We start from the raw sequence: 72,089 nt of genomic DNA on the forward strand, positions 1-72,089 counted from the left end.
CGAAAGGGACTAGAAGATTTATGAAAGCGAGCGCTCCACTCTTAAGACGGAGGAGTACACGACACGACGGCCCAGTGAACTGTCACTTGTACTGTATAGTACTATAGTTTTGTTGTTTCGCATGATCCATCGATACAAACCCGATTAAACAGGAAAGGGCGGGATTTTTCCCACGCGGTAGATGATACTGGCCATACATTTCAAAGGCAATTTTAATGTATGCAAACTAAATAATTAAGGCATTTCCCGATGCTCCATGGTGTACAGGTGCTAAGGATGCCACATAGGCAGAAAAATGATGTGGCAAAGCAATTAAAGAGGAGAGATAGGATTATGGTGACCCCAACAAGAACCAATGCTAAGCACATGAACCTAGACAAAAATACTACCAACCAATACATGAAGGATTTTTATTACTAAACAATTAAATAGAGAAGGCTTAGCTACAAAACCTAAGCACCGATGCGTTGGGGACATTAGTTGCTAAGCATTTTAATGCACTTAGCACCCCACTTTAGCACCAATGCATTGGGAAAGGTCTAAGTAACAATATGATATCTAGTAAAACTAAAAATACATATGATTTATTGTGTTAGAGTGTAGTAGTAGTGTTGTATTGCATAGTTGTTACATGTAACATGCGAGAACGTGTAGAGATGTAGTTTTGGAGGGCCTACAGAGAGAAAATCGTAATACGGTCACCGAACTTCAGAATAAGTTGATTACGTTCACTATATACGTTTTGCGGTGATTATATCGGTCACTTGCTGACGATTCAGTACCGGACTGCACTCTGTTGACCGGCCAAATAGTCTGCGTGGCGCCATGTTGACTAGTTAAATTGACCATGTTCCTTGTGGGTCCCACCTGTCAGTTCGCATAAGGAAAAGGTCAGATAAACACAAATTTATGCAGGCGCGACAAGACTCCAACCCATGCGCGGGAATCACCTGGTTGTGTATGTGACTGTCAGGGCCTGATGTGTGCGCGTGCACATGTAGGTTGAGCACTTGAGTGTGAGAGTGTGTGTTGGTTGTGTGGTGTACTGGTGTGTGCATGCATGCGTGCGTGTGTGCGCGTGAGTGTTGCGTGCATCTATGGCTGCGTGTGTACGTGTGAGTGTTGCGTGCGTGCGTGGGTGCATGTGTTTGTGTGAGTGTTGCGTGCATGCAGTTCGTGTGCATGCGTGCGTGTGTGTATAATCACCACACCAGCTCATGTGTGCTAAAATAGAAGGCTCAGCATACCAATACAAGGCCACCTTGTCCGATGTGCCCGCGGTCATGACTTCGAACCACCGTCCAAATATTTTGTTGTCGTTTGTTTTCATGCTTACTAGCAAGATGCCCGTGCGTTGCACGTAACATCAAGATGCATTTGTATGAATAGTTTATCTTGTGAGAGAAAAGGATGAACGAGGGAAGGACTTAGTTGCAAATGTGGAGAGGTGTGTGGGTACCTTTTTGCAAAATTGCCATAGTTTCTTTCCTATCCGTCAGATATAAATCGGACGGCCTATATTGCAGGATGGCAGGCACACCATCATCACCAACTCTGTTTTTTATAAGAGTGTATTTTATGTATTTTATAAGAGTGTAGATGTAGAGTAGATACAAGCCGACATGTGGGCACGATGGTAGTGAGATAATGTGATGCAACACTAGAGGTGCCACGTGGAGCGTTTAACTAGTCAACTAGTCATGTCTTGAGCAAATATAGAGTTGTATGATGAGCCCGTGACTGTATAATAACCACTAAACGTAAATGGTGACCGTAATGAGTGGATTCTGAAGTCCAATGTATGTATCGTGCTTTCGCTTCAAATACAATGATCGTCATTGCATATATCGCGAGAGAAAGATGAAACATGCGTGAATTTTCTGGGGGCTTACTTTTAGAGGACCTGGAGATAGTCTTGTGTGCATACGTGAAAGGGGCGTATAGGGGGGGTATGCGATGGAGAGAGAGATGCTCTTCGTTTCTCTTTATTATGACTAACTTTGTATATAGTATAAAAATATACAAATTCGCAGTGCAGAATAAATATCATTGTGGGCACCATGCAATGCAAATTAGTGTTCGTACTCCTCCATATAACTTTGTAATGTTGTATATATGTAGAAACTCTAAAATAATTTTTTGGCCACGCTTTATTCAAAAGGAATGTTGTATGCGAAATAAACGTGAAGAGAGGGCTTTTTAGATCAATGGGGTACGTAATGTAACATGTGTGAATGTGTAGTTGATGCATTTGGCGGGGCCTAGAGAGGTATGTGTGTGTATTACGTATTCGAGAGAGGCATGGATAGAGGGGCCGGAGGGGGGACGTGGGAGAGATAGCACGAGAAATGAGAGTGGTCTAGAGAGAGACGAATATGACGTCACGACGAGAGATTCCCTTCCCTTGAGTGTGTATATGCAAGGGGGGAGGGAATAGAGGCACCAGGAGAAATTTTTTGTGTGTGTGGTGTTTGTGTTGGTATGTGTGGGTGTGAGAAGATAATGAGACGTGGGGGCAGAGGGTGTGTCACCGCGTGAGGTCCGGTGGGTCGAGGTGAGGCCCTTCGTTCGGTTCTGTCCTGCGCCACATTGGTCGGCTCGTGATGCATTTAGGAAGACCCATGGATGACTAGTCGTACAAGACAAAGATGGCAGAATTGTGAAGGACTCTGTGTCCACTGACAAAGCCGGCTAGGATTTGTAACCCTAGGTTCACGGACTAAGGTAACCCCTTTATCTCTGATATTACTATTCGTCCAACCTAACTTTAAGGGGTATCCTGCAGAATGCTCTGCTAGAATCATACTAGTCGATAGGAAGAGAGGTGTGAGACAATGCGTGAGAGACAGGCCTAAAGATAATGTGCGTACATGAGACACGTAGGAAGGTCCATGTATATAGAAAGGATCGATGGGGATTGTGCGTGTGTATGCTTGCGAGAGGAAGAGTGCTTATGATAAAGGTTAGAGAAAACAATTGTAAATGGTTACGAGAGGGAGGGAGGGTTATATCTAGAGCATGTGTGCGAGAAAGACACCTCGGGAGAGAGTGTGTGAGCATGTGTGAGAGACCACCGATGGAGAGTGAAACTACACGTAAAAGACTGATGTACACATTGATTAAAGGTATAAACTGTATCCAAATATTAGGATGGGATCATGATATTTGCAATTCGCATAAGGAGCGGTCATTGATCCATCAGACATCTAAATTCTATCGAATTTGAGCATGTCTATGTTATTATTCAACACAATTGATCCGCATAGTTAGTATTTTGAACTCCAGACAATGCATCGCTTTAGCAATCGAATATAAACGTGAGTATAGTTCATGTTGTGTGTGTAAAGCACATTATACATACGAAAGTTACACAATGAACATTATAAATAGCTACCTATGAACTAGCATACATTTGAATTCAACTTAAGGTGGTTTTAAAAATCGAATTCAACATGAAGTCCATTCAATTATTTGAATTTGATATCATGGCATTTGTAAATCATACATAAATTATGGGGGCACCAATCCTTGCTCTGATTTTGTACATAATAGCATATGTAGTCGTGTACAAAATAGATTCAAATTTAGCTCCTCCATTCCAAAATAATCGTAGTTATAGGATTTTCAAGTGTCAAAATTTCAAAAATAAGCGGATAATTTGATGAGGTTTTCAAACATACAAGGTCAAATATAACGTTGTCTATTTAGGTCAATCCTCATAGTTCAAGAATTATCTAAACGTGAATGCTTGTCTTTCAAAATTTCGAACGAAGCAACAAAAGAGCCTCTACTCGGCCGAAACCGCGTGAGACCAATGTTTGGTAGTACAAGGAAATTACTTTTCTAATAACTCCGACCCTGAAACCTACCGGCCCGACGTCCAAGATCTAAACCGGGGTAGGTTTGTAGCTTCATCTAAACGCCACGCAACCGCCTCCGAAAAACATTCATACACAATGGTCTCCTAAGCACACATGTGCACGGCCGAAATTGCTCCCGCCCACTATTTGGGACACCTAGGATTACCATCCTACCCCCGACCCGCAGTAGGTCCAAAATTTAAGAGGGGGGCAAAGTTCGTACTTTCCCCAAATTTCAAACAAGCGTGTCCCATCTTCTGTTCAAAATAGCCAAAAACAAGTGTGTCCCAGACCGAAACATGGTTCTCCCCCCCCCCTGTCCCCCCCCCCCCCCCCGCCCACCCATCCGATTCCCCATTCGTACTTCGTGGGCGCCAAAACTACCTCTCCACCAGGTGCGAAACCTCGGCGTCCTCCGTCCACCACCCCATCCCACCCATCAACCGCTGCCCACCTCCATCATGCCGGAGCCGACACCCCGACGTCACTGTCCACTGCAACCTCAACCGCAACGCCCTCCACGGCTAGTAGTTGAAGCCGAGGCCGAGTCGTCCATACCCGAGACAGTTCAACCACGCCGTACTGCGCCTCACCGCTGCCGCTCCAACTTCGCCACCATCCACCGCACCGGAGTTGTTCCTGCTACACCGTCCTTCGCCACCTCAGATCTGCTTCCCCTCCGCCGATATACGGCCACGGCAACACAGTCAACAATTTGGCCATGGGTTTGTCCAAGGATCCACGGCTCTCCAAAACATCGGTTCCCCCGGGAAAAACAAGAAGATCGCCGCGACATATCGACACCACACTGGCAACCGATAAGGCTACTCCTCTTACCTTATTCGTGCAAATCTTACGTGTCTGCTTGCACGGTATTCATCCCACAGAAGACACTAGTTGATCGCTTCTTCTTCATACTAGATGTTCCTAGTAACTCGCGATGCACAAGGTTTCTCCTCATATACTATTTCACCTTAGCTAGAGGTCCGTCGCACCCCTGAATTTCAATTTCTGGCCAGTTGATTCCCAATTAACGGAAGCATTCCCCGGCGTAACAGGCGCTAGTACGCTTATTACGCTGGGGAAGCAGCGCCTTGGTGTTTATCTTAGGGGCGTGTGCGGCCTTGAGCTACTGGCGCCCGATCTGGAGGTCGGCCAGGATTAAAGGGATGGCCTGGGGCGCTGCCAAGCATGGCGGTGGTGTGAGGTCGAGGGGAGGGCGGGGAGGCGGAGGCAGGGGTCTAGGGCGATGGTCGCTGGCAGTTCAAGAAAGATCGTCAACAGTGACTGGCGGGAGGTAGGCGAAGGCCATCTGCCCGTTCCTTATAGATCGGACGGTTCATTAAAAAATCGACTGACCTATTTATTTTCAGTCGACTGTTATCTTAGATATGACCACATGTGGTGGTGTGCTGGAGGAGTACCTGCATTTCCTGTGCTCATATATTACAAAATCATACGGAGTAGAATCTAATTTTGTTTGCCATACAATGTTGTAGAGCTATCATATGTCTCCTGTCATTTATTATTCAGCCACCTGCTATCTGCTACTTTTACAGTCCACTAGTTCTACACACACTTCACCCATACTCTCACTAATGTGTTTTTATGCAAGGGTATTTCAGAGTCTGCCTCGAGAGAAGCAAAAAAGAGAAGAGAGAAGTGGAGCCAGCTTTCTTCGCGTTAGGCACGACACGTTACAGCGCTATAAAGGGTGCAGTATCAGCAGATGGAGATGGTAAACGTAGCTCTGGAGTTGATGACCTCGCTCGCAATGAACCACCATCCCAGGTGCTTGCTTTAACTTCGATGTGTCATATGTGGTTGCATGTTCCATGTGGTGTCTAGCTTGTATTCGAAAGGCCAAAGTAGGTCTTTATTAAGATAAGGAAAGATATTTTTTACATGAACCACCATCCTGTGAGCACCAGAAGACAAATAGCTAGTCAGGGCACTGGACGAGCCAGTGACAAGCCCGGCAAAGATAGACATCACCTAGAAGCCAACTAAAAAGCTATGATGGTGGCGAAGCAGCCCGCCTCCTACCAGGCTCTCAGGTCCTAGATGATCATGCTCACCACTCCAGCCGGATGTCTAGCTTGTATTGCTTCCAATTTGGTTAAATTGCATCTGCTTAGCTTACACATTATACCTTTGAATATGACATGCCTTTCTGTTTTTGGTACATACTAGTACATCTGTGTATTAACCATGTTCTTACATCAAACTAATGTTCTTGTTTATGCATCATCAATCACTTATGATGAGGCAGGCAGGTAAGTGCACTACTCCTCATTTAAAGAATGCAGCGTCAGCCTCCCGACATGATTCTCAAGAAACAGCAATGCTAGATGAAGATAGTGAACATAGCTCTGTAGTTGATTACAGCATTTCCCCTACATTAGCATCGCAGGTGCTTGCTCTAACTTGGCAGCGTGATATGTGGTTGCATGTTGCATATGGTGTCTAGATTGTAAATTTTCCAATCTGGTTAAACTGCATGTGCTAGTCTGCTTAGCTTATACTCCCTCCGTTCCTAAATATAAGGTGTATTAGTTTTTCAAAAAGTCAACTGTTGTCTATGTTTGACCAACTTTACAGCAAAATATATAAAGATTTATAATACTAAATATATAAAATGTATAAATATAGTTCATGATGAATCTAGTGATAATGATTTGGTATTCTAGATATTGATATTTTTGTCTATAAACTTGGTCAAACTTAGAGAAGTTTGACTTTTTGGAAAAATAATACACCTTATATTAAGGAACGGAGGGAGTACATTATACCTGTTAATGTGACATGCCTTCCTGTATTTAGTACATAGTACATCTGTCTATTAAGCATATCCTTACAAAAAACTATTGTTTTTTTGTATCCCGCATTAATCAATATGACGAGACACCTTTAGTATATGCAGTGCGATATTAGTTGCATCTTTCATATGATTTATAGCATGCGCTGCTTCTAATTTGTTGAAATTCCATTTATGATGGGACGCTTTTAACTTGGCAGAGTCATATTGGTTGCATCTTTCATGTGGTGTCTAGCTTGCATTGTTCTTATTTGTTGGAATGGTTTCTGCTTAGTTTACACAAATAGTTGTGAACATGCCATGCCGTCCTATTTTTCGTACATATTCCATCCTGGTATCATGTGTTTGCCTTACATCAAAGTAGTGATTGTCAGTATCATGCATGAATGAGTTCTGAAGAGAGAATTTTATTGCTTTTTCTTGTCGGTTTTACTTGACGATTCAAAATCAATAAAGCAGAAGGAAGTTAGCAAGGCAGCGGATAAAGGTGCTCCTTCCGAATGGAGGGCCTCTACAGTTTCTACTCCTCCACACCCCTAAGATGATTTCCAAGACAACACATGCATAGACACTCAACAAAGCTGTGTTTATGATGAGCACGTCTCCCCTAGTGCACCATCACCGGTGCTCCCTCTAACTTGGCACTGTTATATGTGGTTGCATGTTATGTGTGATGTCTAGCTTGTATTGCTTCTAATTTTGTTGAATTCCATCTGCTTACTTTACACATTATACTTGAATAAGACACGTGTTCCTGTTTCTAGAACATACAATATCTGTCTATCACACCATGTTCTTACAGCAAATTACTACTGTTGTGTAACCTGCAACAATCACTTTTTTTTTGAGGAATTGGACAGTGGGAGAGGCTCCCACTGTGTTTGTATTACTCAAAAGCAGGGTACAATGTACATGGCGTTTTTACTTGGTGCCTTACCTCCACCTGTGGAGGCTAGGGCTACTACTACTTTATATGGTGGGGGCAATCAAGGGGGTTCTAAGCTAATTACAAAGGAGAGAATAAAGTCTCTCACATCTTCTCTGGTTCTATGTTGGAGCAGGGCAAAGTCATGTTTGAAACGTTGGAGCCATGATAGAATAGTTGGTGGGATGCTTCTGAAATGTTTGTTATTCCTCTCTTTCCAAATGCTCCAAGCCGCTTGAAGGAAAACATCCATGAACATGGGACTGCTCCAATCATGAGCTGCCATGCTGATCCACCGAAGCCTTGAACCAATTTGCTGCCAAGTTATCCCTAGAATGGACCAACATCGTTGGCTAAAGGGGCACTGGAAGATCATGTGTTTGACAGTCTCTTCAATTTGCTGATCACAAAGAAGGCAGTTGTAATCGTCCCCAATATTGTAGTGTCTCCTCTTTAGCATGTTACGTGTGTTTAAGCGGTCAGAGAGAAGAAGCCACCCAAAGACCTTAATTTTGAGCGTTGACCTGGCCGCCCAGAACCACTTGTATGATTGATGTGCATGCACCTCTCGAAAATAGAATTTGTAGTATTTGATGGCCTTAAAATCCACTGAGCCCCAACAGTAAGTCCAGTTATCGTGTGGGGTCGGATCAGTAGCGGTGCCAACATGCCTCACCTCTTGCTGAAGATCACGGATTTCTTGCATTGCTTGGACTGATAGTGGGAGGTGAAACATTTCATGCAGAGATGTGGATCCCAAGAAATCCTTAACCGAAATATCTTCATTTTTTGCAAAGGAGAAGGCGCGCTGGTACTTTTCATCGAGAGTGGCGTCGAGCCACAGGTCTTTCCACATGAGCACTGTAGCTCCATCATGCACAATGGCTTTAGAAATCCCTCTGTAAATCAGGGTGAGCTTGAGAACATCTCTCCACCAGAATGATCCGCATGGTTCCATGGCATGGGGGATTTTGTTTGTATAGTATGTGGACCACACAAGCTCCACCCAAGGTACATCGTGCTTGTTGTAGAATTTATGCAGATATTTGAGAAGGAGGGCATCGCTTTGTACGCGTAGGTTGATTATACCAAGGCCTCCACACTGTTTTGGTCTACACACCATACTCCAGGCTGCAAGGGAATTGCATTTGTCCCCATGTTCTGTCTTCTTTGTCCATAGACACTTCCTTCGCAGTTTATCAAGCAGTTTAATTATCTTTGGTGGCAGTCTGAGAGTGCACAAAGCAAAGATGACTAGTGAAGTGATCATGGTATTGAGTAGAGATAGCCTGGCTCCATACGACATCAAGGCCAGAGTGCTTGACATCCGACGTTCCATTGTACAAACAAGCGGCATTAAATCTTGAACTGAGGGCTTGGTTGTCCCGAGAGGTAACCCTAGGTAAGTGAAGGGCATGGAACCAACATTACATCCAAAGATATTGGAGAGCTCATTGTAGCAGGCAGCCTCACAGTTAATTGGGATTAGTGTGGACTTGTGGAAGTTTATCTTGAGCCCAATGGAGTCAGCGTAGTCAGTGAAAATGTTTTTGATTGTGAGGGCTTGGACCGGGCATGCAGGAAGAAGAATGAGCGTGTCGTCCGCGTATTGTATCACAGGGTAGTCGTGTTGGTTCTCTCTGGGGAACGGTAGCTGGATTCGGCCATGTCTGAAAGCGTCATTGATTGCGGCCTGTAAGAGGTCAGCCGCCAATACAAAAATCAATGGAGAGAATGGGTCACCCTGTCGAACACCACATTTATAGTTGAATTGACGACCCGGGACCCCATTTAGAAGCACCGCTGACTTGCCAGAGGAGAAAATGCATTTTACCCAATTGAGCCATCTGTCATCAAATCCCATATGCTGCATAATCATAAGCATAGCATCATGTTCGATCGTATCAAAGGCCTTTGCGAAATCCAGTTTTAGGAGGATGATCTTTTCCTTGGAGGCTTGACACTGATGGATATATTCGAACGCCCAGGCGAGACAGTCCTGTAGTGATCGGCCTTTTAGGAATCCATATTGGTTTCGATGAACGATTTTAAGAATGAGCTTTTGTAGTCGGTTGGCAAGAAGTTTTGTGAGAATCTTAAGGCAACAATTCAACAAAGTGATTGGTCTAAAATCAGAGAAATTCTCTGGGGAGCGAACCTTAGGAATGAGTGTAATAAACCCCTCATTGATGCTTTCAAGATTTAGGGTCCCCTCATAGAACTGGTTGCATAGATCATAGAAGTCGTTCTTAATAATATGCCAGCATTTTTTGATAAAGATACCAGAGAAACCATCTGGTCCTGGAGCTCGGTTGGTCGGCATTTCGTTAATGATCACATCTATCTCCTGCTTGGTGAAGGGGACAGTAAGTGTCTCCAGTCCCTCAACTTTTTTGATGATATCAGGGAGGTTGAATTTCATTTGGAATTCGCCTGATTTCCCCAACCGCTCTTTAAATGTATGATAAATGATTGCCTCTTTACCCGCGTGGTCATCTACGACCGATCCATCCGAGAGTTTGAGTGTTGGTATTGTGTTTCGTCTGTATCTCTCTGATGCCAGAGCTTTCAGAAATTTAGGGTCTTCGTCTCCAAATTTGATCCAACGGATAGTGCATCTTTTTTGCCAGTATTGTCGTTGATAGCCCAACAACCGAAGGAGGTGCCTTTTCAGGATTGTCCTGAAGTTCTGCTCTGGTGTGGAGAGGGCTCTAATGTTTTCAATAGCATCAAGATTGGCTAATGCAAGATTAGAATTGTCGATCGCCACTGTTAGTTTAGAGAATCTTTTACTCCACCGCTTCAACTCATATCTGAGTGCTTTGAATTTTCTGGCTAGCAAAGTGGCTGCATTGGAGGTATGCTTGAAGGTTCTTGACCAGACCGATTGGACTAACTCAAAGAAACCAGGATGTTCAGTCCAATAAGATTCGAACCTAAAAATTTTACTGCGTGGAATGGATGTTTCAATTTTCACCACACACGGGATATGATCAGAAACTGGTTTTCCCAAGGGCACCACTAGTGTGTTTGGGTATGAAGATGTCCAATTGTTGGAAGTGGGGAACCAGTCTAACTGTTCGAGCAGTGGATCAATCTGCATATTGCTCCATGTGTAGGCCCTGCCCTTGATTGGCAGTTCAATTAGCTGATTCGATCGAATGATGTCGTTGAAAGTGATCATGTCATTTGGATTACCTCCAGGCTTGTTCCTGTTGTCGGGGCCACGTATGTAATTAAAGTCTCCCAATAAAAGCCAATCATCATTAGATGGAATATTAAGATGTCGGAGCCAATTTGTATAAGTCACTCTAGAATCCCCTTGGCATGGGCCATAAATATTCACCAGTGTCCATTCCTGGGAAGACTGTGTGGAACGAAACTTAATGGCCAAGGCAAAATCTTCTTCCATAATCACAGAGCCAGTAAAGATGGCACTATTCGAGATTGTGACGATCCCTCCCGAGGCCCCATTCGAAGGTATGTAAGCAAATTTGTCAAATCTCTTCGGGCAGCAAGATTTAATGAATATTATCAATGGTGGGTTTTTTTGTTTCTTGCAGACAAATGATAGCACAACCACTAGAAGCGATAGCATTAGATAGCGCTAAAAGTTTAGGTTCAGAGTTTAAGCCACATACATTCCAGCATAGGATGTTCCAATTCAACAAAGAAGACATGAAAGGATAAAGCAAAATAGGTAAGCCTCTCAGCAGGCACTTTCGGATACTTCATGCCTGGGGCGGGCCGTCCGCAGAATCCGCCATGAGAGCTTCTTCAGAGACCTTGGCTGGCGGGATGGCGCACTTGCTAATTCCAACGTGCTGCAGAACCTGAATTGGAGTAGGCGGTGGGATGTAGTCCCCCTGATTGACTGTGTGATCAACAACCTCCATAGGAGTATCAGTAGCAGAGGGTACAACTCAGGGTTTAACTTTAGAGGGTTTTGGCTTAGTGTCAGAGACAGAGGGTACCATAAACCCATCATATTTGTTGGATCTATTGCTGCGACGCACCTCCAGCATAGATGCTGGAGCTTTGGCTTTGCCTTTCCTGACTACTGAAGTGCCTGCACCCAGATCCACCGCATGAGGAGCAATCAAAGTCTTGGTGGCTTCAGTTGATGCTTCAGTGATAGCATTGGGAAGCTGAGGAAGCAGTGCATCATCCGGAGCAGTTAGGCTCAGAGCATTAGTGTTAGTAGGAATGGTCACATCTGACGGCACATCCTGATCGAGGCCAGCATCAATCTCAGTAATGACAACCTTGGAAGTAGCATCCCGGGGGAGAATGGAAGATTCCTCAAGAGACACATGCGCATCATCTCCCTGGTGTAGAGCCCATGAGGTGTGACCAGGAATGAGGATAGTACGAGAGGCAGAGTCAGCAGAGTGTTTGACAGTTTTAGATGCTGACCGAACAGAGAAATGCCCATTTGTCTCCTCAACATTGACCGAGAATTGCACTGAACTATCCCGAAAACCAAAACCTGAACTCCAAGGGCCAAAAGCAGCAATGATAGGCCGGATAGCAGCAGTGAGGTAGGTGTTGAGCCTTAGCATAGGCACACACTCATTCAGCAGGAGCGAGGCATAGCTGTCATGATCTGAAAGCATGGAGAACTGCATACCAGCATTGGATATAGTCAGGGTCAGTTCAATACTGTTTACCTCAGGTGGAGCCGCGATCGGGCCCTGGACAGAATCACTGGACTGAGCTGTGTCGACAGACAAAACACCCAAGGCCGATCCATTAACAGAAAGCAGTTGGTTGAAGATGTTTAAAGGGACGATGGCGAAACCATCAGACAGAGTAGCACTGGAGTCCGAGCTGCTAAAAACAGAGATTGAGGCGTTCCAAGCAGCAGCCGGACTATCTTGCAGGTTATTGAGAGGATGAATGCCATGGTGCACCTGCAAACCTTCTCCAGCTAGCCAGGCCTGGAAGTTGAACATTGTGGGAGGTCTATGTGGTGGGGATGGGGGCCAGACTCCCCAATTAGGTTGAAACTGCACTTCATCATCTACCACCTGTTCTGCATTGTCATTTCCTGGCTGAGCATTGGCATTGGCGGCCACATTCTGAGCGATCCAGTTGTGAAGCTGCATTTGATAAATCTGTTCAGCAGTGAGGTTCTCTCCATGAAGTGGGTGGGGAATTCCATCTTCGGGAGGAGGATCCTCAGTGGCCGGCGGGACATCTGGGATGTGCGCATTCCAGTCACTGCTCCTTAACATAGTGACGGCCACAGTCCAGCTCTGGCGAGCGCCTCCAAGCTGGCGCAACACCATACTCTTAGGAACGAATCAAAGATGTATCACCCTGACTTTCAGAAGCACGAATCGACAGTCCCCTCTCGGGTTATGCCATTCAACCAACTGACCAAACTTATTGACAGATTTATGCATATAGTGTTGAGTCTGATAATCATACGGAAAACCAATGTACAGCAACCAGATCTCCGGCCCGAAAGAAGTCAGACGCATGTTCAGAGCAGCATCATGAGGAACAAAGGATATCACTACCGGCTCATCAAACTCCTCCTCATCAAGCTCAAAGGTGGTACCAACTACTGCATCCCTAATGAGCGTGTTGGGAAAACCAAAGATACCAACACCAAGAGGGTGGTCGCCTACTTCAGTCGGAAAAAACTCGGATTCATGAAGCAAACCTTCAATTATGTGGCGGAGAGCCGCCTCGCGGTGAAAGGGGATGTCCCTGTTTGCTTCAGCAATGGCGAGGAAGTCGTGGCGCAGCGGAGGGATTGGACCAACCACCATGTCGTCACGCACCCTACGGTCAGGCGGCCCGAGCTCGACGGTCATGCCCGGCGGGAGGTAGGGGATGACATTGATTGGAAAGTTAGCCATGGTTGTGGTGGTGCTCTGCAACGAAGCAGAGGACGGTGTGAAGGTCGAGGTAGAATGCGGAGCGGCGGCCCTTGGGAGAGACTTGGGGACCCAGCGCCACCCCTTTTTTCCTGTGTTGATGAAGTAGGATGAAGCCACGTGTCCATCGCGCCCGCACTTGTGACATCGAAGGGTCCCACTCGACCGCTGCGATTTCCAGTCCAGTTTGGTAGGTGCGGTAAATGGTGGGGGTAGATCAGAAGAATGATTCTATGGCTGATTATGATTAGCATGGGAATTATACTTGCCCAAAGTAGAATTCCTGATCAATGCAGTTTGTCGATAATTGTGTGGATTCACATTTGTTTCCAAAGCGGTTTTGTGATCCTTAGCAGAAGGGAAAATCCGGACAATGCGATTACTTGCCAACCCCTCAGTTGAAACCTGTCGAGAGATGTCACTTTTGTCATGTGAGCCAGTGGAGATAACATCCTGGTGGGCCAGCTCAAGTTTGGGCCTCCAGTAGAAGCGAGCCGCCTTGTGGTCATCACAACAGTTGGGGGTGTGGCCCATAAAGGTGCAGTATCTACAGTAAAGCGCGCCCGGGCACCCAAAAGTGAAGTGGGTAGTAGCACCACAAATGTAGCAAGATGGGCCAGGCAATGGGCTGGTTGAAATGCCTTCCAACTTGTTCGAAGTAATTGGATTCAAGGAGCCACAAACACAGGGTGAGTGCTCACAGGTAGTGCAATGTTTGTCAGGGCAGGAGTCAGCCAAATGACCCGAGGCCGTGCAAGATGAGCACAAATTCAATCTTGTGTGTATATAATCTTGAGATGGTACACTGTTGAGCTTCCAGACGTTCGCAATATGTTGCTCCGTGTGGCCGACACGATGAAAGTCCAGAATATGCAATAGAATGAAATTAGGGATAGATTGCCAATTGTCCTTTTTAAACCGACAACCTTCAAATCTTGTATTATGAGCCATAACACTGCCACACTGAAAAGAAGGGAGACTTCCAAAAGAAATATTTGCCATTAATGCTGATGAACCCAGATCCTTGGATGGCGCCTTGCCAAAAGAGTTTGAATTTGACACATTTGCTGAAAGGTCCTTCGCCGATGACCATACTTGCTCGGCCGTCATAGTCGACGGTGCAATAAGATTAAACTTTTGTAGTTCAGCACATGTACTGAGATCAGAACTCTGACCAGCAGCAAGAAATGAGAGATTGGTTCTTAGAGCAATTGGGGATCGTGAAGCTACCTCAGGACTGTGAACATCGGAATGCCAAACATTGTCCAAACATCTTGGAGGAGTACGGCCATGGCGATAAAGTTGAAAGTGGCAAACGAAGTCTGGCCAAACTCGATCTTTGAGACCATAGATAAAATGTCCAACACGATTAGAGGCCACCGAGAATCGAAATGACCGACCCTCAAGATGATGCACATTGAGACCAGAAGGTAAACCCCCGATGCAACATTGTAAGGCAATGGCCACAGATTCTTCAGATAAGGGGAAGGAGGCAGACGAAAAATACACAACCAAGAAAAATTCCTTGGTAGATCCATCGGGGAGGAAATGAACAGAGGATCCAAACCGTCTACGCACCTGATCTGCGACCGCAAGGCCGGGTGAGAAGTCCCAATGTAGGAGGCCCTCCATGGAAGCCTAGTTCATGGTGTTCCATGGCTTGGTGGTGGTGGAGGAACGTTGGAGGAGGAGGAGGAGGTGGTGGTGTTCCATGGCTTGGTGGAGGTGGGCCTGCAACAATCACTTATCATAAGACACGTTTGACTTTGGAGTGTGATATAGGTTACATCTCGCATTCTTTTCTAGCTTGTACTACTAATTTGTTGAAATGGCAGTTATGACGAGACAGTTTTAACTTGGTAGAGTGATATCCGTTGCATCTTTCATATGGTGTCTAGCTTTCATTGCTTCTAATTTGTTGAAATGCCTTCTCCTTAGTTTACACATCATAAGCTGTGAATATGCAATGGCACTAATGATGAGAGACCTCTAACATGATAGTGTGATGTTGTTTGCATCTTGCAATGTTGTTTGCATCTTGCATATGATTTATTTCTTGTACTGCTTCACATTTGTTTAAACACCATTTATGATAAGACACTGTTAACTTGGCAGAGCGATAGTTGTAGAATCTTTCATATGGTGTCTACCTTCCATTGCATTGCTTCTAATTTGGTGAAATGTCTTCTTCTTAGTTTACACATCATAGTTCTGGTTACCTCTTCCGTCCTGTTTTTCATACATATTACATCCTCCTATCATGTGGTTGTCTAACATCAAAGTTCAGTTCATCTGCATCACGCATCCATTTGTTTTGAAGAACTAAATTGTTATTTGTTTTTCTTGTCATCTTGACTTAACATGGCACAGAGAAAGAGGAAGAAACACATAATGGCAGGGAATGAGAAGCATATGAATCCTGTAGATTCTGCTGGTACTGATGGTGCAATAGAAGATCAAAGTCCAGCGGAAAATTCTACAAACACGGCATCCCATGCTACACGAGCTGCAAAAAAAGCCAAACAGAAACAAATAGCTGCCACCAAACAAGCAGAGACAGCCCTAGTTCTTGCAACACCTACCACAGTACTACCAGTTGCACGAGTTACTCGTGCGTCAACTGAGCTAGCAGCACGTTCCCAAGCTCCCTTGTCACCTGACACTACTTCCCAAGAACTCTTGACACAAGACAAATTGGCAATATCAGATGAACCTTGTGAGCTTCAACAGCAAGAAGGTAGTTGTTGGAGTCAAGTTACAGTTGCATGCTTCTTTATATGTAGTCTCACAGTTTGATGTACACTAACACTTCCTATGTTTGTTGTTGGACTAGCACCTAGGCGCAACAGGAAACAAACATCAGGGATAATGCTCGATAGGTTAACTAAATCTAGAGGAGGAAGAATGGAGATCCGTTTTGAAGTAGGTTTAAAAAGGCCACGTGATCCTACAGAGTCAGCCAATTTAGTATCAGAGGCAGCGATTGCCATTAGGTGTCATGTACGTATCCTCCCAACATGGATTCGTACAGGAATGACAAAGACGAAACCCAGTTCAACACCTTCCTCGACCATTTATCTATAAGTATGGTTATGTATGGAAACTAGTAATATCGTCTTGCTCTATCCCATACTTTCTAGGTTGCTGATAATGAGACTCCCATAATTTTCAACAGATGAGGTTCAAGTTGGATAGCCAAGATGATGCAACCAGACAAGCTTGCACCCATGTTTTCAAGTCTGCTCTACGACAGTATCGGTATAACTTGATGAAAACTCGCTTTGAAGGCAAGGCTAACAGTGAACTTTCCCAAACATCTCCAGTGGAAAATATATCGGATGAAGACTGGAGGGGCCTTGTTAAACACTGGTATGATCTGAAGTATTAGGTACATTATATATATGTGATCAGATCACATGTTGAAGTCCTATTTACGCATGTGTCACACAAATCTATCTTCTTGTAGGTGAACTGTTCAAAGAACAAGGCCAACTGTACGAAAGTGAAATTCCAACAAACGACAGGATCTCGTAGCTATATTGCACACTGCGAGGCTCTTGTAATTAGCTGTTGTTTCACTCTTTTCGTTGTACCATATTATCAGATCTATATTGACTTGTTCGAAATGCGGAGGAAAGCCCGCAAGGACCAAAAAGTACCTGAACCAAATGTTGTGGAAATCTTCAAGGACGGTCACACCAGCAAGAAGAAGGGCATGACTACACCAGTCAAAGCCGTTGTTGTAAGTCCTTAATCCTTATGCCTTTTAACTACTACTTACTCTGGCTTGTGCCTTGAACTGCATGGTTTGCAGCCAATGTCTATTACTCTTTTCAATTTTATACACAACTGTCTTAGCATATCATTGCACCTTACAAGGTTTAAAAGAGAGGAGTGATGTTCGTTTGATCTTGACCCGTAATCTAGTCCCGTGCTGGACTTGCCCACACAATGTTACAACCGCATGTTTGTCTGTTCTCAGTTGTTTTGTGATATGAATGATGTCATACTATGCTTACCATATTATAAACTTCGTCTCTTTATCCTTAGCCCTCAATACAATGTGAAGAAATAGACAATACATTAGCGATGGTACATGGTCATATGTTTGGAACCTGGTTTTATTATGTACTTTGCAATAAAATACAACTAATATTTTACATGGGTTCACGAGAATAAGTTCTGTATATAGACCAAAGCTATTTTGTTTGGTTTTGCTGCCTCCTTAATATCTTATGTTCTGGTACTACTAATGTAAAAACTCAACTTTTCAGCGAGCTATGGAAAAATGGTAGAACCGCCACCTTCTGAAGGTGGCGAGGCAACTATAATCGCAATGTCAGCTCTTGCTGCAGTGGGTCAGTACCTGTCCACTAACAGTGCCAAAAGCACGTTCCTGCGTAATACTGGGTTAGTTCTTAAGGCAATCTCGTCCAAACTGCCTCATGATCAAGATATGCAAGCTCAAAGCAATGCTGTATCTGCGCTCCAGACATAAGTCCATTCCCTAACAGAGACCCTTTGTGAAACAAGGAGAGACATTGTTCGATGTCATCAAGATATGCATGGTTATGAAACCATACTATCAGACATTTGCTATGTTGTTCAGGAGCCTAGGGGAAATGAAGGCGAGGGTTATGGTGCTCCATCGGACAATACAGCATGAAAACATAATAGTCAGGTCAAATGAACTGAGCTTCTGAACTTCTCGTGGTGCATTTATCTGCTAGATTGTTAAGTTTTATGCCAACCTTCCTTTTGTTATATAGTTGTAATTTGTTTTGGTGCGATACAAAATTTATTCTTGACGTGCAGCCATCGGCTGAAGAAAACAGTAAGCCATTTTTTATAGTGTAGGGTGTTCCCTATATTTGCACTGGTGGCGATCTTTGATGCCGAGTGGATGTAATCTGTGCAATCGCCTTAATAGCCTAGCGTTAGTTTCGGCCTTATTTATTTCCTAGTCTTCTTTTTCCCAGGTTTGCTAGTGGCCGCAACAACCATGGGCCATATACGGGCCGTAGGATCCATGGGTCTCCCATGGGCCGTAGGATCCATGGGTCTCCTACGGGCCGTCGATAAATGGGCCTCCAACAGGTTCGTAGAATTGGTGGGCCTCGGGTCATTGGATAAATGGGTCTACATGGGCCGTAAACGGGCGTAATTGGTATCGGCCCAGCACAGTAACGGGTCGTTAACAGGCCGGAGGACAGCAAAGGCTTAATTCTGTCACAGGCATAATGGGTCATTAATGGGCCAGAATATAGGACGGGCTAGAAACGGCGCAACGCGTTAACAGGCCAGAAACGGGCCGACTCTTCCCATGGGTCGAGGAACAGGCCAGTAACGGGCCGGAAGTAATCGAGGGCCGAAAAGGAGCCCAAGAACGTATGGGTTGTCAATAGGCCGAAAGCTAACACGAGCTGGAAACATCCCATGTGAATCACGGGCCGTTAACGGGTACAAAGAAAATTACTGTTCATTATGGGCTAGAGTCACTGTGGGCCTATAAAGGGCCTAAAGATACGAAGGCCTCATATGGGCCGGAAGACATCATGGGCCATACATGGGCCGAAAGTGAAATGGGCTGGTGTTATATTCAACGGCCCACATGACGTTGTTGGGCCGATTTCCTTTAAGGCCTAACAGGTCGTGAGTTACCGGGCCATAAAATGGGCTATTTGCGAAGAGACCGTTAACAGGCTTTTCATGGGCCAGCCCATTAACTTTTGACCAAGTCAAACGGGCCGGCTTTGTAAGCTAAATGGGCCAGTGGTGGGCCGTGGCATGTGTCGACATATCATAGGCGCCTATCTGACCCACTGACGAGCTGACACGTGTTTCGTCCGGCCAATAAGAATTTTACATGTGGAAATTTCCCATTGGTCGGGGTGGTTAACGGGTTATTGGATCGAAAACCCGACGCGATAGCTTAACGGTGTTCTGTTATGGTGGATGCCACGTGTCAGTCACCCTTGATGAAAGCACGTCTGTGACGCGTGATTTATCGTCATGGAAGTGGACACTTCCGTGATGATAATTTTGGTAATGTCATGGAACACTTCTACGACAGCACAGGTATGACTATCTTGATTCTGTCATAAAATCGTCATGGATGTACATGCATGACAAAAAACGCGACCTACTGTGACAAACACGTATCATCACGGAAGTATATTTTTTTGTAGTGTTGTCGCATGCATGACTCATGCAGTCTCTGATCCAATGTCTGAACCCCGTCATTCTCAAGTTGCTATGAGCATTCCACACTGGCGGACTGCTATGGAACAGGAGTACCATGCTCTTCTTCATAATAAAACATGGCGTATGGTTCCTCCTCCTCCTCGTGTTAATATTATTGACTCCAAGTGGTTATTTAAAGTGAAGAAGCATTTTGATGGCTCCATTGAGCGCTACAAGGCCCGCCTAGTTGCTAAAGGTTTCAAACAGCGTCACTGTCTTGACTATGAGGATTACTTTTAGTCCATTTATCAAGCCCACTACCATTCGCATCTTGTTATCTCTGGCAATTACTCGTGGCTAGTCTCTCTAATAGTTGGATGTTCGGAATGCTTTTCTTCATGGTGTGTTAGAGGAGGAAGTTTACATGAGGCAGCCACCAAGTTTTGTTGATCCTGATCATCCTCATCATCTTTGTTTCTTGGACAAAGCACTCTATGGTCTGAAGCAAGATCCTCGTGTGGCATGCTCGTCTTGCGACTGCTCTACATGCTCATGGTTTTGTTCCATCTATGGTTGATACATCACTGTTTCTTTTCCAGCATTCCGATGCCACCATATATCTTTTGGTTATGTTGATGACATCATTCTTGTCAGTTCCTTAGTGCCTGCTGCTGATCTTCTTGTATCAGCTCTTCGTTCTGATTTTGCTATTAAGGACCTTGGCAAGCTTCATTATTTTCTGGCTTTGGAGGTTGCTCACAATTCTGATGGACCCTATCTCACTCAAAAGAAGTACTCCTTGGATCTGTTGCGTCATGCTGGTATGCTCAAGTGCAACCCCTCCTCCACACCCATGTTTGTTATTGACAAGATGTTTTTTGTTGATGGTGATCTTCTATCTCATGTGATGCTACTGAGTATCGTAGTCTTGTTGGTGGCCTGCAGTACCTCACTACCACCAGACCGGATATTGCCTTTTGTGGTCAATCGTGTTTGCTAGTATCTACATGCACCTCGGTATTCCCATCGTTAAGCGATCAAGCACATTCTTCATTATGTTCGCCTGGCAGCCTCTTATGCATTACATCTTCGGCCTACTCCCTCTATCGTTCTTTCCACTTTTTCAAATGCAGACTGGGCAGGTAATCCCGATGATCGGCGATCCACAGGGGGATATGCGGTCTTTTTCGGCCCTAACTTGATCGCCTGGAGTGCTTGGAAGCAAGCCACCGTGTCTCGCAGTAGTGCATAGGCTGAGTATAAGGCTGTAGCTAATGCAACCGCAAAGCTTATTTGGGTACAGTCCTTGCTCCCTGAGTTGCAAGTACCTCAACATCAGCCACCGGTTCTTTGGTGTGATAACATTGACGCTACATACCTATCTTCAAATCAGGTATTTCAGGTGCGAACAAAACACATCTAAGTTGATTACCACTTTGTCAGAGAATGAGTCGCACAGAAGCTACTTCAGATCAAGTTCATCTCCTCTAAAGATCAACTTGAGAACATCTTGACAAAGCCATTGCCATTAACTTTGTTCGAGGATTGACAGCACAATCTCAACTTGCGGAGCATGGCTGAGATTGAGGGAGGGTGCTAGAGTTGTAGTTGTATATGTCTTGTATATGCCTTGTAATTGTACATGAGACTCTCTTATATATACATGCAAAGGCCCTCGTATAGGGTTGAGCTATTCTACCCTAAACATCACAAGTCTAATAAAGGGCAACATAAGATTTTGCCCAAGCGAAAGTGGCCGCGGTACCCACTAGCGGAAGTATCGCCAAAGCGGTACTACCGTCAGGGGTAAGCGGTACTACCGCCAAATACCAACAAGCATATAGAGAACTCGGGTGAAGTATCAGAGGTACTACAGCAACAGTACCGCACCAAGCGGTACTACCGCTCTAGCATGGTACTTCCGCGAGTTAGCTTCTGCCTAACACAGAGAGTGGCAGTACTGCACGCAGTTCTATCAGTAGAAGTACCGCCCAAGCAGTACTACCGTCGTAGCGAGCGGTACTACTGCTAAACATCCACTTGGTAGAACCACCACAATAGAAGGATGCTCCAATAGACTAGGAAGGGTATGCAGGTGCATAATGAAGGAAATATGCCCTAGAGGCAATAATAAAGTTGTTATTTTATATTTCCTTATATCCTGATAAATGTCTATTATTCATGCTAGAATTGTATTAACCGGAAACTTGGTACATGTGTGGATACATAGATAAAACACCGTGTTCCTAGTAAGCCTCTACTAGACTAGCTCGTTAATCAAAGATGGTTAAGTTTCCTAACCATAGACATGTGTTGTCATTTGATGAATGGGATCACATCATTAGAGAATGATGTGGTGGACAAGACCCATCTATTAGCTTAGCATAATGATCGTTCAGTTTTATTGCTATTGCTTTCTTCATGTCAAATACATATTCCTCCAACTATCAGATTATGCAACTCCCGGATACTGGAGGAATGCTTTGTGTGCTATCAAACGTCACAACTTAACTGGGTGATTATAAAGATGCTCTACAGGTATCTCCGAAGGTGTTTGTTGGGTTGGCATATATCAAGACTAGGATTTGTCACTTCGAGTATCAGAGAAGTATCTTTGGGCCCTCTCGGTAATGCACATCATAAGAAGCCTTAGGGAATGAGTAAAGAGACTTGCGGGTAACGAGATTGAACTAGGTATGAAGATACCGACGGTCGAGTCTCGGGCAAGTAACATACCTATGACAAAGGGAATAACATATGTTGTCATTACGGTTCGACCGATAAAGATCTTCATAGAATATGTGGGAGCCAATATGAGCATCCAGGTTCCGTTGTTGGTTATTGACCAGAGAGGTGTTTCGGTTATGTCTACATAGTTCTTGAACCCGAGGGTCCGCACGCTTAACGTTCGATGACGATTTGTATTATATGAGTTATGTGATTTGGTGACCGAATGTTGTTCGGAGTCCCGAATGATATCACGGACATGACGATGAGTCTCGAAATGGTCGAGAGGTAAAGATTCATTTATAGGATGATAGTATTCGGACACCAGAAGTGTTCCGGAGGTACCGGGTATGTATCGGGTCACCGGAAGGGGTTCCGGGCAACCCCCGACAAACTACATAGGCCTAATGGGCCAAGAGGGGGACAGACCAGCCCCTAAGGGGCTGGTGCGCCCCCATGTAGGCCTAATTGGGGAGGGAGGAAAAGGGAGAAGAGAGAAGGAAGGGGAGGGATTCGGCCTCCCCCTTCCTTCCCTACCCCTCCTCCTATCTTCCCCCTCCGACTTACGGAAGGGGGAAGGCCGACTTGTGGGAGGCGCCCAAGTAGGATTACTCCTACTTGGGCCGCCCGTTGCTGCCCCTTTCCCTCTCCCACCTATATATATGTGGGGGGGCACCACTAGAACAAACATCATTGATTCCTAGCCGTGTGCGGCGCCCCCCTCCACAGTTTACTCCTCCGGTCATATTCACGTAGTGCTTAGGCGAAGCCCTGTGCGGATCACTTCACCATCACCGTCACCATGTCGTTGTGCTCACGCAACTCTCACTCGACACTTTGTTGGATCAAGAGTTCGAGGGACGTCATCGAGTTGAACGTGTGTAGAACTCTGAGGTGTCGTACGTTCGGTGCTTGATCGGTCGGAACAAGAAGAAGTTCGACTACATCAACCGCGTTAACAAATGCTTCCGCTTTCGAGGGTACGTGGACACACTCTCCCCCTCTCGTTGCTATAAATCTCCAAGATAGATCTTGCGTGAGCATAGGAATTTTTTTGAAATTGCATACTATGTTTCCCAACACATCTGGTTTGTGTACGTGTTGATTTCACTCGTAATTTCCAATGTAGACCCCCTCTTAATAGTACGGTTTTCCTAAGATTCAGATCAAATGAAAAGAAAAAATGCAGGAAATAACCATCTTTGCACTTTATACAACTCAGGGGAATAAACCGTCTTGTGCCATATATAACAATACCTAAAATGCTCAACCCACACGGTTAGTCCGCAAAGCGCATTTTCATCAACACTGAAACCAACTAGAGAGAGATATGCCCTAACAAGCAGCAAAAGAGCATCTTGTTTGCTTTGGATCCCTTGCGATGAAAGATGGGTCAGAGATTCGTTTCTGGAAGGACAAGTGGCTAGGCAATGCTAGCCTCCAAGAACAATAGCCTTATTTGTACCACATTATTCGCGATGGGAATGGTACTATTGCATAGGTTATTAGTTCATCCCCAACAGCTATTTCTTTCAGGCGGGATTGGATTGGCCCGTTTTTGTCATGGCAAAATCTTCTATCATGTTGGGAGTGGATTAACCTGACACATGGATGAGATGAGTTTCATTGAAATCTCACTACATCTGGGTTCTTCACAGTCGACTCAATGTATGGTGTGCTAAGGCATTAAGAGGTTCCAGTGGATAATAAAACAAAAATTTGGAAGTAAAAAATTCCACTAAAAGTTGAAATCTTCATGTGGCATCTTCGGAGGGGAGTTGTGCTAAGCAAAGACAACCTCGTCCGTCGCAATTGACAAGAAAGCAAGAAGTGTAGCTTTTGTAGTCATGATGAGACAATCAAATACTTCTTTTTTCAATGTAAGTTTGTGCATTCTATATGGCTAGTCATCCAAGTAGCATCTGATATGTATCTGTCACAAGTCTTGCGAATATTTTTTGGCATTGGTTGAACGGTATTTCAAATGGGTTCAAAAGCTAATGTTTGAGCGTATGTCTTATTATGGTCGCTTTGACTATGTAGAAATAATTCGATTTTTAATGACAAAAAATGTTCTCCTTTGCAGGTTATTCTTTGATGCACGCGCTCGATTCATACATTGTCTACCCTACACCGAATGGAGTGCCAACCGTTGTTCAAGGCGGTGTCTATGCGGTTGGAGCAGGTGGCCATGAAGGTTTTACCCAATATGGGTGTCAGCATAATCTCCGGGTCAGTCAACCACCTGCTTTGACATAAGCATAGTGTCAGTCATATGATTATTCTGTTACCGATATGTTGGTTTATTTTATTTTCATTTGGTCAGATTGTTGGTATTAGCTATGTGCATTTTAGTTATACAGATGTTGGTGTTCCTTATCTTGATTTGTATCCGCTCGATGCTATTTGTATCCGCTCCATGCTATATTTTGAGTCGATGAAAGCGATCTATATCAAAAAAGAAAAAGGAAAGTATCAACTTCCCTTTCTCCTTTCTCCATGTTCCCATGCGGATGCTGCTGCATGCACAACAACGAGCTAATATAGCCATGAAGGAACCGACGCGACCCATTGGTCGGTGGAGCTACTTTCCCGTGGGTGAGCTCATTGCGGACGTGCCACAATCGCCACATGGTCATCAAAATCACCACACTCGTGACAAAAAGATGTTTACAGTGCTTCAAGTAAAAAGAACAGCTGAAGAACCCCATAGCATAGAGCCAAAAAGACGTTTATATGCACTGTAAGAAACTTTCACGTGTTCATTCATTTCTAGGTTCATTAATGTGATTTGATATCAGTTGATCATATGACTGCAATTGGTTAAAATACAGAGTCAACAATAGTGTTATCTGAAACCCCACGTCGACCTTGACAGTGTGCCCTTGTCTGGAAATGAACTGGAATATATCATAGTTATAGATTAGAAATTCGGACAAAGTTACCAGCTCACTAGCAAAGTTTTGCTTTCACTTAAGCCAAAAGACAAAAAGAATAGAAAAGTACGGTAACATCCATGTGAGATGTCACTAGTTGATTTTTGAATGGTTGCCCACTGATGTAGTTACCCTCTGCGTACTGACGTCATCTTGCAAATGCTGCATAATTAGCTGCTGCTCCCAGTGATTTCGTTATAAGTGCTCTTGATGTTGCTGATCAGAGCTTCCCTGGAACGCATAGAAGTACCAGAGGTGATAAGAACCTGACAAGAAATCTAGTTCGTTTCTGTGAAAGTATGAATCTATGATCCCGCAAAAAAAAAGTATGAATGTATGAAACGATCAATTTCCTCGCAGTAGATTTCTATAAATAGTGTCTTTTTATTAACTCATAATGAAGCATCAAGGATATACAAAACATAATGATAAACATCCGGCCTTTGCATAACCAAGATGCACGCAGACAACACCAACACACACATCAAGATCACACCCGCAAAGCAAAGCAAAGCCAAACAAGGCTGAAGCTATGCCTAGGCGAATTGAAAAACAAAGAGAAAGGGGAAAAAAGTAGCGATGATCCATGTTGAGCAGACACTGAGCCAACGAAGATGATGAAGGAGCACACGATCCGAACGTCATAACCACGCAAACTGAAACTGTGCACACACTAGGCAATCAATTGCCGTTTACGGAGCCAGGAACATCCGTGTGGCTCCAGTCGCATCATAAACTCGTGAGAAGAGACTATGTCGTCAAAATCTCACACTAGAGACGCTGTGGCGATAACACGCCTCAAACACAAGTGAATGTCGGAAGTAAATCTAGGCATGACCACGACCGCCTAGACAAAACACCATGTATTGTCACTGCGCGCCATGGCGGCGACCTACTGCCACCTTGGAATGTCCCGGTCAACCACACCGGCACTGCCACCACCACCTCCTTCGGCTCGCCACGCCACCATGATGGATCACCAAAATCCGCCACCACACACCGCCTTCGCGCCTCAGCCACCCAAGTGAGGTCCCTAGAGAGGCCAACTGCAGTGCATGCCTCACCAACAACCACTGGTCCCACCAGCCGGCACCAACTCCAAAACGATGCCCACAAGAGGGTAGCACGACACATGTGACGCCATCGTCCGGCTCAAGGACCTAGGGTTTCCCCTAGAGCGGTATCGATACTCCCTTTGTTTCTAAATATAAGTCTTTTTAGAGATTTCAATATGGACTACATACGGAGCAAAATAGGAACGGAGGGAGTAGAAGGAAAGAACCACAACTCTGATGCCTTCATGAAGGTAACGACGCTCGCAAGCGCCATCGTCATCGACTTTCGCCGGCGTTCTCACCTTCCAATCCCTAAGCAGGCTAGTCCACCAAACTCACCGTCGATGTCGAGCCCCTTGCCGTTGTGAAGACTAGACGCCGTCGGCCTAATCATCACCATGGATGACCACCACAACCATCCTCTTGCACCAAGAATAGCTGAAGGACCATCACAAACGGCCGCCGACCTAAAAACCGTGAGCCATGATGGACCTCAGCCCACTAGGCTCCCACCGCCGAGCGCACCAGGCCGATCAGGACAGCAGATCGCCCAGAGCCGCCAGAAGAGGTCGCGGTCACTGACACCCATGTCAGATCCGAGCAGGGGGGATTGGATAGCATATGGCAATAACTTACAAACTGCTCTCCCGTGTCGCTCCGGCGAACGGTCTGAGAGCAAACCCTAGCACCGCCACACAAGCTCTCTCAGGACTCATCCCCCTCGCCGCTGCTGGTGGACGTCGCCGCGCAAAGCCCGCGAGGGGTCTCTTCCTCCTCTCGCTGAGACGACGGTGGCACGGGATGTTGGATCTGAGGAAGGAGCGGTCCACAGGGTGGGCGCTCAGCCGTGCAGGCTCGCATGGTGTGGGATGGCGCGGTCCTGCCGCCCATGGTGTGGAGGGGAACCAAGCTATCTGGACGGGCATGAGGGCCGCCGATGCGTGTTGACCTAGAAATGTGCAGGCGCGCATGGATCTGGTGTTACGCGGTCGCAACAGTGGGTGGGGCAGTCGGTTGGGCACGCGACGGCGTGCCAGGAATGCGCGGGAGAGTCGGGCTCTCAGGCATGGAGAGTAGGGGCCAAGCTCAATATGGTTTCTTGGCGAGCCTACTTACGCGGTACTTCGTTTGGCTTTCCTGGTGCAGATCTGTCGGGGTGGCTGGCCGACAACCTCTGGGACGCGGACTGAGAGCGAGATGTGAAGCACCGCTTGCGTTTCATGGAGGTGGTATGCCGGATGGGTTGGCTCAGTCATGGTTTTCGGCGGGTGAGGCTGCTGGTAAAAGCCACACTTCTTTTTTTTTCTCGAATGGGAAAGACTCCCAAACATCCACACGGGCTACAATATTTACATGACACACGCCCAACTCCGCCAGTACACTAGGGCGTACTACTCACGATCCGTCTGCCTACTACCGTGCTCCTCAAAACCCTTAGTGTCACCCTTGAACAGTCCAGCCTTGGCCCAAAGCTTCCCTTCGTCCTGGAGCCGCTCCTTAACTCTTGGCAGAGACACCGATGCTCCGTTGAAGACGATGTCATTTCGATGCTTCCAAATTATCCATAAGGCAAGGATGCATTTAGCCCTTAAAGATATGCGATGTGCCGGGCGTTGGTCCTGCGTCAAGCACCAGGCGCTCAAAGATTCATCCTGGAGTGGCTCTATGTCATGCACCCCTGTCCTCGTTCCCATCTCGTGCCAGACCTGCCTCGCAAACACGCAGTCAAGAAGCAGATGTTGTAGTGATTCCTCGTGCTGGTCACTGAAGGGGCATGAGTCCTGGTGCGGTAGCCCTCGCTTGGCCAGCCGGTCAGACGTCCAACAACTGTTTTGAATCACGAGCCAAAGAAAGAAGCGACAGTGGAGTGGCGCGCTTGATTTCCATGTAAACTCCGCCGTTGGTGATCTTTGCAGGCCCATGAAATTTGCCGTGTACGCAGAGCGCGCAGAGAAGTTCCCGTTTTGCTCCCACGACCAAATAGTTCTGTCCTCCTCCACTTCCACTAGTTGCATGTCCGCCACCCTTTGCCACAGAGCCAGGAATTGTGCCATCTCATTTGCAGTGAGATTAGGTCCAATGTCTCTTGCCCATTCCCCACTTATGAGCGCGTCTGCAACTGTCCGTGAGGCTCTCGTCCACCTTCGAACTCTGCAATAGATGGCAGGAGCTAGCTCGCCAACTCGGTAGCACGAGAGCCACCGGTCTTCCTAGAAAAGAGCGCTTCGGCCATTACCTACGATCGTCCGAGAAGCCGTGTTGTATAATGCGTGAGAAGCAGCAGGGACGTCGATGTTGAACTCAGCCCAGGGTTTCTCGTTGTCCGTTTTCTGTAGCCATGGCCATCGGGCTTGTAGGGCCTTGTTCAACCAGCTCAGGTTGGGGATCCCAAGCCCACCCGCCCACTTGGGCCTGCACACACTATCCCATGCCACGGCACAGTGCCCTCCTGTCGCCTCTTTCTTCCCACACCAGAGGAACCCGCGGCAGATTTTTGACAGGGCCTTGATGATCTTCATCGGAATGTTCAAGGCCAGCATGGAGTGGATCGGTATTGCGCAAAGGACCGATAAGATCAGTGTTAGGCGACCACTCTTCGGAAGCATTGCCGCCTTCCGATGTGGCAGGCAGTCAGCAAGTTTATCCACTAGGCATTGGAGCTGCGCTGCTGATTGTGTGTAGGGTGAGCGGCAGCCCCAAGTAGGTGCAAGGGAAGGAGTTGTTTGAGCATCCAAGGATTGAGCAGACGAGCGATACCTCCTCTTGAGAGCAGTGGATGGGTATAGTGGCACTCTTGCTCATGTTGACTGACAGCCCCGAGGCGTTTCCAAACAGGTCCAAAATGGCTCCACAAGTGCGGCTCTCCAGCTCGGTTGGCTTGAAGAACAACATGACATCATCTGCGAACATCGATACTCTTTGTCGTAATCCAGTGGTAGATAGGGGGAAAGCGCCTCTAGTTGCAGGCAGTACTGGAAGAGGCCTCGTAGGGGCTCCATGCATAGGATAAAGAGCATTGGGGAGAGCGGAGCCCCTTGTCGTAGACCTTGGCAGGGCAGGATCGGCTTGCCAGGAGCACCATTGATCATCACTCTCGTCGACTAAGTGGCAAGAAGACCACACATCCATGAACACCAGCGTCTCCCAAAACCGAATCTTTCGAGCACTTCGAGCATAAAGGGCCACTTCACTGTATCAAATGCTTTCGTAATATCAAGCTTGAGCATGATGGAGGGCTGACGGAGAGCATGTAGCCGCCTAGCCGTGCATTGCACGAACATGAAATTGTCATGCAGTGTTCTTCCGCGCACAAACGCACTCTGCTACTTTCCCACAAGCCTTGGTAGGTCCTCCGCCAGTCTCAAAGCGAGAGCTTTGTCAAAAATCTTGATGGCACTGTGAACTAAGCTCACTGGTCTGAAATCTTTGATGTCAAGAGCTCCTTCCCGCTTTGGTAGTAATGACACCAAGGCCTTGTTGATCACTGCAAGACCCCGCATGTCTCCTTGGTGAAATTGATCAAGCGCCCGCATAAAATCAGTTTTGACAATCTGCCAGCACGAGGCATACAAACGCCCAGTAAAGCCGTCCGGGGCTGATGCTTTGTCGAGCGGCATCACCTTGATGGCTTTCTCCACTTCCTCCACAGTGAACTAAACCTCCAGGTGGGATAGGTCATACAAGGGCAGGTCGAGCAGATCCAGGTTGATGGAGGCTGTTCTGGCTTGAGAATCCCCTAGCAGATTATCATAGTACGTGTCCACCGCCGCTGAAATATTGTCCTGGCCAGATATGATCTCGTCATGTTTCCGCAAGCTCAGGATGGAGTTTTTCTGCTGTCTGTAGGCTGCATGTTTATGGAAGAACACTGTATTCGCGTCCCCTTCCTTCAAGAATAGTAACATGGATCTTTGGCGAGCTATGGTTCTTTCCAGAGAGCATAATCCCAGGAGTTTCTTTTTCAACAGCTTCCGGAGGTCATGTTCTATGACCGTGAGGCTCCGCTTGTCCCCAGCCGCATCTAAACGAGCAATCAGCTCCATAGCCATAGCAATCTGCAGCTTAATATTTCCAATCCGGCGATCGCTCCAACTTTGGAGTGCTTTTGTCGTCGCCCTCAGTTTGCTGTCTAGGACCCAGAACGGGTTGTCGTCTGCCGGCACCGATTGCCACGCCTACTAGACAACGTCGTGAAAGCCAGCCACCTTTGTCCAGAAGCCCTCAAAACGGAAACGACGTCCCACATGGAATTCCGCATCCAGGTCCACCAGGAGTGGGCAGTGATCTGAGATTGATGTGCCTAGGGCTGTGAGAAGGTTTGCCGGGTATATATCCTCCCAAGTGTTTGTCGCAAAAACATGGTCTATCTTCTCCAGCGTGGGGTTCATCCTCTCGCTTGACCATGTATATCTCCGCCCGTTAAGATAGAGCTCCTTCAATTCCAGTCTGTTCAGGGTAGCCCTAAACCGAGCCAGCATCCGCCTATTCACATTGGCATTATTCTTGTCCTCCGCGTTGACGATAAGGTTGAAATCTCCAACTATGGCCCACAGACCCGCATGCAAGTCTCTGATGTCCTCTAGCTCCTGCAGGAAAGCGACCTTTTCGGCATTGCCTTGCTGCCCAATACCACTGTGAGCCACCACATGAGTGCTCCCTCTTGTTACACTAAGGCCGTGACCGCGTTCTCCGAGATATGGCGGTTTGAGATTGAAACTACTAATGCATCCCAAGCAAGCAATACGCCCCCACGCGTGCCCACCGCTGGCACGTAGTAAAAGCTTTCAAATTTGTTCCCGAGGCAATGTTTTACAATCTCCGGCGTAACCACCTCTAACTTAGTTTCCTGGAGGCATACAATGGCTACTTTAGCCACCTCCACTACTTGGAATACAACATTCCGCCGCGCCGAGGAATTCAGGCCACGTACATTCCACACAAGTATTTTGGGGGGGGGGGGGGGGGGGGGGGGGGGGGGGGGGTGTTGACATGATGAAGACCCACAACGGCCCCACTCACGTGGACGCACAACCTACTGGCCTTCCACCATGACCACGTCCTCGCTCTCGAGCGGAAGACATGCCGCATCCCAGCCGAACAACGCCAGGATGGCCTTGACGTGGCAGTCGAGCAGTGACTTGTCGAACAGCCGAGCGTACGCCTCAAGTTCTTCATCGCTGATCCGGCCGCCCTCATTTGCCAGGCATAGTTTCTTGATGATTACTGCATGTTGCTTGGAAGCCTTGGATCCCCTGCCCCCCTTTGCTAGCCTTACACTTCTGCGCGGAGTAGTGACTGGTGGCCGCTTTTGCCTCGGCCTCCTTTGCTGCTTGGGCACCTCTCTGCGGACAGGCTGTGAAAGCATTGGCGAAAGAGCGCGTCGCAGGTCATTGCAGAGATTGGTGACTTGGGTCCGTGGGGAAGGAGGGGTTGGAGGAGCCCGTGGCTGTGCCACCGTCCCGCCTTGACCGGCCTAGGCAGGGGTGGTTCTTTCCTGATTTTCCGCTGATAGAGAAACCATAAACCAGCCTCCGTCCCTCGTGCATGGGGGGGTCATTTCGCCATGCAGGGTGGGCCCCGCTCCGGCCTGAACCACATCATTTCCGCAATCCTCCTCGGTCTCCGCGTGATCCTCAAGAGAAAAGCTGAGTTGCCTGTCCGTGGGTCCCGCGGCAGCAATGCGCAGATCCCATCCACCAATCCGAACCACTGGAGATTCCTCGGTCACATCGGTCGGGTTGTCTGTCCTGGAGCGCGGGGAGGTTTCCATGTCGAGTGGCGACAGAGATTTGTCTCCCTGAGACCTCATTGGGGAGCCGTTGGTTGATGTGACCACAGGGTCCAGAAGCCGTGTCTGCTCCTCGCGTCGCCTCGAGGCCTCCTCTGAAAGGACAGAAGGGCGGGCCCGGGTGCAGCTTTGCAGCGGCATGGAGGCCCCAGCACTGAGATGTTGCACGACGTGTCGACGCCTGATAGGTCCATCAACAGCTGCTGATTCCACCATCCTGGTCTCGAGTACGTTTGCCGCCACGTCCGCCATGATGCTAGAGCTCGGCCCCACCTGCTCACGCTGACCGGAGGCGGCCCGAGTTTGAATCTCACACCGCCGTGCCGGCGTGGGAGCAGACGCCGATGAACTCGCCGGAGAAACCTCCGAGTGCCCGTCAGGGCACCCACCTCCACCTTGATGACCAGAGCCCATGCCCCGCCTCGAATCCGGCCTCTCCCGGTCATCCCCCTCATCAAATGGCGGCGACGGGGGGGGGGGGGGGCTGCCGGAGGGGTCACACGTACAGCCACAGCCACCTGGGAGATGGAGATTGGGTACCAAATGGCGTCCACATCGCCCTCAGTCTGCAGCGCACGGCTGCTCCGCCGCCCTAGCTCTTCGACGGTGAGAATTCTCCGGGACGGGACACGCGTCAGGTCGTCCGTATGCAGCCACACCCTGAAGTCTGACATGTCACTCCTAGCCGCCATAGAAGAATCCACCTTGACGACGAAGCCAAGCCCATGAAGAAGCACGTCCGCAGTGCGCCTCGTCCATGCATTCGCCGGCACACCACGGAATGCCAGCGGAACCAGGAATGGCATCGCAATGCCAGTTCCATTGGCCTGGCGCAGCCAGGGCTGAAGCTGCAAGTCGAAAGTCCCGGAGCCGGCACGATGGCGCCGGACCATCGCGTTGCGCAGCTCCGGAGAACGACAGAGCACCAGGAAATCCTCTGGGAAGAACGGCTTGATAGACATGTCTGAAGGACCTACCTCGAACTCTGCATGAATCACGGCTGCCACCGCAGCCAGATCGACATCCTCACGCCGCCCCACCACGGAAACCACCACGGCGCGAGCCAGCTCCGCGTCCATGGCTTGGAGATCTGGCCCTGTCTCCATGAAGCAGACGTCCACCTGATCCTCCTCCAGGACCGCGGCGGCCGCCGGAGCAAAGGGGGCCGAGAACCCTGGGCCGGCGACGCTCTCGCACGACCCCGAACGCACCACCTGACTCCACAGCCTCACGAGCCGGACGGCGCCCGCAGGCGGGAGGCCTGGCGGGGGCGGGGGAGAGCGACGCGGGCGCGCCCAGGACCCTGACCCCGCGGCGACAGCGGCGGCGGCACCGGGACGGGGGGCACCTCCGGCGCCGGCTGATGGCGAGGGCGAAGCGCGGGCGGGGCCGGGCAGGATCCACTGGAGAAGAACTGCGAGGGCGGGTGCATCCCATGGAAATGTGATTCTGACCTCCACAGCGCACACATCTCGTCGGGTTGGTGCAGTGGCGCGAGATGTGGCCATCATCTTCGTCGCAGTTGTAGCAGCATCCATGCAGCGAAGCAGGTAGGGTTGGACTCCGCGGCCGGGACGAGAGGAGCTAGACGGGCTGCCTACCAGATGTCGGCGGTCGGCGATCCTTGCGGCTCCGCACATACTGCCAGGGGGCGCCACCATCGCCCGCGGCGGGAGCAGCCGGGAAGGTCCGCGGCGGCGGGGAAGGGGAAGGAGGGGCGACGACCTGCGGCGGTGGCAGGGGCGGGGCCACGATGAGGGAGCGGAGCCGCGAGGCGGGCGGGGCTGGCGAGGGGGCGGGGAGGCCGCGGCCCGCGGGAGAGGAAGGGCCCGAGCTGGCGGAAGGGGAGCCCGAGAGCTGGACCCGGCTGGCCATGAGCGCCAAAGGGTGGGTGGCCGCCGAAGCCGGAGCGGCTACCGGCGCAGGGGAGCAGGGGAGCGGGGGCCATCTTAGCTTCTTTGCCAATTGACAAAAAGATGATCATAAAAAATCCACACTTCGGCTGCTTCCAGAGCAGTCGATGGAGGTGCCTACGGGCACCGTCTCCTTGTTGGAGGCATCAATAGTGCAGTCTTCACCTTCCCTTGCCCGACATGCTTGGGGCTTGGGGGAAACCCTGGATCCAGTCTTCTTGATCAAACGATGATGGCGCTATTGGCTTTGCTCATCGCCGTGTTTCCTCTTGAGGTATCATGGAACTGGACTCAGTTAGAGAGACCCAGGGCTCGTGGAGGTGGTCGGCGGCAGCTTATTGACATTTTCGTGAGAGCGGAAGAAGCATCCTCAACATGCAAGTGCGTCAGGAGAGTTATATCAGCCAACCTCGCGGGATAGTAGTGACATATGCTTGCTCTACCGGACATAGCGCCTTCGATGTCATTGATATTCGTGGATATTCTTGTGCCGGCCCGGAATGATACACTGATATTTGGTGTGCACTCTTTTTTTTCTCGAATACGCATGAGTGTGCGTATCATATATTGAAGATGAAGAAGAAGATGGGTAAAGAAACCCTATCCACAGTTTACAGAGCTCACGTTACACCCACAAGCGCACTCCACCCGTCAAGAAGAGAAAATACATGGATTACTCCCTATCTGCCCACACACCTATCTCAGCCACCCAGGGCTCTAGGTCGCTATGAATGATCCCTGCCTTCGTCCACACCGCGCACTCAGCGGCAATTTTCCGCAGAAGTCCCCGCACGTCCGGTGCCTTCCCCTCAAACACAATAGAGTTCCTGTGTTTCCACAATTCCCACATGATCAGGAGATGGAGTGCACGTAGGGATTTGGCATGCCGCCCGGCCAACGCAGGTCTAGTAGTCCAGGCCAGAAGGTCATCTGCTGCCGTTGGGGCCTCGCCAATTATGCCAATCGCCTGGCAAACCGCATCCCAGGTCTCTCTAGCAAACACACACCGGATGAGGAGGTGGTTAATGGTTTCAACGTCCTGGTCGCAAAACGGGCAGCGTTCCTGATGTGGGAGACCTCTTCTCGCCAGTCTATCTGAGGTCCACACCCGATTTTGAAGGGCCAGCCATGCGAAAAAATCGACAGCGCAGGGGTGCATGCGATGACCATGTGTAAGCTATCATGGGGGAGACCTGAAGCGTTGCAAATCCTGCCGCATAGGCTGATCGCGCCGAGAAGACTCCGTCCTTCTCCCATGACCACGTCAACTTGTCTGGTGTGTGATCCAATAAAGTCACGCTCGCCACTTGGGGCCAAAGCCCAAGGAACTGGGCTAACGCGTGCTCGTCCATGTCCGGGCTGATGTCTCGGGCCCAAGTGGCATCAGTTAGGGCATCCACCACAGTTCAGGATTGCCTCGTCCGTTTAGATATTCTGTCATATACGACTGGCGCGAGCTCCTGTATGCGGTATCCTGTCAGCCATCGGTCCTCCCAGAAAGGGGCAGTGCGCCCATCACCAATGGTCATCCTCGCAGCTGCCCGAAAGAGCCCTCTGGCCTCCTTCGGTATGTTAAACTTGAATTCCACCCATGGCCTAGAGTGATCAACGCGTTGTAGCCAGAGCCACTTGGTTTGCAAGGCAATGTTCATCCATCGCAGATTTGGAACTCCAAGTCCTCCTGCCCACCTCGGTCGACTCAACGATTCCCATGCCACGGCACACTTGCCACCACCTGCTTCTTCCTTTCCACACCATAGGAAACCCCTACAGATTTTGATCATTGCCTTGATGGTCTTCGGCGGCAGGCCCATTGCGAGCATGGAGTGTGCTGGGATAGCACTCAGAACGGATTGAACCAGCAGAAGGCGGCTGCTCTTGGGCAGCGTCACGGCCTTCCAGGTAGGCAGGCGCGCTGCCATCTGGTCGACCATCTCCTGGAACTGCGCAGTCGTCTGCTTCCTTATCGAGAGCGGGAGGCCGAGATACCGGCAAGGAAAGGTGCCACCCGTGCAACCCAGCAGCCCTGTCACCGTCTGCATATGCTCCTGCCTGCACCTAATTGGCAGGGCCGCACTTTTATGCAGGTTTATCCGGAGGCCAGACGCGTGGCCGAATAGGTCCAGCACGGCAGCGCAGGCCCGCAGATCTCTCACTGATGGTTTCAGGAACAGCATGACGTCGTCAGCGTACATGGAGACACGTTGCTGCAGCCCAGACCTGGCGAGAGGGGTGAGCAGTCCGGCTGTGGACGCGCACTCGAATAGATGGTACAAAGGCTCCATGCAGAGGATGAATAACATGGGAGAGAGGGGGCTGCCTTGTCTCAGGCCCTGGCAATTGTAGATAGTCTCCCCTGCTATGCCGTTGACAGCGATCTTGGTGGTGGACGTCGCCAACAAACCACAAATCCAGGCGAGCCATTTTGGTCCAAAACCCAGCGCAGACAAAACCTCCACCAAAAACGGCCACTGCACGGTGTCAAAAGCTTTGGATATGTCTAGTTTGAGGAGCACCGCTGGATCCTTCAGAGCATGCAACCTGCGAGTCGTGCCTTGCACAAGCATATAGTTGTCATGGAGTGTTCGTCCCCGGACAAAGGCGCTCTGGTGGTTCCCGATCAGGTGTGGCAGATCGTCCGCAAGCCTCGTGGCAAGGATCTTGTCGAAGATTTTGATTGCGCCATGGTTGAGGCTCACCGGTCTGAAGTCGCGAATGTCCACTACCCCTGGCTTTTTTGGTAGCAATGAGACCGTGGCTCTGTTGATCGCATGCAGTCCACGCATATCTCCACCATGGAACTCCTGCAGGGCTCTCATGAAATCATCTCTGATGATAGTCCAACAGGTAGCGTAAAATCGCCCCGTGAAACCGGCCCTGGCGCCTTGTCGAGTGGCATACTCTTGATTACCCGTGCCGCTTCCTGCTCCGAGAACGGCTCTTCCAGGTGTGCCAAGTCGCGAACAGGCAGCTGCAGCATCTCCATGTTAAGGCCATGCGTCCGTTCGGTGGTCGACCCGAGGAGCCTCGTGTAGTATGCATCCACCACATGCGCAATATTCTCCTGCCTCGTGTGCACCTGGTCCTCTGTGACGATCGAGAGGATCACGTTCTTCCTCTGCCTGTGGCTCGCCTGGCGATGAACACTCTGGTAGCGGCAAAGACATTTGAGTGCCCGGCCGCATGTGTTGTGGGGTGTTGGCCTTCTGGCGTGTTGTATGTTTTGTGATGCTTTAGGCCTAGTCTTGATAGGCGTTGTTTAGGGTTTCGCCCGGTTTTCCTTGATAAACCGAGCACCCCCTTTCTTATTTTTTGGCGCTCGCTTTATCCGGTGCATTTCTCTTTTGAGGATGTTTTCGTAATGCATCTTTCTAATCAATGGATTTCGCAGCTCCCTGCCAACATTAAAGAAAAAGGTTTCGGGATTGGCATACAGCCACTCATCACTTATCACGGACTCACGGTAGGGGGATACCACATACTGGTACATAATATGACAGTTTTGGCGAATGTTGATGTATAAATGTATTGCCTAGTCTCTTCCATCAAATCGGTATTTTGGTTGAATTGGCTAGAGCATGCACTTCTACATGGTAGCGGAACCAAGAGGTCTTGAGTTCAAAACCCGACTAGCGCAATTAAATTGCAGCCCACTTTCGGTCCACGTTTTGGCCCGAGGGAGCCACACGTGAGGGGGAGTATTGACGTGTAAATGTATTGCCTAGTCTCTTCCATCAATCGGTCTTTTGGTAGCATTGGCTAGAGCATGCACTTCTACATGGTATCAGCCTAACCGATCCAAACCATAGCCGTTGTCGCCGCTCTGCGCCGCCCCCGAGGTGGTCTATCGCCATGACCGCCACCAGGGGCCGTGCCGCCCGTACCTAGGGTTTGTCAGCCGGTCCTGTTGACCAGCTACCCTAGAGTCCTTTTCCTGATCCTTGATCTGGGATTTTTCTCTCTCCGCCGATCGCTTTGATCGATTTTTTTCTTTTTGGTTTTCCGATCTTAGAGTTTGCGTCGCCCGCCGCCGCCGTCAACCCCCGTGCACCTATACTCCAACACTAGCGCGACCCGCCGTCTTCTTCACCGACCCGGTGGCCTCGCACGACAGGCGGACCCTCACGGCTGTCGTCCGCGCGTCTACTCGCCCTCGTCACCCTGCTCCGACCGGGTCCTCTCCATCACCACCCGCCTCTGCTGCGTCTGCCTCGTCGGCCTCGTCCCCGGCTGTGTCGGGCCGGCTGCCAGTTGCGTCAGCCTCGTCGGCTTCCTCGAGCTCAGGCGTCGCTGCTACGTTAGTCGCTTGGGCCTCGCTGCCCGGGCACCGGCGCTGCATGGGCAGTCCAGGTGTTGGTGCTGACGCGCTCGTCCGCACGTCATCCCACGCTGCCAATCTCGGCTTCATGTCCGACTCCGTCGCCACCCCATCTCCACCGAGCGGTGTCCACGGCCTCGCGTGCGATCGGATTGATCACCCACCAGCCCGTGATCCGCCTCATCTACGTCATGCGACTGATCTAGCTTGTCGGTTGCACGCGCCTCTGCAGGTCCCGTGAAGGATGTCCCCAAGTACGACGCACCCCTCCACCAGTTGAGCAACGGGTTGCCGTTGCGTCGCCCCGTGAAGCCGCAACGCCGCCGTCCAATGGTTCTTCCCGCGGCTGCACCGACTCGCGCGCTGCCGCGGCGTCGCCCCTTCGGGCTGTAGCGCCGTGCCACATGGTCCCCGCCGCCGCCTGAGGCCGTTCCCGTGGCTGCACCGACCCGCACACCGTCAATGCGCCGCCCCTTCGGGTCGTAGCGCCGTGGCACGCGGTCCACACCGCCACCCCAAGGTCTTCCTGTCGTCGCCCCGACCCGCCTATTGCCGCTGCGTCGCCCCTTCGGGCCATAGCGCCACGGCCCGCGGTCCACTCCACCGCCCCCGCGCGTCTACTTCTCGTGGTATGCGTCGTGCCGCCTCCCTCGGCATGGGAAACACTGTTCGTGCTGGTCTTCGACGCGTTGTCGGGTTCCTCGCCTACTTCGAGCACCGCTGCCGCGCTCCTAACCTAGCCGCCGTCGTCGTCGCTCTTCTTCGGCCGCCGCCGCTGCTAACCCCGTAGCCGTCGTCGCATGTCCACCAATCATGCTCTTCTTTGGTCCCCGCCGCTGCTACCCCAGTAGCCGCGGTCCCCTGTCCACACCCTTCGTCTTCGTCCAGCACCAGCTGGTCGCCAACGTCGTTGTCATCTTCCCCGACCACTTCGTCTACTCCGACCCCCGTTGGTGACATCGGCCCCATGTCGATTGGCGCCACAACCGTCATCGAGTCTCCTTCTGTACTGGCCCCTTCGACTCCTCGACATGGCGTACAGCTCATGCAGGTCCCTTGTCTATGCATGCCCGATGCTGGCAGTATCGATGTGTGCCTTCGTCCATGACGTGTTCCAGGGCCTAGCAAGCCTAGTGCGGCGCTTCGTCAACTTCGTTTCGTTCGTCTACGCATGCCCCATGCTGGCAACACCGACGCATGCCTTCGTCTACAGCATGTCCCCGGGTTTGGCAAACCCGGCGCGACGCCTCGTCAACGTCTTCTTCCTGGCGCATCACTACTTCGACACCACTGCACCCATGACTAACTCGGCACCTTCTTGCGCCCACGGCTCCACGGCGACTTCCTCGACACCGGCTACCCCGACTCGACATCGACCACGGTATTCTTCGCACGGCTTCCTCGACCACGACTACACCACCCATGCTCTCGGCTACCCCGACAACGGCACAAAGAGCTACCGCCTTGCTTGAACAACCTCGTCCTCGTCGGTTTCCACTCCAGTCGTGACTTCCGCACTGCATTGACCGTTAGGACTGTGGTAGGGTGTCCGTCGGCTTACCTTTGCATTCTTCTCCAGTCTCACCGTCTGTGCCGTTACCATTGTGACTGCGGGAAGATGTTGAGTATCACGGTTATTTAGGAAACGTAGGATAGCGTAGGATTTATTCTACCTTGCCTTGTACTCCAAGATGGCCATGTACTCCTATATATATGCCCACGAAGCTCATGCAATAAATCATCGATTCCACCGCTCTATCCCTTCTAACAACGAATATCTGGTAACATAGGTCCTCCAAACTCTTACGACATTTTACTGCAAAAATGTCTCTTACTCCATTTCAGTTATATATGGCACATAATGCTCTAATATTGTTTCACAATGTAAGATATGGATGTAAACTTAATAAGAGATGTTCTCCATTGTTCCCTCTGCTGAGAGCGATGGGTGTGACAGGAAAAAAAAGGAAGATCACATGAACAGGATGAACTGACCTGTCTGGCTGAAAGATGAGGTTGCGATATGTGAACCACTGTGTGAACACGAAGTAGCAGCACTTGGGTGATGTTAGAGAAGATAATAACCGAACAACATATCTATGGTCTTTCTCAGAAAGACAAAAGGTACGTGGACACATGCTTGATGAACTTACTCCTGTGTACCCGATTCCAACGAGCTCCAACACACCAGGCAAGATAGGAAGCTTGTCAATGGACTAAAATGCACAAGCGAACAGAAAATGAGGAGCTATGTTTACATATCCGAGGGAGGAGAAGAAACAAATTGGTATCATGGCAGTTGCCCCGTTTGTACCTTGAGCGCCCCCACTGCTGTCCAGAGCGCGACGAGCCCGGCGACGCCGATGGTGGCCACGGCGTACTTGTCCTCAACTTTTGCCCACTGCCTAGAAGCAACAGTTCTAGTCAGTCACGACGATGCACATTCCCGTGTACCGTGTAATGTTTGCGCAAGCAAGCAAAAGGTACTCTGACCGCGTCCTGCGCAGCCTTGAGGATCTCCGGCGTCTCCGCCGGGCCGTCGCCCGCCCTCACCGCGACGCTCCGTGTCCGTGGAGCTACCTTGGTGGTGCCCATCGAGAAAGCGACGCTCTTGGCGCCGGCGCAGCTTCGAGGCAGCGGGGCGAGACCCAGTGGCGCGGCGAAGCGGCAGGTGGCGGCCATGGTAGGCAGTAGGTGGTGGCTCGTGGAATCACTGCCTCTGTTCTGCCTAGGAGGAGGGTAAGACCGCGGGCGTGATTTGGGACTAGGATTTTTGTGGTGAGGTGAAGCAAAGATTTTGGTTGGATTTGGGCGCGGCGAACACCACACGTTGGCGGGCTTGAGATTGGGCTACGGATAGAGCTCCCAAGTAATACAGCGCTCGTGCAAACTACCCGGATATTTGTCTACTACCGCCACTTCTTGCAAAGCCGATGAGGCCAATAAAAAATACAGATTGGCTAGATGAGATATCATGTACCAAAGAGATTAGGATGGTTAAGGATCGAGAATTTAAAGGTAAAGAATAGATATTTGCTTAGCAAATGGCTATACAGACTATCTACTAAAACCGAAGACATGTGGATACAAATCTTACGGAATAAATACCTACGTACTAAGATTTTGGCCCAGGTGAATGCAAGGCGTGCGAACTCATCCTTTTGAAAAGGGTTAATGAAGACAAAAGTAACTTTCTTCCGGCGGGTGAAGTTCCTAATTGGTAATATATGTATCCTAACCATGTATCCTCCCAAAATCTAGTAATGGTTAGGTACCATTACTAGATTTTGGGAGGATACATGGCTAGGGAAGACGTCTCTCGCTTTACAATACTCTTCCCTATATAATATTATGCAACGTAAGGAGGATTATGTCGCCACAGTATTAGACTCGATACAACTTAACATCCAATTTAGGAGATCCCTTATATGGGAATGTTGGAATGCCTGGTTGCACCTGGTCCGTAGGTTGATGGATGTTCAATTTTCACTAGGCGGATACAATTAGCTGGAAGTTAACCATGAATGGATTATTCTCTGTGAAATCCATGTATTTGGACTTTTCTGAGCCATTGTCGAGATCTTTGCACATATGAAAGATTAAAGTTCCACTCCGCATCAAAATCTGTATGTGGTTCGTCCATAGAGGAGTCATTTTGACCAAAGATAACCTGATGAAAAGAAATTGGGTTGGGATGGAATTCGAACACAGCACCTGCGCCCCTGGCGGCGACGCGCCGCCTGCGCCCCGTTCGTCGTCGTCCCCGCCGCTGGAATGCCCCTCTGTTGGTGAACATAGTAATTTAAAAAAAATCCTACGCACACGCAAGATCACGGTGATGCATAGCAACGAGAGGTGAGAGTGTTGTCCACGTACCCTCGTAGACCGAAAGCGGAAGCGTTAGCACAACGCGGTTGATGTAGTCGTACGTCTTCACGATCCGACCGAGCAAGTATCGAACGTACGGCACCTCCGAGTTCAGCACATGTTCAGCTCGATGACGTCCCACGAACTCCGATCCAGCAGAGCTTTGCGGGAGAGTTTCGTCAGCACGACGGCGTGATGATGATGTTGATGATGCTACCGATGCAGGGCTTCGCCTAAGCACCGCTACGATATTACTGAGGTGGAATATGGTGGAGGGGGGCACCGCACACGGCTAAGAGATCAATGATCAATTGTTGTGTCTAGAGGCGCCCCCGCCCCCGTATATAAAGGAGCAAGTGGGGAGGTGGCCGGCCAGGAGAAGGATGCGCCAAGGGGGGAGTCCTACTCCCACCAGGAGTAGGACTCTTCCTTTCCTTGTTGGAGTAAGGGAGGGGAAGGAAGGGAGAGAGAGAGAGGAAGGAAAGGGGGCGCCCCCCCCCTCCTTGTCCTATTCGGACTAGAGGGGGAGGGGGCGCGCGGCCTGCCCTAGCCGCCCCTCCTCTTCTCCACTAGGGCCCATGAGGCCCAATAAATCCCCCGGGGGGTTCTGGTAACCCCCCGGCACTCCGGTATACGTGTGAAACCTTCCAAAACTATTCCGGTGTCCGAACAAAGTCATCCAATATATTGATCTTCACGTCTCGACCATTTCGAGACTCCTCGTCATGTCTGTGATCATATCTGGAACTCCGAACTACCTTCGGTACATCAAAACACAAAAACTCATAATACCGATCGTCACCAAACTTTAAGCGTGCGGACCCTACGGGTTTGAGAACTATGTAGACATGACCGAGACACTTCTTCGGTCAATAACCAATAGCGGAACCTGGATGCTCACATTGGCTCCCACATATTCTACGAAGATCTTTATCGGTCAAACCGCATAATAAAATACATTGTTCCCTTTGTCATCGGTATGTTACTTGCCCTAGATTCGATCGTCGGTACCTCAATACCTAGTTCAATCTCATTACCGGCAAGTCTCTTTACTCATTATGTAATGCATCATCCCGCAACTAACTCATTAGCTACATTGCTTGCAAGGCTTATAGTGATGTGCATTACCGAGAGGGCCTAGAGATACCTTTCCGACAATCAGAGTGAAAAATCTTAATCTCAAAATACGTCAACTCAACAAGTACCTTCGGAAACACCTGTAGAGCACCTTTATAATCACCCAGTTACATCGTGATGTTTGGCAGCACACAAAGTGTTCCTTTGGTAAGCGGGAGTTACATAATCTCATAGTCATAGGAACATGTATAAGTCATGAAGAAAGCAATATCAACATACTAAATGATCAAGTGCTAAGCTAACGGAATGGGTCAAGTCAATCACATCATTCTTCTAATGATGTGATCCCATTGATCAAATGATAACTCATATCTATGGTTAGGAATCTCAACCATCTTTAATCAACGAGCTAGTCAAGTAGAGGCATACTAGTGACACTATGTTTGTCTATGTATTCACACATGTATTATGTTTCCAGTTAATACAATTCTAGCATGAATAATAAACATTTATCATGATATGAGGAAATAAATAATAACTTTATTATTGCCTCTAGGGCATATTTCCTTCAGTCTCCCACTTGCACTAGAGTCAATAATCTAGATTACACAGTAATGATTCTAACACCCATGGAGCCTTGGTGCTGATCATGTTTTGCTCGTGGAAGAGGCTTAGTCAACGGGTCTGCAACATTCAGATCCGTATGTATCTTGCAAATTTCTATGTCTCCCACCTAGACTTGGTCCCGTAAAATTGAAGCGTCTCTTGATGTGCTCGATTCTCTTGTGAAATCTGGATTCCTTTGCCAAGGCAATTGCACCAGTATTGTCACAAAAGATTTTCATTGGACCTGATGCACTAGGTATCACACCTAGATCGGATATGAACTCCTTCATCCAGACTCCTTCATTTGCTACTTCCGAAGCAGCTATGTACTCCGCTTCACACGTAGATCCCGCCACGATGCTTTGTTTAGAACTGCACCAACTGACAGCTCCATCGTTAAATATAAACACGTATCCATTTTGTGATTTAGAATCGTCCGGATCAGTGTCAAAGCTTGCATCGACGTAACCATTTACGACTAGCTCTTTGTCACCTCCATAAATGAGAAACATATCCGTAGTCCTTTTCAGGTATTTTAGGATGTTCTTGATCGTTGTCCAGTGATCCACTCCTGGATTACTTTGGTACCTTCCTGCTAAACTAATAGCAAGACACACATCAGGTCTGGTACACAGCATTGCATACATGATAGAGCCTATGGCTGAAGCATAGGGAACATCTTTCATTTTCTCTCTATCTTCTCCAGTGGTCGGGCATTGAGTCTGACTCAACTTCACACCTTGTATTACAGGCAAGAACCCTTTCTTTGCTTGATCCATTTTAAACTTTTTCAAAAGTTTATCAATGTATGTACTTTGTGAAAGTCCAATTAAGCGTCTTGATCTATCTCTATAGATCTTGATGCCCAATATATAAGCAGCTTCACCGAGGTCTTTCATTGAAAAACTTTTATTCAAGTATCCTTTTATGCTATCCAGAAATTCTATATCATTTCCAATCAACAATATGTCGTCCACATATAATATTAGAAATGCTACAGAGCTCACACTCACTTTCTTGTAAATACAGGCTTCTCCAAAAGTTTGTATAAAACCATACGCTTTGATCACATTATCAAAGCGTTTATTCCGACTCTGAGAGGCTTGCACCAGTCCGTAAATGGATCGCTGGAGCTTGCACACTTTGTTAGCACCTTTTGGATCGATAAAACCTTATTGTTGCATCATATACAACTCTTCTTCCAGAAATCCATTCAGGAATGCAGTTTTGACATCCATTTGCCAAATTTCATAATCATAAAATGCGGCAATTGCTAACATGATTCAGACAGACTTAAGCATCGCTACAGGTGAGAAAGTCTCATCGTAATCAACCCCTTGAAATTGTTGAAAACCTTTCGTAACAAGTTGAGCTTTGTAGACAGTAACATTACCATCAGCGTCAGTCTTCTTCTTGAAGATCTATTTATTCTCGATGGCTTGCCGATCATCGGGCAACTCAACCAAAGTCCACACTTTGTTCTCATACATGGATCCCATCTCAGATTTCATGGCCTCAAGCCATTTTGCGGAATCTGGGCTCATCATCGCTTCCTCGTAGTTCATAGGTTCGCCATGGTCAAGTAACATGACCTCCAGAATAGGATTACCATACCACTCTGGTGCGGATCTTACTCTGTTTGACCTACAGGTTCGGTAGTAACTTGATCTGAAGTTTCATGATCAATATCATTAGCTTCCTCACTAATTGGTGTAGGTGTCACAGGAACCGGTTTCTGTGATGAACTACTTTGCAATAAGGGAGCAGGTAGAGTTACCTCATCAAGTTCTACTTTCCTCCCACTCACTTCTTTCGAGAGAAACTCCTTCTCTAGAAAGGATCCATTCTTGGCAACGAATGTCTTGCCTTCGGATCTGTGATAGAAGGTGTACCCAACAGTTTCCTTTGGGTATCCTATGAAGACACATTTCTCCAATTTGGGTTCGAGCTTATCAGGTTGAAGTTTTTTTCGCATAAGCATCGCAGCCCCAAACTTTAAGAAATGGCAACTTTGGTTTCTTGCCAAACCATACTTCATAAGGCAGCATCTCAACGGATTTTGATGGTGCCCTATTTAACATGAATGCAACCGTCTCTAAAGCATAACCCCAAAAAGATAGCGGTAAATCAGTAAGAGACATCATAGATCGCACCATATCTAGTAAAGTACGATTATGACGTTCGGACACACCATTACGTTGTGGTGTTCCAGGTGGCGTGAGTTGCGAAACTATTCCGCATTGTTTCAAATGTAGACCAAACTCGTAACTCAAATATTCTCCTCCACGATCAGATTGTAGAAACTTTATTTTCTTGTTACGATGATTTTCCACTTCACTCTGAAATTCTTTGAACTTTTCAAATGTTTCAGACTTATGTTTCATTAAGTAGATATATCCATATTTGCTCAAATCATCTGTGAAGGTGAGAAAATAATGATACCCGCCGCGAGCCTCAATATTCATCGGACCAAATACATCAGTATGTATAATTCCCAACAAATCTGTTGCTCGCTCCATAGTTCCGGAGAACGGCGTTTTAGTCATCTTGCCCATGAGGCATGGTTCACAAGTACCAAGTGATTCGTAATCAAGTGATTCCAAAAGTCCATCAGTATGGAGTTACTTCATGCGCTTTACACCAATATGACCCAAACGGCGGTGCCACAAATAAGTTGCACTATCATTATCAACTCTGCATCTTTTGGCTTCAACATTATGAATATGTGTATCACTACTATCGCGATTCAACAAAAATAGACCACTCTTCAAGGGTGCATGACCATAAAAGATATTACTCATATAAATAGAACAACCATTATTCTCAGATTTAAATGAATAACCGTCTCGCATCAAACAAGATCCAGATATAATGTTCATGCTCAACGCTGGCACCAAATGACAATTACTCGGGTCTAAAACTGATCCTGAAGGTAGATGTAGAGGTAGCTTGCCGACGGCGACCACATCGACTTTGGAACCATTTCCCACGCGCATCGTCACCTCGTCCTTAGCCAGTCTTCGCTTAATCTGTAGTCCCTGTTTCGAGTTGCAAATATTAGCAACAGAACCAGTATCAAATACCCAGGTGCTACTGCGAGCTCTGGTAAGGTACACATCAATAACATGTATATCACATATACCTTTGTTCACCTTGCCATCCTTCTTATCTGCCAAATACTTGGGCAGTTCCGCTTCCAGTGACCAGTCTGTTTGCAGTAGAAACACTCGGTCTCAGGCTTAGGTCCAAACTTGAGTTTCTTCTCTTGAGCAGCAACTTGTTTGTCGTTCTTCTTGAAGTTCCCCTTCTTCCCTTTACCCTTTTTCTTGAAACTGGTGGTCTTGTTGACCATCAACACTTGATGCTCCTTCTTGATTTCTACCTCCGCAACCTTTAGCATTGCGAAGAGCTCGGGAATTGTTTTGTTCATCCCTTGCATATTATAGTTCATCACAAAGCTCTTGTAGCTTGGTGGTAGTGATTGAAGAATTCTGTCAATGACACTATCATCTGAAAGATTAACTCCTAGTTGAATCAAGTGATTGTTATACCCAGACATTTTGAGTATATTTTCACTGATAGAACTATTCTCCTCCATCTTGTAGCTATAGAACTTATTGGAGACTTCATATCTCTCAATCTAGGCATTTGCTTGAAATATTAACTTCAACTCCTGGAACATCTCATATGCTCCATGATGTTCAAAACGTCGTTGGGTTTTAAGCCGTAAAGCATGGCACACTGAACTATCGAGTAGTCATCAGCTTTGCTTTGCCAGACGTTCTTAACGTTATCAGTTGCATCTCCAGCAGGCCTGGCACCTAGCGGTGCTTCCAAGACGTAATTCTTCTGTGCAGCAATGAGGATAGTCCTCAAGTTACAGACCCAGTCTGTGTAATTGCTACCATCATCTTTCAACTTTGCTTTCTCAAGGAACGCATTAAAATTCAAGGGAACAACAGCACGGGCCATCTATCTACAACAACATAGACAAGCAAAATACTATCAGGTACTAAGTTCATGATAAATTTAAGTTCAATTAATCATATTACTTAAGAACTCCCAATTAGATAGACATCTCTCTAATCATCTAAGTGATCACGTGATCCAAATCAACTAAACCATAGCCGATCATCACGTGAAATGGAGTAGTTTTCAATGGTGAACATCACTATGTTGATCATATCTACTATATGATTCACGCTCGACCTTTCGGTCTCAGTGTTCCGAGGCCATATCTGCATATGCTAGGCTCATCAGGTTTAACCCGAGTATTCTGCGTGTGCAAAACTGGCTTGCACCCGTTGTAGATGAACGTAGAGCTTATCACGCCCGATCATCACGTGGTGTCTCGGCACGACGAACTTTGGCAATGGTGCATACTCGGGGAGAACACTTTTACCTTGAAATTTAGTGAGAGATAATCTTATAATGCTACCGTCAATCAAAGCAAAATAAGATGCATAAAGGATAAACATCACATGTAATCAATATAAGTGATATTATATGGCCATCATCATCTTGTGCTTGTGATCTCCATCTCTGAAGCACCGTCATGATCACCATCTTCACCGGAGCGACACCTTGATCTCCATCGTAGCATCGTTGTCGTCTCGCCAACTATTGCTTCTACGACTATTGCTACCGCTTAGTGATAAAGTAAAGCAATTACAGGGCGATTGCATTGCATATAATAAAGCGACAACCATATGGCTCCTGCCAGTTGCCGATAACTTTGTTACAAAACATGATCATCTCATACAATAAAATTTAGCATCATGTCTTGACCATATCACATCACAACATGCCCTGCAAAAACAACTTAGACGTCCTCTACTTTGTTGTTACAAGTTTTACGTGGCTGCTACAGGCTGAGCAAGAACCGTTCTTACCTACGCATCAAAACCACAATGATAGTTCGTCAAGTTAGTGATGTTTTAACCTTCTCAAGGATCGGGCGTAGCCACACTCGGTTCAACTAAAGTTGAAGAAACAGACACCCGCCAGCCACCTATGTGCAAAGCACGTTGGTAGAACCAGTCTCGCGTAAGCGTACACGTAATGTCGGTCCGGGCCGCTTCATCCAACAATACCGCCGAACCAAAGTATGACATGCTGGTAAGCAGTATGACTTGTATCGCCCACAACTCACTTGTGTTCTACTCGTGCATATAACATCTACGCATAAAACCAGGTGCCACTGTTGGTGAACGTAGTAATTTCAAAAAAATTCCTATGCACACGCAAGATCATGGTGATGCATAGAAACGAGAGGGGAGAGTGTTGTCCACGTACCCTCGTAGACCGAAAGCGGAAGCGTTAGCACAACACGGTTGATGTAGTCGTACGTCCTCACGATCCAACCGATCAAGTACCGAACGTACGGCACCTCCGAGTTCAGCACACGTTCATCTCGATGACGTCCCTCAAACTTCGATCCAGTAGAGCTTTTCGAGAGAGTTTCGTCAGCACAACGGCGTGATGACGGTGTTGATGATGCTACCGACGCAGGGCTTCGCCTAAGCACCGCTACGATATTACCGAGGTGGAATATGGTGGAGGGGGGCACCGCACACGGCTAAGAGATCAATGATCAATTGTTGTGTCTAGAGGTGCCCCCTGTCCCCATATATAAAGGAGCAAGGGGGGGAGGCGGCTGGCCAGGAGGAGGGCGCACCAAGGGGGGAGTCCTACTCCCACCGGGAGTAGGACTCCTCCTTTCCTTGTTGGAGTAGGAGAGGGGAAGGAAGGGAGAGAGAGAGAGGAAGGAAAGGGGGGTGCCGCCCCCGCCCTCCTTGTCCTACTCGGACTAGAGGGGGAGGGGGCACGTGGCCTACCCTAGCCACCCCTCCTCTTCTCCACTAGGGCCCATGAGGCCCAATTAACCCCCAGGGGGTTCCGGTAACCCCCCCGACACTGTTATATGTCTGAAACCTTCTGAAACTATTCCGGTGGCCGAACATAGTCATCCAATATATCGATCTTCATGTCTCGACCGTTTTGAGACTCCTCGTCAAGTCCGTGATCATATCCGGAACTCCGAACTACCTTCGGTACATCAAAACACAAAAACTCATAATACCGATCATCACCAAACTTTAAGCGTGCGGACCCTACGGGTTTGAGAACTATGTAGACATGACCGAGACACGTCTCCGGTCAATAACCAAAAGCGGAACCTGGATGCTCACATTGGCTCCCACATATTCTACAAAGATCTTTATCGGTCAAATCGCATAACAACATACGTTGTTCCCTTTGTCATGGTATGTTACTTGCCCGAGATTCGGTCGTCGGTATGTCAATACCTAGTTCAATCTCGTTACCGGCAAGTCTCTTTACTCATTACGTAATGCATCATCCCGCAACTAACTCATTAGCTACATTGCTTGCAAGGCTTATAGTGATGTGCATTACTGAGAGGGCCCAGAGATACCTCTCCGACAATCGGAGTGACAAATCCTAATCTCGAAATAGGTCAACTCAACAAGTACCTTCGGAGACACCTGTAGAGCACCTTTATAATCACCCAGTTACGTTGTGACGTTTGGTAGCACACAAAGTGTTCCTCCGGTAAGCGGGGTTACATAATCTCATAGTCATAGGAACATGTATAAGTCATGAAGAAAGCAATAGCAACATACTAAACGATCAAGTGCTAAGCTAACAGAATGGGTCAAGTCAATCACATCATTCTTCTAATGATGTGATCCCATTGATCAAATGATAACTTATATCTATGGTTAGGAAACTCAACCATCTTTAATCGATGGGCTAGTCAAGTAGAGGCATACTAGTGACACTATGTTTGTCTATGTATTCACACATGTATTATGTTTCCAGTTAATACAATTCTAGCATCAATAATAAACATTTATCATGATATGAGGAAATAAATAATAACTTTATTATTGCCTCTAGGGCATATTTCCTTCACCCCCACCCGTGGAACCCTCGACTGTGCCGGCCACTGCCCCTCCACCCACCCATGCCGTTGCTGCTATCCTCGCAGGCTGCAGCGCCGCGCTGGGCCGATGTCGCGGAGGAGGACGACCTGGCGGTTGGCCGCCCCATCGTGCGCTGGGAGCCCCCGGCTCATGCGGCTGTGACCAGTGCGGAGAGCGGGTTGTTGCCTCGGCGTGGCAACCCGGACACTCTCTCGCGGTCGCGCTTACGTCCCTCGGCGACTTTCCCGCTGACACTGCGCTAAAGGCCCGCCTTAGGGTCTAGGACCGCTTGCCGCCGCAGTGCTTCGGCGTGGGGGTGTCGCGGGGTGGTCCAACCACGGGTGCGCCCGGGTGTCGTAGCGTGCCACCGCCTCCGACCGCACGTCCAATGATCCTTCGCTCTGGTTGCCCATCTCTCCGGCGTGGCCCGCGATTTTCGACCGCCGCTCCCCCTTCCGACCCTTCATCACTGCATTTGGATTCTCGGCGTTCCGGTTCTCCCCTAGTCACGCCCTTCACTGGTCTTGGCTCGCTGTCGCCTCCTCGCCGGTGCCGGACCCTACCGCGGCAGTGGCCGCTGCGTATGGGGAAACCCTTGTAGCCAGCGCCCCATCCTGCTGGCTGGGCCGTGCTGGTGATCGGCCGGCCGCTCGCCCTAGGGTCGTGCCTCTTGCGGGCCATACCGTTCAGTGTGGGCCATCATGTGGGCCGGCCCAACCGCTTGGCTCCACCCCTCACGCGATCTGCCCCCCTACTAGTTTCGCTTGTCCCCCACCCCCGCACCAACCCGCATTGACCACAACCCTAGCCTTCATTCGCCCGGCAGCCGCTCTCCCTCGATCTCTCCCGGCTCCACCGCCTCCCTCCTCCATAACGCGCGAATGGGAATACGATGGGGGCCTTCCCAAGCGTCGTTCCGACGACCGACACGATTCTTCTCGCCCCTCCCCCGACGTGATTCACCGCGAGGATGACCTCCGCCGGCAGCTTTTTGAAGGAAATATGCCCTAGTGGCAATAATAAAGTTGTTATTTTATATTTCCTTATTCATGATAAAGGTTTATTATTCATGCTAGAATTGTATTAATTGGAAAATTAAATATATGTGTTACATAAACAAATATTGTGTCCCTGGTAAGCCTCTACTAGACTAGCTCGTTGATCAAAGATGGTTAACGTTTCCTAACCATGGACATGTGTTGTTATTTGATAACGGGAACACATCATTAGGAGAATGATGTGATGGACAAGACCCATCTGTTAGCTTAGATTAATGATCGTTCAGTTTTATTGATATTGCTTTCTTCATGTCAAATGCGTATTCCTTCGACTATGAGATTATGCAAGTCACGGATACAGGAGGAATACCTTGTGTTGTATCAAACATCACAACATAACTGGGTAATCATAAAGATGCTCTATAGGTATCTCTGAAGGTGTTTGTTTAGTTGATATAGATCGAGATTATGATTTGTCACCCCGAGTATCAGAGAGGTATCTCTGGGCCCTCTCGGTAACACATCATAAGCTTGCAAGCAAACGACTAAGGATTTAGTCACGAGGTGATGTATTACGGAACGAGTAAAGAGACTTATCGGTAACGAGATTGAAGTAGGTATGAAGATACCGAAGATAAAATTTCGGGCAAGTAACATACAGATGGACAAAGGGAATTACGTATGTTGTCATTACGGTTCGACCGATAAAGATCTTCGTAGAATATGTAGGATCCAATATGGGCATCCAGGTTGCGCTATTGGTTATTGACCAGAGAGGTGTCTCGGTCATGTCTACATAGATCTCGAACCTGTAGGATCCGCACGCTTAATGTTTGATGACGATGTAGTGTTATATGAGTTATGTGATTTGGTGACCGAATGTTGTTCGGAGTCTCGGATGAGACAACGGACATGACGAGTAGTCTCGAAATGGTCAAGAGGTAAAGATATATATATATATATATATATATATATATATATATAGGGTGAGTCTATTCTAATAACACCCCTTAACAGTCTTATTCTGCTAACACTACCTTATTCTGCTAACACCCCACCCATCGACACAAACTACAAGAATAAAAAACAAAACCGCACCCCACCCCGCACCCATCCCACTTCTACCCACCTTCTTCCCCCTCCCCGCGCCCAAATCAAACCGGTGGCAACCACCAGCGCTGCCCTTCTTGCTCCCCCGCTGCCTTCACCTTCCCCTCCCCTTCCCCCACCTCCACCCGCCACCAGCGCCGTCCTTCTTCCTCCCCCAGCCACCACCGCCCCCGCATCCGGCGACCACCACGGCGCCCCCCACCGAGCCGGCCACCACCTCCCACCACACCGGCCTCCGATCTGCCCCACCGCGCCAGACGGCTACAGAAGCACTGACCATGTGCTTCCCCCTAGCCGGCCTTCTCGACGCCCGGCGAATCCACGCTCCCCTCTCGGGACCGGCGCCTCCATTCGGCCTCCTCCCCAGCCAGCCCGCTGGATGGCCGGCACCGTGACGTCCCCGAACAGCGCACCTCCCTCCGCCACTCACGGCGTCGTGTGCAGGCGGCGGTGCCACCGTTTCTCCCAGCCCCCCCCCCCCCCCGAGCCACCTCTGGATGGATCCGGTCCGCCCGCCGCCGGATTTGTGATAGTCCACGCCTTCAACCACCACGACATGATGGGGTGCAGGATCAGGGTGGTTTCAGGGGTCAAGAAGCCATCGACCTCGCCGGAAAATTGCTCTTCCCTCCTCCCGGATGCCTCGGGCGCTGCTACGCCAGGCGCCGAATCCCTCGGCCATCGCTGCGCCAGGGGACGGATCCGTGCTCTCTCCCCTGCTGCTGCCAAACTCCTCCCACCGGCCGTGACTACGTGCGCGGGCGTCAGGGAGGTTCATACCACGGACATGGCTCCCGTGCAGTGCGCCTCTGCTCTTCAAAGTTGTGGAGACGCGCATGACAGCTCTGTCTCCCTTTTGCAGTGCACACAGCTCCTTTATCCTCCCCCTCTCCCCTTCCCCGATGTTCCACTAGCGACACCCGTCGGTAAGCCAACCCTTGGCGCTCCATCTTCAATGGCTGTCTTCGACGCGGTCGCTCTATGATGCTGGCGAACTGATTCTTTGCTGCCACTATAGTTCACTGTTCAGTTTTCTTGTTTTCCTCTATCGCCCGCGAACAGTCAAAGACGCAAAACGTGCAATGCATTTCGCTATGTGTTTTGACATAAAAATAATGCACTCCGCTATGTTGTTTGTTCTTGTGGTTCAGTGTAGTTATTTTTGCAGAGAGAAGACGACCATCAAAAACAAAGGAGTTGGCTGTGATGCGGACGACGACGCATCCCGGCACGGTTCTGCTTGGCACGCGATGGGTTTGGGTGTGAAGATGCGATGGTTGTGTAAAGAAAAAATGAGTGTGTGTGAAAGAAATATGGTTGTGTTGTTTTTCAGGCACGTGGACGAGATTTTGTTTACAAAAGCAGTTCATCTCAAGTTGTGTTGCGGCTCATTTTACTCGACCATGCGGTTCGCTATTCTTGAGGTTCAGGTTGTAGTTCCTGAGCTAGCTATTCTTGAGGTTCAGGTTGCAGTTCATGAGCTAGCAGCATGCAGTGCACTGCTGCAGTTGACAAAAAACGTTAATTTATTTCCCAGGATATTCATTTGAAGTTCACTCATTTATATATTTTCTTCTGGAAATCATTTGTATGTGCTCAGTAACTAAGAGAAGAGAACATCAATGTTCATTTTGTTCGGAGAAAAAAGGCAGTAACACCATTGGAAAGTATTAAATGAAAAATGGTAGAGAAACGACAAAAAAGGTAATGCCGTTCACTTGACCGTTTGATGCAGTGCGGTTTTCTAACTGAAGCAGTGCGGTCGGGTGTCTGATGTTGTTCATCTTGTAAGTGACCATTTGATGTAGTACGGTTTTCTAACCGAAGCAGTGCGGTCGGGTGTCTAATTATGTTCATCTTGTAAGTGACCATTTGATGTAGTGCAGTTTTCTAATTGAAGCAGTGCGGTCAGGTGTCTGATGTTGTTCATCTTGTAAGTGCAAAGAAAATGTTACCGAAACGATAAATAAACTAATGTAGTTTACTTCTCCATACTTTTGGGGTTCACTTACGCTCGATGTGAAGTCCCGTTCACTTCCTCGCATAAAAAAATTTACGTGTAAATAAAAGAAATCAAGCAGTTCGCTTGCCCATCTAATGAGGTGCGGTTTACCGTTCGAAGCAGTGCATTTTTCTGTTCGATGCGGTTCACTCGTCGATTTTGGTGACGCGAAAAACAGAGTGTCCGCATTTTGGTAAATTTAAAACTTCTCTTAAACCGTAAGGAATTAGAGAGAATGTTCTACATGAAAAAGTTGCGTATCGTCGATATCTTTCCAATGGCGTATCATTTGAATCATTTCGATCAGCGGTTTGTGAAAATTTCACGAAAAACGGCCGCTGCCACTCATCGTCAACCACACTATTTTCCAAATTAACTTAAAACCGTAAGGAATCTCAAAAACATTTCAACATATGAAAGTTGTGCCTCGTCCATAGCTTTTTAACAGTATATTACACGCCTCGTTTTGACAAACGGTTAAAAAACTGGAGCAAAAACAGTACCGAAAATTTGAATTTTTTTGAAAAACAGAATTCCGCGATTTAGTAAATTTGAAAGTGCTCTTAGACCGTAACGAATTAGAGAAAATGATAGATATGAAAAAGATGCGCCTCGATGATATCTTTCCAACGGTGTATCATTTGCTTCGTTCCGACGAGCGGTTTAGAAGAAATCGTGAAAAAACGCTCTCTGCCACTCGTCTTGGGCCGCACCATTTTGAAAACTGCTCTTAAACCGTGTGAAATCTCGAAAAGTTTTCAACATGTCGAAGTTACGCCTAATTCATATCTTTTCAACGGTATATTACACGCCTCATATCGATAAACGGTTAAAAAACTAGAGAGAAAACAGTACGGAAAAAACTTCAGAGAGCGTTTTTTCACGATTTCTTCTAAACCGCTCGTCGGAACGAAGCAAATGATACACCGTTGGAAAGATATCGTTGAGGCACATCTTTTTCATATCTACCATTTTCTCTAATTCATTACGGTTTAAGAGCAGTTTCAATTTAATAAATCGCGGAATTCTGTTTTTCAAAAAAATTCAAATTTTCGGTACTGTTTTCGCTCTAGTTTTTTAACCGTTTGTCAAAATGAGGCGTGTAATATACTGTTGAAAAGCTATGGACGAGGCGCAACTTTCATATGTTGAAATGTTTTTGAGATTCCTTATGGTTTTAAGTTAATTTTGAAAATTGTGTGGCGGACAATGAGTGGCAGCGGCCGTTTTTTGCGAAAAATTTACAAACCGTTTGTCGAAATGTTTCAAATGATATGCCGTTGGAAAGATATCGACGAGACACAACCTTTTCATGTAGAACACTCTCTCTAATTCGTTACGGTTTAAGAGCAGTTTTAAATTTACCGAAATGCGGACACTCTGTTTTTCGCGACATCCAAATCGACGTGGGTACTTTATCCGACTGAAAACCGCACTGCATCGGACGAAAATTTGCACTGCATCATATGTGTAAGAGAACTTCATGGTTTCCTTTTTGTGGGACGTATATTTTTGAAGACGAGGAAGAAAATCGCACTATGTTTAGACTGAAAACTACACTCCATGAGACGAACTAGCAGACTGCATGATTTCTTTTTTGTGGGACGTAAATTTTTGAAGACAAGGAAGAAAACCACACTGCTTTTAAACTAAAAACCGCACTGCATCAAACAGTCAAGTGAATTTCATAATTTCTTTCATCATTTTATAAAAAAATTGTTTTCTTTTGACTTTTTTCTAACAAGTGGACCGCAGAGACTGACCGAGTGAACTACATCTGATATGAAGCGAACTTCTTCGAGATGTTTTGGTTTTCATTGAATTTTTTTACTCTCATTGGACTACATGGTCAATGTTTAGTGAGCTGCATGAAAGGGGCAAATGGGTTGCATTAAAAATTACATTGCATCAAAAGAATGTTACCTCCCACCAACATTATTTTTGATTTTTTTAAAGAACAAGTGAACCGCATAAAAACACAAAGTATTGCATGATCGAGCCAACCAAACTGCACCACATTTTCTATTTTATGCCACTACCTATGGTCGCTGATGATGTCCATGGGCACAAACATCCATCCATTGTTTTACACAGCCACACACACATACATACACACAAAATCAGCACTAGCACCTGCCAGAGCTGCAATAGAGGATCAGCAGAACTGTATTTGGGGACCAACCGAGCTGCACAAAATCAAGAACCTGCAAAACTTGCAAGAAACCTACCAAAATTGTCATAATTCCGATGATGCTTTCCTCACAGTACAGAAGTGCACTGCATGGCGACTCGATGATGGCTGCCTGCGCTTGTTGTGTGGACTACTCCAGGAGACCTTGCGCTGCTCATCCCGGAGAGGAGGAATGGGGGAGTCGCCAATGATGGGGACGAAGTGAGCTGCAGTTCAACAAAAAAATTACCATGTGTGAAGAAATGAGCTACAGTTGTACATGCACACTAACGAACTACACGTGCATACATACTTAACTACACAACAAAGATCGGTGAACCTCGTCTCCAACTTTGGTGTAGATGTTGCCCGACAGGCGTGCAGGAATGCCAGGGAGGAGGTGATTGCACGCACGCCACGTTGGGACTGCATGCAAGCCGTATTGCACTGCACCTCCAGGGGTCCGATCACACCCGTTTTGCTCTGAATTGTACTGTGCCTCTTGCACATATTCAACATTTATCACCGGTCCAACTGCAATTTGAGGACAAGCAATTTTGTTATAATGAACTGTAATCCTCATGCACCACCAAATTTTGGGTTTGCTTGACTGCAAGAACCTTGCAGCAAAAAAGGAGTCGCAAGCAGTGCGCACCAAACTGCACCACTGAATCCGCTCGACGGGGACTGCAGAATCCAAAATCTGCAAAAAAAAAGAGCAAAAAAACCTTTTTATGAAATGCACACGGGCAACTACTACTCTTCTAGTGCATTGTCGCCGTCGTTGACCAAACCACGCCGCAGCTGGAAATACTGCACTTTCAGGGCCGTTTTCTACTGCATTGAGATTTTATTAAACTGCATTAGAGAAAAAAATATGAACGAGCTGCACGGGCTGGAAATATGGACTGTAGGGCGACCTCTGGCGGCGTGGACTCTACCGATAGTTTGACCGTGGCGCAGCAGGCGGCAGACTACAGCATGGGGAGGTCAGCACTGCACGTAGCAGAGGAGGCACAATGGCATTGACTCGGGCAGCGTTCGTCTCCGTGCTGGCCATCCCAGTTTTGTTGATGCAGACAAGAGACGGGGAGTGGCGATCTCACCTTGACCCGTTGATCCCCTCTCGGATGTTGCCGTGCAGTATAGAAGATGAGAGGCAAGGACTGCCTGGAGAGGAGGAAGTTGGGCACCTGTAGGGTGACAACGCCGAGCGCCATGGACGCCCACGTCCACCACCCAGATCTAGGACGGCGGTGAGGAGAGGGATGGCCGCGATATGGATCCCCGAGGCGTATCCGATAGGGGGAGCTGGCGATGGATCTGGCAATGGATCAAGGACTATGGTGCCGACGATGGATCAAGGATACAACAGGGGGAGCCGGCGATGGATCGAGGACAGAATCGAGGACGACGGTGTGGATAGGGATGGCCGCGATATGGATCCCCCTGGGCGTATCCATGAGATGCCTGAAGAATAGCATCGCCGGTGGTGGCGAGCCCCAGGGCAGCCAGATCTGGCGCTGGTAGGGTCGGTGGCACTCGGAGGCAGCCATGGATGCGCCGGTGCTAGCAAAGGAGGCGGGGTAGGTGCGGCGAGAAGGCTAGGGGGACGTGGTCCGTTGAAGTGGGTCACGACACGGGGAGGTCGGGGCATGATGCGTCGGTCGGGGGAAGCACATCTAGTAGGTGGGTTCTGGTTGGTTACGGGCCGGCGATGGGGTTGCTCCTACGGGGCTCCAACGCGCTGGTGGTGGTGCCGCATGGTGGGAGGTGGTGGCCCTGTGGTGGGTGGCGCAGTGGGAGGTAGTAGTTACCGGGGTCGCGCGCGACAGGTTGGGTCGGCGGGAGAAGAAGGTGCGAGAGGTGGGCGGAGGGGGAAGAAGGTGAGGGAGGTTGGCGGCGGGGTAGTGGGTAGTTGTGTTTTGTCGAGGCTCGAGGGAGACCCTGGGTGTTATCAGAATAAGCACGGGTGTTAGCAGAATAAGGTCTTAGAGGGTGTTATCATAATATATAGGACGATGGTATTCGGACACCGGAAGTGTACCGGGTACTTATCGGGTCACCGGAAAGGAGTTTCGGGCACCCCCGACAAAGATATGGGCCTAATGGGCCAAAGGGGGAACATATCAGCCCCTGGTGCGCCCTTTTTTGGATAGCAGGCCCTAAGGGAAGGGGTTTAGGACATATGTGGATATGAGAATGTGGTTGAGGGTTTTGGAGCATATCACAAAGCATTTTGAGCAAGTAACTCATTAAGCAACACCTCATCCCCTTTTAATAGTATTGGCTTTCATATGGACTCAATATGATCTCGGATCACTAAAATAAAAATGTAGAGTCTTGAGCTTGTTGCCAATATATATCCTTTGCATTTTGAGGGGTTCACATCCCTAGTCCATGTCATGCCAAACATTGAACTTTCTAAAATGATTATCTTGAAATAGCATTAGTTCAATGAACTATATGTTGTTAAGAATTACCAAAACCACCCAGGGATTAGTTGCACTTTCAGTCTCCCCATTTTTGGTAATTGATGACAACATATAGATCAAAGCTTCGACAAATGATAATAAGAAATGAAGTACATTGTCGCTTTGAGAATTATGTGATAAGTAAGAGCTCGCCCTAAATTTGTGCATTGTTAAAATTTGCTTTGGACTGCAAATGCACAATCTGTTAGGATCACGGGTTACTCTTCCATGTCACATACATCTTGGTGGAGCGCTCAAAATGATAATAAATAAGAACAAGCACTCATCACCAAGGCAAAGTGAATGACCATACATGAGATAGATAATGTTAACATCCAAGCACAAGCATAAAGAGTGATATAATCAAGCACATGATCATACAAAGTATCTGACACAAACAGACATAATGTATCTCAAACAGGCAAGCAAAGCAAATAAGTAGCAAAAAGAGACAACTCTCTCTCTCCCTCTCTCTCTCTCTCCGAAGCCTATGATCTATACACTTTCTCCCCCTTTGGCAACAAGTTACCAAAAAGCTCAAAAATGCATAGTGCTATGCGTCTCTCTAGGCTTGATCTTCGGGAGGTGGTGTTGAGATGACTCCAAGGACGAATGCTTCTGTAGATGTTGTTGGAGCTGGAGGGGTTGCTAATGGAGGGGCAATAGGAGTTGTGGGAGCTGTGGCTGCAGGTGCTGAAGTTGTAGCTCTAGTGTCTGTCACTAGCACTGCTGCAGACCTCTGTGCCCTAGGCACCCTGTGGAACACCTGTGTTGTAGCTTTGCCCTTTCTCTCCTGAGCTTCTTCCTGGAGTTCTTCAACAGTTGTCTGTATCTAAGTCACCTTCAAGTCCAGGTCATAGAATTTCATCTCTATTATCCTCTCCAAGCTCTCCTGGTTCTGAGTCAGGGTAGCTAGTCCTTTCTCAACCGTCAGGATTGACTGAATCAGAAACCCAAGCTGGTTTTGTTTTCACATGAGAAAGACTTCTGAAGCCTCTGCTGCACTTGGCATCTTTGCTGCTTTTGCTGCCCTGGCCTTCTCATTCTTCTCATGAGCTGCAACTGAAGATGGATCATTAGCATCCATGACAATTGTGTTGTCCTCAAATTTAGGCAGCAAAGAAAGGTGCTCTTTGTCCAAAAGATACACTCCTTGCTTCATCTTGGAATTGATTAGCTCTTGGATGTGTGGAGCATATCCACAAGATCTCTTCTGGTCAGTTGCTCTCCTTTTGATTGTCTCTACAATCAGGCTCATGACCTTGAATTTCTGTGGCACAACATCAAACAACTGCAGCAAGTTGATGGAATGGCCTCTCATCATCCTGTGATCTCCATATTTGGGCAACAAAGTGTGCCTCAATATAGTGTTTATAGTGGCCAAACCAGATAGCAGCTAGTAGACTGATCCAAACTTGTGTGTTTCCAAGGCCTGATCTGGAATTTCCTTACACATATTGGCCATGGTGTTATGATCCTTCTTCTTCTCAGCATACACATCAATTTGATGTTCTTCTTTTGTAGGGGCATTTATGAGCCTAGCCCACTCATTAACAGTTGATTGGTGCCTCTGCCCTTCTGTCATCCACACAATCCTTCCATCTAGATAGAAATGAGTTGTTGAGTAGAATTGCATAATGAGCTCATCATTCCAATTGGTGAGCTTCTGACCAACAAAGTCATCAACACCATTAGCTTTGAAGCTTTCATGCACTCCTGGGAAATGATCAGCATTAGCATCAATGAATTTCCAGTCCACCCATCTCATATCACTGACTATGGGTTTCTTGTCCAGCAATATTGTCTCATAGAAATCAGGTTGCTCTTTAGTGTGGAACATGTAGTCCACTACAGTTCGCCTCCTCACAGTATAAGGATCAGCTTGTCTTCACTTCTTGAGACCAGCATCCTTTCTTTCCTTCATATTTTGAGCCATTGGGTGACTGTCACTGTGGTCTGGAATCTTGGTCTTGAGCTTTCTAAGCACTTGGGCTTCAGCTTCTTTAGTAGCTTCAGGCACTGGGCCTCGTTCTTCTCTGTAGCAGGTACGTTTCTGGTACTTCTCTTTGGAGCTTGAGCTGGAGCTTTGGGGCTTGTCTTGGGCTATGAAGGAGCTTCCCCAGACTTGATGGCATCCCCCATCAGCTTCTGTGTCTTTGCAGGAGGTGCTTGAGCAGCAACCTCTTCTTCCTCTTCCTCTTCACTTTCAGAATCCTTCCTTGTTGAAGGATTTCCAATCACTCTAGATGTTGTGTTTCTTACCCTCTTCTTCCCTTCATCACCTTATTTTAGCTCAAGTGAGAAGACCATAGTTTCCTGAGTGGAAGTTCTGGCCTTTTACAAGGGAACTCCCTGGCAGGTGCCTTCTTCTGCATTCCAGGTTTTGTTGTAGTAGTAGTTCCATATTCCTTTTGCAGCACTTTCTTCTTGGAGCAAACTTCCTCCTCAGCAGCCACATAATCCTCATCCTCTGAATCTTAGGTTCACTTCTTCCTTGTCCTTGTTACTGCCTTGGGCAAGTTGCTTGGAGTGCTCCTGCTGCCATCATCAAAGCTGCTAGAGGGACTAGTGCTCTCACTCATGTGCACTTGCTCAGCTGATTTGTTCTGGCTATCACTCTGGTCAGACATTCTGCACAACAAACTGAGAACCGTCCTTGTGAACAGATGTAGATGAGGTAGAGTAGATGATCAACACAAAGTGTAGAGTTTTTGCAAAAGGATTGAGTCAAAAACTTAGTGTTAGTTTTCTGCAGGAAGCATTTCGGAGCTACCGATTCGTAAAACTCGGTGACACCGAAGCAACTTTGGAGTCTAAACATGTGGAATCAGTCAGACCGAGGCACAATTTGGTGACTCCGAGTTTGCTAGGGTTTCACAAGTCCTGGTATCGGTCACACTGATTTGCAATTTTTGGTCAGATCGAAAATCACTTGTGCTTTGGCCTAACCCAAATCGGTGGAACAGATTCTTACAACTTGGTCGGTCCGAGATGAGTCCGGCGGAAACCTAACCCTAAATTTTCAATTCAAATCTAGTCTAATGGAGATTCTCTGTGGATGGATCGATCTCATACGTGGAATAGAACATGGCATTGACCTTGTGCGTAGAATCAGAAGTAAAAGGAGTGCACAAGGGTTCGAACTCGTACCCTAGTTCAGCGATGAGTTCTCTACAACGACAACGGCGGTGAAGAAATCCGTTGACAGCGGCAGAGACCAGCGGCGGGAGGTCGCTGGCGATGAGGTGATGATTTGGAGACTCGAAAGGCAGAGCAGGACACGCGCGGGCGACAGGGTTTTGAAGTGATTTCCAAAATCTGGCTCATCAGTATTTATATCCTGACACTATCGGTGTGACCGAGTGGAACAACTCGGTGGCACCGAGACGCAGAATCACAAGCGGTTACTGCAAGTTGGTGAGACCGAAAGGTTCTAATCGGTTGCACCGAGATTGAAACTTGATCAACCCAACTCGGTGTGACCGAAATGGAGGACTCGGTCAGACCGAAATACATAGTGAGGTTTTGGAAGTTTTAAGTCTATTACAAAACGGGACTCTGAGTACTCCTCACGCAGAGGGTTTGAATTTGACTTAGATCAAACTTTGTGATGTAGCATGAATAGAGTTTGAGAAGAAAATCATAGATAGATAGAGGGAGTTCTTAGGCATTATTGTCCATCCATTTAGCAAAAAGACGAAACCGCAAACAATCAAAGCAACAAATGGATGTCCTCGAATGAGAAAAAGTATGCAACCAACATGCTCACACAATAAAATGACAAATGAAATATGTGGAAAAGCATGCACAATCACTCTAGCATCTATCAAGCAATTGGCGATGACTAGGTCATCTATATATGAGTATATTGACTTAGGAGTCAAATGAGAACATTTGATCATAGGTCATACTCATCGTTTAAGCCCAAGTGGGGTTACCACTTTTACATAAAGCATTGTTGTGTTCACACCATTAGAGTTGCTTTAGCTCAATTCTTAGAGTAAAGCTCCCCCTAAATGTGATATTCCCCCTAAGACGGATCAACTAACCGTGGGTTTTGTCGATGATGACTTCATATAGATATGGAAGATGTGGATGCTCATTGTTGATGTAGATCATTTGAAGCAATCCATTGGAGTGAGTTGCACTTTCAATACCTACATGGGTTAGTCCCACAAGGAACAAACAAGGATATCCATAGACATAGAGTGAAGCACACATGATGATGTCCATAAAAGCATTAGGTTACCTTGTCCCTTGTCTTACCAACAAGAGGGTTTGTGACTCCTTGAACTAGTGCAAGATGTGGAAGTTGTTTGCACTTGTCCTTGCCAAAATAAATATGAGTGAAGTATGTTGGCGGAGTCACCCTCAAGAACTCTCTAGTTCTTCTTCTTCAGGATCCACATCATCTTGATGGGAATCCTTGGAGTTGTATATGTACTTGATGAAGTAGAACTTGATGAAGTCTTGGGAACCCACTTGACCAAAGGCCGTCGGAGCATCTCCAAATGCATCAATCTCTCCTTGAAGCTTGTCCTTGCCTTTTAGCTTGTGGTCTTGTGGTGGAAGATCATCTTGAGCTTGTGTCCCCTTGAAGGAAGTAGGGTCATACTTCTCTTGTTGAGGAACAAACTTAGTCTTGGGGTATTGATCATCTTCCCACTCAACTCCATTGGCATTAAACTTTCGTTCAAAACCAACACCTTGATTCTTCCGTAGCCTTCCTTGCTTGCGTACAATTTACCCAAATTGCTTACTTCCGGCAAGGCTTTTGTAAACACCTTTCTCTATAATTCCCTTCAATAAGCTATTTTCTTGCTCAAGTGTAACTTGTCTAAGAGAATCATTAGTAGAATCAAGAGAACTACTAGAAGCAACAATATTGTATTTAGCATGATTATTGTTACTACAAGAAGAAGAATCTTTCTTATTCTTGTTGCTAGACTTTACTTGTGGCATGTAGGTAGACAAGAGTAAACGCTTTGCAATGTAAGAAGAACTTCTCTTCCGAAGATCATCATTGATGGCCTTTAAGAACTCATGCTCTTGCTCAATATTGAGCTTTTCGAAGCGTAACTTCTCATGAGTTTTTAAAAGTTCTCGATGATCTTCTAAAGTAGTTTCATGAGCTAACTTGAGAGTGTTTAGTTCTTTAGTTAGACACTCAATCTTCTCCTTATCATTGTCATTCATTTTATCATGATTAATTGAAGTTTCATCATAGTATTCATCACTAGAGTTGTCAACAAGTAAATCATCATCACCTAGCAAGTCATCTTCATCACTATTGAAATCAACATACTCGGGGTGTGTTACCTTGGGGCCTTTAGCCATGAAGCATCTCCCAATTCCTTCATTTTGTGAGTCAAATATGGCGTAGGAGTTGGTTGACACAAGTGCTAGATCGGCAACACCTTCATCTTGAGTATATTCGAAGTCGGAGTGAGAACTTCTCTTGGAGTGGTGGTCGGAGTCGGAGCCGGATACCCATTCACCAACATGAGCTTGATGTCTTCATTTTGTGTAGCTCCTTGATGACTCGTCCTTCCTTTCTGAATCCTTGCTTCTTCGAGAGGTTCTTCGTTCATAACGATCATCTCTACTCCTTCTCTCTCCTGGAGGTGATTCTTCCCTTTTGCTTCTTCTTTTAGGTGAGACTTCTCTTCTTTTGTAGGGAGTCGTACACTCATTGGAGTAGTGTCCAGGTATTCCACAATTGTAGCAATTTCGCTCACGACTAGAAGATCTTTTGTCATTGTAGGACCTTGACTTGGAACTTCTTTCCTTACTTCTACTCTTGCAGAATTTGTTGACGTTCTTCACCATTAAGCTCAATTCTTCATTAAAGGCTTGTTTCTCACTCGATGATGTAGGAGCATCACATGCGGCTTTGTAAGCACCAGTAGAATTGTCGTGAAGCTCTTCTTTGTCCTTGAGTGACATCTCATGAGCAACAATTCTTCCAATGACTTCGGTTGGCTTGAGATATTTCTAATTTGGCATCATTTGGATCAATGTGCGCACACTATCATATTTTCCATCCAAGACTCTCAAGATCTTTTTGATGGTGAATTTGTCTGTCATCTCTTCACTTCCTAAGCCGGCAATCTCATTTGTGATGAGAGCAAGCCTAGATTACATTTCAACGACACCTTCACCATCCTTCATTTTGAACTTGTCAAGTTGACTTTGAAGCACATCCAACTTGGATTCCTTGACGGAGTTGGTACCTTCGTGCATATCAATCAAAGTATCCCAAATTTCCTTTGCATTCTCAAGATGGTTGATTTTGTTGAATTCTTCAGGGCACAATCCATTGAAGAGGATATCGCAAGCTTGGGCATTGTATTGCAACATCTTCAATTCTTCCGTGGTAGCTTTATGGTTTGGTTCTCTCCCATCAAAGAATTCACCTTGCAAGCCAATACACACAATAGCCCAAACGGCAGTATTATGTCCAAGAATATGCATTTTTCATCTTATGTTTCCAACTAGCAAAATTAGTACCATCAAAGTAAGGACCTCTACGGTGGTAATTTCCCTTGCTAGACGCCATACTCTCCTAGGTTGTGAAACCAAGGCTATGATCACTAAAGCTATGGAAATCAAGGCAAATGGAGACCAAAGCTCTGATACCACTTGTAGGATCGAAAGTATGTCTAGAGGGGGGGGGGTGATTAGACTACTTAACCAAATATAAACTTAACCTTTTCCCAATTTTAGTTCTTGGCAGATTTTAGCAACATATCACAAGTCAAGCAATCACAATATAATTCAAGCAAGCATGCAAAGAGTATATGAGCAGCGGAAAGTAAATCATGCAACTTGCAAGAAGGTAAATGGGGGGAGTTTGAAGGGAGCAAACGCAATGCTGACACGGAGATTTTTGGCGTGGTTCCGATAGGTGGTGCTATCGTACATCCACGTTGATGGAGACTTCAACCCACGGAGGATAACGGTTGCACAAGTCCACGGAGGGCTCAACCCACGAAGGGTCCACGAAGAAGCAACCTTGGCTATCCCATCATGTCCATCGCCCATAAAGGACTTGCCTCACTAGGGTAGATCTTCACGAAGTAGGCGATCTCCTTGCCCTTACAAACTCCTTGGTTCAACTCCACAATCTTGACGGAGGCTCCCAAGTGACACCCAACCAATCTAGGAGACACCACTCTCCAAAAGTGTAAGTGCATCTAGTGCCACCCCTAGTTTGGTTTTGGAGTATTAACGATAAACGTGGTTGAGGGACTAATGAGTTTGTGAGAATTGCAGGATAACACAGGTAGTAGTCCCTCCTTGATTCGATTTACCTACCGGAGATGACCCCTAAAAATGTATGAAGACATTGAAGATAATGGTGGTACGTGAAGACATTCACACTGAAGACTATGACAGAAGAAGACATTGAGTGAAGAATATGGAGCGCGAAGACTTAGTAGTTTCGTTGTTTCTTTTCTTCTTTGTTGAGTCATAGGAACCACCGCACTGTTAAGTGGGGTCCAAGTGAACAAAGTCAGAGTGACTGAAGTGATGCTCAACCAAAATCCTATGTCTTCGAGTGAAGACAATGAGAGCAAATCTTATCCAGAGTCGGATAAGTCAGCTTTACTTGTAGCCCAAGTCAAGCTGTCACGTGTGTTTGAAATCTGACCTTGAGACATGTGCCAGTTCCTTAGTGACCCAGGGTCATTTAGGACAAATCAGGTCGGGTTGCCTAGTGGCTATAAATAGCCCACCCCTACACCATAAATTGGTGGCTGCTCAGAGTTAGTGTGCGGCTTTTGTTGTTGAGAGCAACCAACCTCCGAAGAGTTTGAGAGAGAAATCCTTGTGAGGACAAAGCCTAAAACACCCAGAGCCCAAAGAGTGTTTGGCATCACTGAAGTCTTTCTGTCCGCGTGATTTGAAGACTTGTTACACTTGAGGATTGTGAATCCTCCAATCGGTTAGGCGTCGCGTTCTGAGAATCCAAGAGTAATTGTGGATCGCTGGTGAACGAAGTCTGTGAAGGTTTGCAAGTCTACCTTGAAGACTTACCAGAGTGATTGGGCGGGGACTGTGTGTCCTTAGCTCAAGGGGAATAAGGTGAAGACACGGTCTTCTGAGTTCAATCTCAGCCTCCTTAACCAGTCGTACAGTTGTCACAACAACTGGAACTGGTCGAACAAATCCTTGTCTTCACAACACACTGGTTCTATCTCTTACTCTCATTACTTATAGTTTGTCTTTGTGAAGTCATTGCCTAATTGCTCTGCCTGTTTGACTTCACTGTGTGACTACTTGTTTTGATTGGCTTCATACTATCTTCCATCCTGATCCTACTACCTAGCTGCTATCAGTCATCGTGCTTTAGCTTCATACTTGTTTGACTATGGCTTGTCTAGTGTAGTTCATCTTCCGCTGCATGTTTATAGGTCCAGTTTTCGTGTTTGTCTTCGAAACTTTCATGTTTTGAAGACTTTCATAAAAATCACCTATTCACCCCCCTCTAGTCGATAACTATCACTTTCAGTTGGTATCAGAGCAAGGTACTCCCTTGTTCTGTGTGATTCAGTTTAACCACCTGGAGTTTTAGCTATGTCGACTGCAGGGATAATCAAAGTCTCCGATGTGTGCCCTGTCTTCGATGGCACCGAATATCCCTACTAGAAGAATAAGATGCGTATGCATCTTGAAGCCATTGATGTTGATCTATGGTATGTCGTCAAGAACGGCGTTTCCAAGACTGGTGAAGGTGTCACCCCAACTGATGTCAAGAAGTTCATTCAACATCATCTGTGAGTTGATTCTACTGCGAAGAACATCATCTGTGGTCATCTGACCAAAGGGTAGTATGGCCGTGTGAGTGCTTTGGAAACGTCGAAGCTAGTCTGGGACTGGCTCTCCAAGGTCAATGAAGGCATTTCAACTCAGAGAGATCAAGGAATCAGTGTCCTATGCAACCTCTTCAACTGCTTCAAGAGAAATGACAATGAAAATGTCCAGCTCACGTTTGATCGTCTCACTGACATCACAAATGAGCTTCAAGCTCTCGGCGCCACTAAGATTACCAAGCATGAAATAGTCAAGACGCTTCTGAGATCTCTTGACAGCTCATTTGACACTCTAGCTCTTATGATTCAAGAACGCCCTGACTTCAAGACACTCGATCCATCTGACATACTTGAGAGGCTCAACACACATGAGTTCCAGCTATCTGAGAAAAGAGATATCTATGGTCCCAACTATGGCCGAACTCGCGCTTTGAAGGCAAAGGTTGTTTCCTCATCTGAAGAAGAATCTGACTGCAGTTCCGGTGAAGCTGAAGACCTTGGAAAGGAGCTTGCTATGCTTGTGAAGAAGTTCCAGAAGTTCACTAAGAAGAAAGGCTTCAGAAAGTCTTCACGATCCAGTTCAAGAAATGATGAAGCTTCTTCCAATGACCACAAGAAGAGAACCTGTCACAAGTGCAAGAAACCTGGTCACTACATCTCTGAGTGTCCACAGTGGGACAATGAGAAGAAAAAGAAGAAGAGCAAGGAATATGATTCTGATGACAAGAAGAAGAAGAAATACTCAAAATCTTCTTCCAAGTCCTCTTCCAAGTCTTCATCACACAAGAAAAGTTCGTCTGGCAAGGCTCGTGCTTTTGTTGGCAAGGAAATGGATTCAGAGGAGGAGTTTGCTTCTGAGGAGGCAGAAGTGGTGGAGTCTGAGGAGGAGTCTGACTCTGGCGTTGCAAGTCTGGCTTTAGCTTCAGCCTACGTTGCCAAGTCCATCTTCAACACTGAAGACAATGTATCCGTCACCAACGTTGATGGCAGTGACAAGGACGACTCCGCTCCCACTTAATGCTTCATGACACGCGGTGCCAAGGTAAACTCACGCGATGCTTACTTTCAAACATCAAGTGAAGATGACTTTGATTGTGAATCCAAACCTAGCTACAAAAAACTTGCTAAAATTGCAACCGAACAACAGAAAGCTATGGAACATATTCAAAAACTGTTAGACAAAAGCGATGACCTGTTGGAAGCGGAAATGACTAAGACTCAGTCCTTAATTGAAGACATAAAAAATCTTCATGTTAAGTACCAGGAACTTGAAGGTCGTCATGAAACCCTCTCAACATCTCATGAAAAGCTTTCCTACGATTATCTTCAAAGGAAGCAGGAACTTGAGAAATTGAGATCGGATCATGAAGATCTTCAGAAGGAGAATGAGACACTTCACGCTCAACAGATCAGTCCCGCTCAGGAAGGATTTGAACCACCATGTTTAAAATGCATTGAGCGTGATAACGCTGTCTCTGTTGCTGGATGTTCTACTGCCACTGTTGCAATATCTTCAACTACTGATGTGGTAACTAACCCCTCTACTGAGGATACCACTATTATTGCTAATGAGAATGCCAGATTGAAAACATTGCTTGAAACAGGAATGTACAAAAGCCTCAAGGGGCATCAGACACTATGTGATGTCCTCAAAAAGCAGATCTTGAACCAAAACCCTAGGAAAGAGGGTGTTGGGTTCGAGAGGAAAATGAATGTTTATGGTTCTTACTACAAGCCTGAGTAGTACCCCAAAACCACATGGGTTGTTGCAAAGGAACCTTCAATGGATCCATCCACCTTATCTGGATTTACTTGTGCTAATCCAATTGTTATTGATGAATCCTTTGATGCAAACTATAAACTGTTTAAGAATCAGAATGGTGAAGTGTTTGCCAGGTATATTGGTACTAACTGCAGGAATGGACCACGTATGAAGAAGATCTGGGTACCTAAACAGTGTATTGAGGATCTTCCTGTGAATGTCATCATGACACCACCAAGGAAGAAGACAAACCCCAAACCTATGGCTTCATATGGCCCAAAGGCTTCATACAGATACATGACTCACCTGAGTCACCCTAATGCCAATGTTTTGCAGGGAAACCATACTCAGACTTATGAATATGAGCGTGTGTCTTCAAACCGCTATGTTCATAGAACTAAGAACTTTTCTGCTTATTCATATGAGTATCGTTCTTCTCCTGCAAGGCTATTTGCTAGGGCTCCAAAGCCGAAATTCTCAGATGCTGCACTTAGACTCATTGCTTCTAAGCCACCCCTGAAGATGTGGGTGGTTAAGAAGAATTAACTTTCTTTTGCAGGGAAAGGTCTCCAGCCGGAAATCAAAGGCGTCCGATGCTATTGCTGGGGACCTAAAACACATTATGGGACGCAAGATAAAATGCCCAAATGGTCTTACTATGTATTTCGTATCTGAATCGCTTGCCAGTCATACTATCAGTCCTAACCTTGATCTAAGCTTTGATAATCCTCTTGTGCGTCAAATGTTTATGCTTCACAATACTCTTTGTGAAGCCTATCCTCCTAACTGCACTGTAGGGTATGACACCTCGTGCTTCAGAATGGATTATGGACAGCGGATGCACTAACCACATGACTGGTGATCGAAGTCTTCTCATGGACTCAACCTTACGTCCATGTGATAAAAGTCACATCACATTCGCTGACACTGGTAAAAGCAAGGTATTGGGCCTAGGTAGAGTTGCAATCTCAAGGGATCAGCACATGGACAAAGTGATGCTTGTTGAATCCCTTGGTTTCAACTTAATGTCTGTCTCAATGCTTTGTGACTTAAACATGATTGTGCTATTTGGAAAATATTGTTTCCTTGTACTAATGGAATCTTACAAGTCTCTAGTCTTCGAAGGGTACAGAAAGATGATCTGCACATGGTAGACTTCTCAGCAAGACCACAGATGGCCGTATGTCTTCTAGCCAAGTCTTCAGAGTGCTGGCTCTGGCATCGGAGGCTAGGGCATGCTGGCATGAGGAACCTACACACTCTCGCCAAGAAGAAGCACGTCATAGGCATCGAAGGCGTCAAGTTCAAGAAAGATCATCTATGTGGTGCTTGTGAAGCTGGGAAGATGACAAGGGCCAAGCATCCCTCGAAGACAATCATGACTACATCTTGACCTTTTGAGTTGCTCCACATGGACTTGTTTGGTCCCACTCACTACTCTACTCTCACTGCAACTGCTTGTCTCTATGGTTTCGTTATTGTTGATGATTATTCAAGATACACTTGGGTGCACATAATTCTCTTCAAGACTGAAGTGCAGGATGTCTTCAGACGCTTCGCCAACCGCGCCATGAACAACTATGGCGTCAAGATCAAGCACATTAGGAGTGACAACGACACAGAATTCAAGAACACAGGCCTCGACCTCTATCTTGACACCTTAGGCATCACTCATGAGTTTTCTGCTCCTTACACACCTCAGCAGAATGGCATCATGGAGCGCAAGAACAGAACCCTTATTGAGATGGCTCGGACGATGCTTGACGAATACAAGACTCCAAGAAAATTTTGGCCTGAAGCCATTGATACTGCATGCCATGTCATCAACCGTGTTTATCTTCACAAGCTT

At 47.4% G+C, this 72,089-nt stretch overlaps 1 protein-coding gene across 3 annotated transcripts; it reads right to left on the reverse strand.

Moving 5' to 3' along the window:
- Window positions 1–25,198: 25,198 nt before the first annotated feature.
- On the reverse strand, window positions 25,199–41,313 carry LOC123044793 (protein CURVATURE THYLAKOID 1B, chloroplastic). 3 transcript variants are annotated; one of them, XM_044467674.1, is made up of 5 exons: window positions 40,905–41,304; window positions 40,726–40,812; window positions 40,565–40,627; window positions 40,407–40,468; window positions 25,199–25,568 (listed from the first exon to the last, which is right to left on the reverse strand). In XM_044467674.1, the coding sequence occupies exons 1-5, from the start codon at window positions 41,091–41,093 to the stop codon at window positions 25,508–25,510; spliced, it is 462 nt and encodes a 153-aa protein (XP_044323609.1). In that variant the 5' UTR covers window positions 41,094–41,304; the 3' UTR covers window positions 25,199–25,507. The 3 variants fall into 3 exon arrangements, with proteins under 3 accessions (XP_044323609.1, XP_044323610.1, XP_044323608.1); XM_044467675.1 differs by having other exon boundaries at window positions 40,407–40,444; window positions 40,905–41,285; XM_044467673.1 differs by having other exon boundaries at window positions 40,407–40,627; window positions 40,905–41,313.
- Between the last annotated feature and the right edge of the window lie 30,776 nt (window positions 41,314–72,089).

The sequence above is a fragment of the Triticum aestivum genome, chromosome 2B (assembly GCF_018294505.1).
Source record: "Triticum aestivum cultivar Chinese Spring chromosome 2B, IWGSC CS RefSeq v2.1, whole genome shotgun sequence".
In the NCBI taxonomy this organism is placed as follows: Eukaryota; Viridiplantae; Streptophyta; class Magnoliopsida; order Poales; family Poaceae; genus Triticum; species Triticum aestivum.

What these genes read in the sequence shown, in the direction of transcription:
- LOC123044793 (XM_044467673.1), bottom strand. Translation starts at nt 41,093, where the DNA reads ATGGCCGCCACCTGCCGCTTCGCCGCGCCACTGGGTCTCGCCCCGCTG. An exon ending in TCAAGGCTGCGCAGGACGCG is followed by an intron (nt 40,813 to 40,904) that starts GTCAGAGTACCT and finishes GCTTCTAGGCAG; the next exon opens with TGGGCAAAAGTTGAGGACAA. An exon ending in CTCATCTTTCAGCCAGACAG is followed by an intron (nt 25,569 to 40,406) that starts GTCAGTTCATCC and finishes TATGCGTTCCAG; the next exon opens with GGAAGCTCTGATCAGCAACA.